A 72,089-nucleotide genomic window follows, 5' to 3' on the forward strand; every position below is an offset into this window, starting at 1 on the left:
AATGATTAAATTTCATATCATTACTTTTATATATATTTGTGAATTGAAATATATTATTATTATTAATATAATCGAAATGTCCTAAGATTAAACCATATTGGAAAATTGCTTTAATGTTTCCAAGTTTTGTTGATTTCTTTATATATATTATACCTTGTTTCGGGTTATTTAATTCATAATAAAGCATCTTACCATAGATATATAATGCTTCTTTATCATTTTGTTCAATAGCTAAGTTCAAATATCTTAATCCAAGTTGTATATTCTTTTCAATGTTTTTCCCTTTAAATAACATTTTCGCATATAATGTTTGAGCTTTAGCATCACCTGCGTCAGCTGCCATTTTCATATATTTCGAAGATTCCGAATTATTTAATAACATTGCAAGCTTTAATTGCGATTGAAAGTGTCCTTGATCAGCAGCTAATCGATAATATTTTATTGCTTCGATTATGTTTTTTTGTACTCCTTTCCCTTCTAATAAAATCGTCGCATAAATGAATTTCGCATTATTATTGTTTTGTTGTGCTGCAGCTTTATAATATTTTGCGGATTCTTTTAAGTTTTGTTGTATGTTTTCACCTAGTTCTAATATTTGTGACGCATATTCCATTTGTGATGTTAAATCGCCACTATTCGCTGCTAATTTCATATAATATAAACTTAGTTTTGGATTCTCATTAACTCCAGTTCCATTCTTTAATAAAAATGAATACGTTCGTTGCGCTTTTAAAAATCCGCTGTCTGCTGCCATTTTAATATAATACGCACCTTGAGATTGATTCTTTTCACAATCTTGGCCATTTAATAACATCATTCCATATTTGTATTGACTTTCAACATTACCTGATTTTGCTATGACCTTTAAATCAAATGTACTATTACTTTTTGTGGTCGTTTGGAATGAATTCGATTTTTTGATTTTCTTTTGTTTGACTTTAACTGTTTTAACTTTTTTGTAGATAATATCTTCTTCCATTTGTTGAAGAAGGCGTTCTGATTCTCGTTGAATTGGTTTGGTTGTAATTTTTGCAACTATTTTTGGTTCAGGTGATGAATCATAGATCATTGTAAATTCTTTGTTTTTTGGTAATGTTTCATATTGTGTTTGATAATTAAAATTATTTAAAAATATATGAAAATCATGAGTTGGAAGATTAATAGATGGATATGGTAAAAAATAAAGTTGTTTAGAAGATTTAATGACAGAAAAACCTTTAGGAATGATTTTATCTTGATATAAACGGACTTCTTTGATGTCGGAGCCGTTAATTATAAATGAATTGTTTATGTAAAAGTCCGATAGAATTTTGGAAAATGTAATTCGTTTATCTGGATTATGAGCCCAACAATTACGAATAAGTGTTGCATAAAAATCATCGATTGTTGATGGAATTTCGGGACGTTGACCAAGTGCTGTTTTAGAAAGAAATTTAATGCTATCTTCTTGAAGTAGTGAATCTGTTAATATACAATAAACTAGCATACCAAAAGAATAAACATCACATCCTTCATTAAGAGAAGAACTAAGCATATATTCTGGCGCAATATATTGTGATTTTTTGTTGATTAATAATAATGATTGATCATTTTGATGAAATTGATAAAGACCAAAATCAACAACTTTCGGCTCCATATTAGAATCAAGAAGGATATTTGAAGGATATAAATGTCCATGAATTATGTTATTTGAATGAAGAAAATACATAGCTGCAGCTGTTCCAAAAATAATTTTTGATTTTTGGGTAGGAGTGAGTTTGCTAGAAAGATGCTTTGCTAATGAACCTTTTTCATAAAATTCTGATAATAAAAGAAAATGTGGTAAACTATTAATTTCTACAACTCTAATTCCACAATAGCTTAATAGTGATGGAAATGTTACTAATAGTTTTGATTTGAAAGGTTGGAGTTGTTGTGAGTGAAAATTTGGTATACATTTAATGACAATTTTCTGTTGATTTTCCTCATCCAACGCGCTATATGCCGTTCCATTTGTTCCAAAACCCAAACTCTCTATATGTTGAAAATCTTTTAAGCCAAAAGTTGACTCAAGAGAGATGGAACGAAACATTTTAAACGTCCTCCAAATTCACTGTAAACTATTCAATCACAAAATAAAGTTTTCAATCTATTTATATTTATTGTGTTTTGCATTTATCGTCCTTAGTTTCTTTCTTTTTACTTTTTTTACTTTTTTTAATTTTTTTCTTATGCTTTTTTTGCTTTTTTACTGTTTCAGTAGAAGGATTAACTGTTTTCTCTATACCCGCAATCGAATCTAATATATCTTGTTTAAAAGGACCTTTTACAATTTGTTTATAATCATTAAAACATATGAAAAAACTCCATTATTATCAACAACATTAACATCTGCTCCTTGTTTTTGGAAATATTGTACAAAATTAAGTAGACTTTCTTGGCATGCAATTAAAAATGGTGTTAATCCAATTTTATTTTTAAATTCTAATAATTTCGAATCTTCTTTAATCAAGAAGCTACAAAATTTCATCTGTCTAAAAATAACTGAAATATGAATTGGAGCATTAAATATATAAATGAAATTCCATTTAAACAAAATAAATTTATATCCGATCCTTCGATAGAAGAAATAACTTTATAAACATTTTCAAATCCATATTCAGATGCATAATGAATTGGTGCATATCCAAATTCATCAATTTTATTGATATCATAATCAGTGTTTTCCTTAATGAGAGGAAACGCTTCATGAAACCCTGATAAAGATGCTAGATGAAAAAGATTCTGAAAAATTCGAAACAAACTCCAAAAACATAAAATAAACGTCCTTTGAATATTCCCAAAATTTTTTATCTTTTAGAGAGAAAAGAAACTTAACAATTTCAATTTGTCCATAGTTAATAGCAAGCGACATTGGTGTGGACTTATTCCATGATTCACAATATTCACATCCATGATCTAATAAATATGAGAAAATTTTAACATTCCCAATTTCGGCTGCTACATGAAGCGGATTAAGCTCCATGGAATTTTTATGATTAATATTGACTCCTTTGGTTTCAACTAAATATTTAACGCAATCAAATTGTTGTTGTTCTATTGCATAGAAAAGTGGTGTTTTCCCATTGATATCAACAGAGTTAAAATTATATGTGCTAAAATCTGGATCTGATAGAAGAGTAACATTCCCAGTATATGATAAAATATGAAGAAAATTGCGTCCAAATAAATCTATTTGAAACTTTGTATTACTGGGCCATTTTGAATTAATTGCATGAAGGCATTTAGTTGCATTACAATAAGCAGCAGCATGAATTAATGAATCATTACTTCTAAGAATTTCTGGAAGATTTTTTTCAGATGGATCAAAAATAAATTCCTGGCCTTGTGGATCATCAAGAATCTCTTGAATTTTATCAATATCATCATTTTGAATTAATTGATAAATTGCCAAAAACATTTTTATAAAAACAGTCAGCAAAATTAACGGTCGATGAAACATAAACGGTGATAACCGGCGTAAACCGTACGATTTTTTAGATCCCAATTACAGAATTAAAGTTAGTTTTCTCTCTTGAACTCGCAAACCCTCCTCCAGATGTATTCATCACAGTAGAAAATGGGCCACAAAATCAACGCATGAGTAAAGATCCTCAATCTTCAAATTTCCATTATGAAATGATTCTTAGTGATTCAATTCAATATCCAGTTTCGTTAAACTATTGTTATTTTACACAGACACAATACTTAGGCCCTCAAACTCGTTCAATATTAATTTCATATAAACCTCCAAATATTATCTACGTAAATGATTCTTTAGAACCAACACAACACAAAGACACTTCCACTGCTGTATTTGTTTTAGCAGTAGAAAACACACAAACACGTAATGTGTTAGTTTTTTCTGAACTTCCAATATTCAACGGAAATAATCAAATTAATTTGAAATATAACTCTGCAACAAATTTATGGGCTGGTTCTGCAGAGATATTCACATCGTTTTTATTCCCAATAACATACTCATATTGCATATCAAATGATAACCAAAATTGGATACCAGAACGACGTCATCGTCACTTACTTGTGAGCTCACCAATCGAAGGAGGATGCTTTTGTATTTATAATATCTTTTCTCAAAGCATAATGCCAATACCATTTTATTTCCCACCAATTTTCTTATACAGCCATTCTCAAAACACCACCGAATTCATTCTTAACTATTGTCATCGGGCACAAAACTTCCCACGTTCAGTATGTATACGTTTAGGGAATCAGCAATATCAAATGAACTATAAGAAATATTGGGAATATCATATTTTGTTCCCCAATAAAATTCCTTTCCAAGAGTATTCAGTTCTTTGTGATAACTTTTCAATTCAATCAAAAATCTTCAAATTTAATCTTTTTCAAGGCACTCAAATAAACACCATCCGAACAACATATGATGGCCCTTTGATATATCGTCCTCTTACCATCTATTTCTCGCTTATTTCCCTTCGTTCAAAGCCAAACGACCCGTGTGGCACTTTTCCGGTTTTGTCAGAAATTGTTCAACTTGTTCAATATTGGGGAATAGAGCAAATTCATGTACATATTGAAACTCTTGGGTCAAATAATATACTTTTAGATCCTGTTCAATTATCAGTACCAATCACATATGATCCAAAAGATTCAATTAATAGTATTCGAATTAAAAAAGTTGAATGGATAAGACAACAATACAATACTTATAAAATACCTTCATATGGAGCATTTATTCAACGATATAGTGAACTTTTCAAAGATGTATGTACATCTGATTTCGAACTTTACACTCAATTTATCTGTTACAGCCAATTGTTCGAACATGTTCAAACAGCCTTTGAGAACGGGATTTGTATTATTACTGATGTATCATTGAAAAGTGGAATTTCTTCATTACAAAGTTCCCTTCAAATGGTATCTCTTTACTCCAACTGCATTTTCCTCACAGATATGCTTTCTGATTCAGGCCCAGGCATTACCTTTGAGAAAATGCAAAATATTTTTTCACCAGATGAATCTCTTATTGTTTCCAAAACATTTTTCAAGCAAAGCGGAACGAATTTCACTCCTATTGACATCTATAAGAACCCAAATGTCCTCGACGAAGCACTTCAAATGTTCATAGAGCCATCAAGAAGAAACCGTTTCAGAGACGGTTTATTGAAACTTTTCGCTCTTGAGCACAACAACAGCGATCCAAACTATTCTAACAAGTTTGGAGAAATAATGGGATTCCTACAACAGGTGGGAAGTCATATTTCATCATCTATTGTTGTCGAAGAAAAATTTGGATTTTATGCAAACATGAATGACTTGATGCAAATGAATATACTTCGCGCTTCCAGTAGAGAAGAAAGTGCTTTTGTATATGCAACGCCAAACTTACTTCAACCAAATGTTTTCTCATCATATGGAGAATCTCCTGAAAAAATCGATATAATCACCGCACTGAGGAAAGGCTTGAGAAGAAACATTTCGAACTATGCAATTCATATTGAAGATTTCCTTATTTGTTGCGATGCTGTCAGTAAAAGGAAACATGACATAGTAGAAGTGGCACCAGGAAGCAAGAGACCCATTTACAATACAACAATCGCTGAAATACAGCAACAGGTACAGAAGGTGAACAACTTCTTGAAGACCTTATGAACCGTCAAAACCGTAAACGATACAGAAGTTCACTTTCATCTTTCATCATTCCCAAAAAAAACTTATAGCTGTAAATTCACTTTGAGCTAATTTTTTTAAATTTCCAATCGATTTCTTATTTTTTTATTTTTTAATCAATTTGATCATTACATTTTAAGATTTCATTTTTGACATATTAAATAAGACATGCGAAAACAAAGTCTTGATTTATTTTTAATGGTTAACAAATAAAAATCGTCTAATAACTTCTTCTTATTTTTTTTTTTCTTTTCTTTTGATCATCCATTAATTTGAATGGCAAACAGCGGTTGACGATTAAAACATATTGAAGAAGTGAATGGAAAAAAGAAAAAGAAGCATAAAACCTCCTAAAAATGGAACACATGAAATCAAGATAAGGGGATGCATAGACTCTGTACAAAATGTAAGACCAGAAAGCATAAGGTCTTTATATTTTTCAATCGCTTGCACAAATTGTGGTCATGTTACAAATAACGTAAAAATACAAAACGAACCTGAGAACTTTATCCAAATATGCCCTGAGTGCAAATTGCAAAACTCAATTTCCATTGTTGATTTATTCATTGAAAAAGGTGTAAGTAAATCAATGCAATGGGAACCTCTAATGGTTGTTGACTGCAAAAATTGTCGGATTGATGTGGTTGATTGCAATAAATGGATAATCAAATCAGAATCAGGAAAAGAATATCAATGGGAAAAAGACGAAAACGATTTTTTTGAATTCGACAACATTCTCATGAAGCCCATTAGTGTCACAAACATTGACTTTTTTACAGTTTCTTTATAATTTAATTTATTTTTACAATTATAATTAAGATCATTGAACTTTTTGGTGTTTTTTGGTTGTAATTTATTTCAAAAAAATCGATTTTTATAAAATCTCAAACAATCAAAAAGTATTTTAGATTTGATTTAAATATTAAAAATTATGGATTAAAAAAAAATAATAAAGATTCAATCTAGTGCTGAATGAAATATTTTTATTTTTGTCTTCTTAAAATTTTAAGAATTGATTAATTATTGTCAGACTAACTTTGAAAACCCTCATTGTAGAATTGCCCTTAGCTCCATGAGTTTAAAAACATTAAATTCAATTTTTATCATTTCGACTTTTTCTGTGAAAGTATATGTGATATGACTTTTTTTTTTTTTTTTTGATAAAAACTATTTTTTCTATAATTTACATCATCGGTAACTACGATACACAAGGCCAATAGTTGTTATGTTATGTTACAAATTGTAAGCAAATCGAAATGGTGATAAAAATTTAAAAAATCAATATCTATTAAGCAAAATATGAAGATCATTTGTATCTAATATAAATTTATTCATCTGATTATAAAAATTCCCTTAATTTTTTTTGACTATCCAAAAATTGTGGATTTGGATCCAAATGTAATTACATTAGCACCTTTTTTAATAAGTATAACATTTTAAATATACCATTATAAGTGCTATATTAAATATTTAAAGCATTTTGAATTCAAATTATTATTTTGAAACTTCCAATATAACGTATAAAATTAATCATTTGCATTACCATTCCTTTTCAAGAAGTAATTTGACTATTTCTGTATGATGATTTGAAGATGCTTTCATAAGTGTTCTAAATATTTGAAATAAATTCTAATTATTATTTTGATATATTATATAAAATGTATAAATTTTATCTTTAGCATTAGTATTTGGATTGCTAACATTAGTGCTGTTTTAAATATTTTAAGTATTTTTCAAATATTATTTTGAAAACCAAAATAAAATATATAAATATCATCTTTAACATTAGTGTCATTTCCTTCCTTTCCAAGAAGTAATTTAACAATATTGATTTGATTATTTTGTATTGCCAATATAAGTGCTATATTAAATATTGGAAATAATTTCTAAATATTATTTTAATGTATTAAATAAAATCTATAAATATAATCTTTAACATTAGCATCAATTCCTTCCTTTTCAAGAAGTAATTTGACTATTTCTGTATAGCCTTCTGAAATTGCTAAAATTAAAGTGTTAGTTGGAATTTTGTATTCTTGGAGAATATGTTTAAGAAGGTATAAATTCCCATTTTTTATTGTTTCATTTATCATATTATCATTAACTTTCATTCCATTTTCAAGTAGAAATGAAAAAATTTCATAACTTACACATTGAATAACATATTTCTAAAAGTGTATTCATTAAATGTATATAATTTTTTATTACAAATATATATAAAGATATTATTTTTATGGAATTTAATTGATGCTTCATATGCACAAAAAAATGATGAATGCTTTTGTTCACATAAATGAATGATTTCTTCATTTCCACCTGCAACTGCATATTTACGTGTTTTATCTACTTTCGAACCCTTCATAAGTAAATATTTAAAACATTTAACAGCAGAAAAAATGCTGCATAATCAATTAATGAAACAATTCCTTCATTAACAAATGAACATTTTTCATAAAGAGATGGTTTAATAGTTTGATTAAAGTCAAATTTTTCTTGTGATGATATTTCTTGAAGTTTTTCGATTTCATCATTTCAACCAATTGAATTTACATGTTTGTAATTTATTGTCTTATTTTTTCTGCACAAATCACAAAAGTTTAATAAAACTTTTTGAGCTTTAAAACCTAAAACGAAAGCTCGAATTCAAAGCAGAAAAAAACTTAATTATAAAATTTCTCATTTTTGTTATTGTTTGTTTGTTTTGTTTTTAGATTATGCTAGATTCTAAAAATATCTAATGATCAAAGCAAAAATTTAAAATTATGTCTTTAGCATTTTTTTTATTGATTCATTATACAGGAAGATTCCTAAAGCAATTTGTTCATTTTTGGAGGCTTTGGACAACTTAAAACATAAACACATGAAGTAACTTTTTATATTTATCGAATTCACAGTTAAAACCGAATTATTTATTTAATTCTTACTAATTATTTTTACTCAATGTTGAATTTTAACACGTATTTTATATCAAGAGAAGACTTTCCAACTCTTGCTTCGAATTCACCAGGTTCTACTACTCTTTCGCAATTAGCATTTACGATGCTGCAATCTTTACATGGAATTTCTATTTCAACACTTTTTTCCTCATTAGGCTTTAACTCCACAACTGAATAACCCTTTAATTCTTGGCATGCCCATGTGACTGAAGTAATTAGATCAGTTATATAAACCTGAATTACTTCGGTACCAATTCTATTTCCAGTATTCTTAACGGCCACCGTCACTTTTATCACATCATTTACGTTGTAAACTTCCTTATCGACTTTTGCCATAACGTATTCAATATTTGTATATTGTAAACCATAGCCGAATTCGTATTTTGGTTTTTGTGTCATGTCGGCATAACGGTCACCGTGCTGACCTTTTACCACATTATAATAAATTGGCTGTTGACCAATATGATAAGGAATCGAGATCGTCAATCTTCCTCTTGGCTCAAAGTCTCCGAATATAATTTTATCGAAAGCTTTTCCGCCGAGCATTCCAGGGGAAAACTGATAAATTATAGCGCTCGCTTCATCAGCGCATTTCGGAAGTATTAAAGGCTTTGAAGATATTACGTCGATTATAAACTTCTTCTTCAAGTTTATAACGCCTTTAATTAGTTCCTTTTGGTTTCCTTGTAACTTAAGTGTTGCAGTGCTTTTAGTTTCTCCCCAATAACTTAATCGATCACCAACAACAATAATAACTAAATCTGATTCCGATGCCTTCTTCATAGCTTCTTCATAATTATATTCATCGTCAGGTTCACATTTTGCGCCTGCTTCATATAATAAATTGTTCTTAAGTCGTTTCTCTAATGCATCTTTAACAGTGACGATGCATTCGCGTGGTTGCTTATATGGAATACGTGTTTGCCCTGTTCCTAATGACCAATCTCCAAGTTGCGCCCATGCATGATCAGCGTTTGGCCCGATTAATGCGATTTTTTGTTGTGCGTCATTACGAAGAGGTAAAATTCCGTCGTTCTTAACTAACACTAATGATTTAAGTGCCGCTTCTAAAGCAACTTTTCGATGTTCTTTCGTCCCGTTTCGTTTGTTCGCTAATTCTTCATTAGGATATCGATCATCTTCAAATAGTCCTAACTTGAATTTCATACGTAATATTCGTCGGCATGATGAATCAATGTCTTCGATGTTAAGTTTACCATTTTCAATAGCTGAAAGACAGCCTTCATAAAACTTAGGAGTGGTCATTATCATGTCGCAGCCACTACGGACAGCAAGTGCTGCAGCATCTTCGTAATCTTTACAAACTTTTTGGTCTTCAACTAGCCATCCAACATTGTTCCAATCAGTTAATAAGAACCCATTAAAGGACCAAACTTCTTTGAGGATGTGTCGAAGAAGCCATGGGTTACCTGAGCTTGGAAGCCCTTCCATGGATTGGTACCCAACCATAAACGACCCTACACCTGTTTCACATACTTTCTGAAATGGAGGGAGAAAATATGATAGTAATTTTCGATGTGAAATATCTGCTTCACTTGCATCGCGACCACCTTGAGTCTCTGAATAGCCTGCAAAATGTTTGGTGCACGCAAGAACTTTCTCGGGATCACCACTTAATGTTTTGCCTTGGTATCCACGACAAAGAGCGGATGCAAATTCACCAATGAGATATGGATCTTCACCAAAAGTTTCACCAACACGACCCCAGCGAAGATCACGTGCAATACAACAAACTGGTGAAAATGTCATGGAAATTCCGGTGTATCGCATCTCGGATGCTGTGATTTCTCCCATCTTTTCAATGAGTTCTTTGTCCCAAGATTGTGCAATACCAAGCTGGGTCGGGAAAATTGTGGCACCAGACCAAAATGAATGTCCATGAATTGCATCAATACCAACAAGAATTGGGATACCAAGTCTTGTCTTACGTTGGAAATCAATTACACGTGCAACTTCATTACCAAGTAAATGAAGAACTGATCCTGGATGTTGGGTTTCCAATGTTTCATTGAGATTTTCTCGACCGTCAAATTGAACCATTTGCCCGACTTTTTCTTCAATTGTCATTCTGGATAATAGGTCTTCAACTCGTTCTTCTATTGATTTTGTTGGATCTTTGTAGGGTTCCATTGCGAAATGTGAAAGAAAATGTAATGACGACGACCGTTAACAAATTTTTTCTTAGATATGTTGATCAAAATCATCTCAAAAATAAAGGTTGAAAGTCGATAAGTGCGCACTTAAATTTGGTTGGAATTAACGGTCGTAGTTGAGACACTTTTCTTTGAATTAACTTGTCAATTTCTTGTATGTTGAACCGCTCATTCAATGGTTTATATTAAAAAAGCCAACAAGCGGTTTTTCATTCAGGCAAAATGAACAAAAATCCGAATCTCGTCGCAATTGACGCGATTAATTCCAAAATTTCCTTGAGTTTTGCTTCATATATACAAAGTATTATCAAAGAATTACCAAATTATGAAATCACAACGATTAATTCGAAGTTTATTAATTTTATTAAATCCTTTCCATGCATTGATGATACAACTAAGACATCAATAAAGAAGTTTATAGCCCTTGCTCAAAATCAACCAGAATCATGTTTCAAAGAAATTTTGAATTATTTTGTACCAATTGATCTTGATATATCAAACCCCATCACAAAACACAAACTTGAATCAACTCATTATGTTTCTAGGCTAAGGTTAACAGTAGCTCAAAAAGCTGATCCAATAATTCGATCAATACTTTTTATATTCACCGATGGTATAATTGCTGATACCATCAAGATGTACTTTGAAAGTGAAGGTCGAAATCCAAACTGTGATTTAACATTTCTTTTTGATTATTTTACCACATATTTTGAAGAGACAGAGCAACCATATATAAACGCATTGATTGCTCTTCTCAAAACTGTTAACATTCGAAAATATGAAGCAGTTATTTATCATCTTTCAATAATTCATCCCAAGCAAACCTATGACTTATTAGTTAAGTTAATTGATGAAACTCCCCAAATTTCAGATTTCTATTCTTTGTTCCTTTCACTCTATCGTTCTGTTTCAACCAAAGGCATGACAGAAGAAGACATTGTAAACCTTGGAAAATCGAAATCGTTCAGAAATCTATTGAATTTGTTTCAATACAAACCGAAAATCAGCATTGAACAAATTTCTACTTCATACTTCATATCAAATCTTCTTTGTAGTGAGATGAGTATATCACCAGAACGAGCCAAGTCAGAGTTTGTTCGAATTATCGAAAGTGAAGCTCTTAAAACCCAAAATTCACCTGTTTCATTACCGATATTGTCAAGTATACTATGTATGAACGACAATTATTTTGAAACTGAAATTAATGTTAAAATGATATTACAAAATTCATATAAATTACTTGAAGAATTTCAAACTTCATCACAATTAATATTTTATTCAATTCGGCAATTAATATGTGGTAACAAATATATAAATCGATGTAATAAAACATTTACATATGAAAAAACTAATAGTAAATTAACAGAAGAACAAATTGATGAAATATATCAAAAACTTTTTTCATTTGGAATCTTTTCTACTCCACAAAAAGACATAAAATTTTTCATAATTCAAAGTATCATTAATAACTTTCCGACGTTTTTAGAAAAACAATTTCCACGCTTTAAGAAGCCATTATTTGTATTAAGCAATGGCCGAATTTTATTTGAATTTGTTTCTGATATTTTATCGATTCATTATATTGAAGAAAATTATCCAAATGAAATCCAAAAACTTAAAGATGAAATGAATAAAATCATTGAACAATTATTTAAATCATTAAAACCAAACATTGGTTCTAACATATATTCTATATCAATTAATCCATGTGATTTAGATAATATAATTAAATCTTCAATACCAATACCAGTATCAATGCCAAGTATTAAAAGAATTTGTGATATTTCTTCATGGAAGAAAATGTTAAAAACGAAAGGAAATGAAAACTTTTTTAATCAATCAAAGGATAATTCATTAAATACCAATTTTATAATGGACAAAGATGAACCGATAAATTATATGTTTCAATTAATACCAAAATTCGAATATTCAGCACAAAGAATTGGTTCATTATGTAATTATATTTATGATAAATCCGTTAAGAAATCAGCGATTGTTTGTAAAGTATTACAATATTTAATACAAAATAACATTGATAAATCGAATGAAATATTAACAAAAATTATGGAAAATATTCCATCAACAAATGAACAATTATATATATTATTGAATTTATTAATTTCGATTTTTTATATATTAAAAATGAATAATATGATAACAAAAGAAATTATTGAAACTGTTTCACCAATTATAATATTTGGACTTTGTTCTTCTTCTTATTTAATACGTACAAAAGTATTTAATTTGATTGAACTTATTCCTGAATTTCATGATTTTATACAAGAAAAAGATTCGATATTATTCGAGAACTTTGTAATTAAAATGTATTCAATGATTTCATTTGATTATGATTTAGGTAAATTATTATCAATTCCTTATCATTCATTTTATGAATTTGGATTATCTAATTATGATAAACTTTATCATATTTATTTATCTGTTTTATTTATTTCTTTAAATTCTAATTCTAATTTACAATATATCATTAAAAACTCATTAAATTTCATGATTAAAATATTAAATAATTCTTTCGATGAATTAAAGAAGAAAGATTTAATGTGTTTATTAAATGTTTCTACATATATAATATCAAATAGTACATTAGAAATATCAAATTCAAATGAATTTAAGAAAATTTTTGAAATTTTACCTTTAATCCAAGACGATCAAATCCTATTCAATTCGTTCGTTTCATCGATATCGGTCGAATTAGCTTATTCTTCTTTAATTAATATCATTTCTAATAATGATAACTTTATTCAAGGTTTGACGTATGCAAGTCGAATCATGTGGGAGAATAATCAAGATAAACCTCTTGTAATAATGAACACTATATTACCAATATATGATAAATTTATTGAAATATTTAATGAAAAGAATATTGTTAATATTAATTCGATCTCTAAAACGAATATTAAAGATCCAAAAATTAAGAAATATATAATTGATATATTGATAATGATTTTTAATATGTTTTCTAGATATAAAGAAAATCATTATGAAAATGTTTGCGGTCCATTTATGCGATCATCAAATTCGGAAATATTTGATGATAAAATCCAAATTAATTTCAAGAATTGGTATTATTTCATGTATAACTTATCTATGGATGATGATAAAGAAATTTCAAGTTGTTCATTGAAAGCACTTTCTAATTATTATTCAGTTGCGCCAATTTGTAATGAAATATTTGATATATTCACAACTAATTTCCAACAATTAGCAGAAAATAGTGTGGAAACTGCAATTAGTATTGTATCACGTTCTTATCAAACATTTATTCCGTTCTTGTTAAAAAGAGCACATCAGAAATCCGATTATTTCATTTGTATCGCAGAACAATTCGAAGATTTCGTTTCAAGTAATGATATTATTTCATTTATAGCTGAAAGAGCTTCGTTACCGATGTTACAACATGATAAAGATTTTTCTCAATTAATTTATAATTATATCGGTTATTTATTAGCTAATTGTTTATTATATTTGACAGATAAATCTGGTTGTCAAAAATATGCATTAAAAATATTGAAAAGTATTTCATTTTCATTTGCATTGATTAAGAAAAACGATGAAATATTCATACAACTTATTCAATACTTTATGGAGAACGATGGAACTGACATGTCATTTGAATCGTTGATGGCGTTGAATGCTTTACTCAGTAAAGCATTCAATTTCTGCGCTGAACAATTTCTTTATGCGGCATTCAAAATACTTTGTGATCATTATTATTCATTCTTTGCACGATTTATATCTGAATGGGTTAAAAATGTAAAACTTATACAAGCTGATACAAATGGAATTGTCGAAAATGGTGAACAATGTTTTATATCATTTTCATCTTATTCATTTGTAGAAATGTTATTAAAGTCATTATGTAATAATACTATTGAAGTATCATCGATTAATTTAATTGATGAATTAACATCTAATTCTGATAATCTTGAAGTTATCTTTGTAATATGTTTATACTTCTATGATAATCTTCATGATAATTCATTACGATTATTACAATATTTATGTCAACGTTATGATAAATTAATAACGAAAATCAACAAAATATTACAATTTAAATATTGGTTTTATCAACAAGTACAATTACATAAATATGATCAATCATTTGACATCAACAAATTTATGGAATTTTTAGGCAAAGCTAAAGAAAAAGATAAAGAAAAAGACAAAGAAAACAAAGACAAAGAAAATATACCAGAACCAGTTGATGAATATAAGAAAATCACCGAATTTGTATTAGAGCTTACATCGTTATTAAAGAACCCTCAAACAGAACCTTATGTAATATCATATTGTTTAATAATGAAACAATCCGAAATCTCAAAGAATATCATCAAAAACATTTTTGGTACTGAAAACCCAACAGTTTTAATGGTACAAAAACGATTTAATCAAACGCAACTTAAGTTATTCTTTGAATGTTGTTTCGAATGGGCTTCTTCTTGTGGTGATTTATATATATCAAGTCAAGCGTCATTTATTACATTAAATCATATTACACATTCTGAGCCATTTATGATTGATATTATCATTAGAACTTTAAGTATATTAATCACTACAATTAAAGAAAAAAATACTACAACAATTACAAAACATAACTTTTCTGTTTTCGCCGATGATTACTCAATTGATATGAAACTTTTATATGGTTATATAGCAAAATTAATTAATTTACTTTCAGATTTAAATTTGTTGTTGGATGAACCACAAGAAAAAGTGTTTTGGGTGGCCTCGGAATTTCTATTGGCGTCCGATCACGACTTTAACGGTATCTTCGGGGTGACCGTTAAGGCAATTGAATCGTATTTGAACAAGTCAACAAAAGTCACAAAAGTGCCAGAGAATTATGATGGTTTACTTCAAAAACTTGGATCCGAAGATTTACTGCTCGATTCACGTGACTTACCTCAAGGATTAATGTCTTTTTGTAGAGCAGTATTGAAGTTGGCTATGATTGGAAAATATGAAGTTATTGTCGGATCATTTAGAAACGGTTGCGAGGTTGCTAACGCTGAAGCTATAACAATTCTGTTCTTGATCCCTTACTTCGCAACTCATTGTGATGAAAATATGTTTGATGAATACGCTGAAAATATTTCAAATAAGTCAATTGACATTTCGCCGATTTGGAAAGAATTTAGAGAACATTCAATGAGAATGAGTGAAACGTCGTTGATAAAGGACTTAGCTGAGTTAGCAACAACGGATTTGATGTTATTAGTTTTGAGGATGTATGCATTATTAATCAAAAATGCTCCATTTTGTACAGCCTCAGTTTGTTCTGTTTGTGTTGCATTACTTTCACTCGACAAGTGTCCAGTACCATATGAAAATTTTGGACGGATAATCAATTTTGCCATCAAAGATAAAGAAGAAGAAAACAGTTCCATTGAGTGCGAGCTCCTTCAAGCATATCAAAAGAAGGCAGTATTTGTTAAGCTAGCAACGCATCCACCACCAAGTAAATTCCCTGTCGAAGAAATTCCCGAAATGTTCGAACCAGAAAAGTGGAAAATCACAAGTGAAATGAATTCAATGGATTCAATACTTTACTTGCCACCGTTTTATCCCATTGATCAAACTTTAGTAATACTTCCATTCCCTGATCGAATCATGAAGAACTGTTGTATGAAATATCAAATAACACCATTCACACAATGGAATAAGATTTTGTTTGAGGCAGAATCAATTAGAATTGATCCAGAAGAAATCCATGAAACTAAATACGTGTTTAAATTTGATAAAAATGATATAGAAGCATTCATGGATAAAACAGTAAAAAGAAATGGTGAAATAAAATCAAAAGAAGTCGTGGACGAAATTAATCAGAAAAATGTTTCGGATGAATTCGATTGCTTGAAATTACCGAAAAATTTGTTCATGCCAACATTGGATTACATAGAGAATTTGGGAGGAGAAATACCTGGCGAAGAAGAATACTTAAATATATTCTCGAATTAGCATTAAATAAATAAAAAGTAATATGTTAACTCACATTTTTAAAATTATAAAGTAATTCATTATAATATTAAATTTATAAAGTAATGTCATTATAATATTAAATTTATAAAGTAATTCATTATAATATTAAATTTATAAAGTAATTCATTATAATATTAAATTTATAAAGTAATTCATTATAATATTAAATTTATAAAGTAATTCATTATAATATTAAATTTATAAAGTAATTCATTATAATATTAAATTTATAAAGTAATTCATTATAATATTAAATTTATAAAGTAATGTCATTATAATATTAAATTTATAAAGTAATTCATTATAATATTAAATTTATAAAGTAATTCATTATAATATTAAATTTATAAAGTAATTCATTATAATATTAAATTTATAAAGTAATGTCATTATAATATTAAATTTATAAAGTAATGTCATTATAATATTAAATTTATAAAGTAATTCATTATAATATTAAATTTATAAAGTAATTCATTATAATATTAAATTTATAAAGTAATTCATTATAATATTAAATTTATAAAGTAATTCATTATAATATTAAATTTATAAAGTAATGTCATTATAATATTAAATTTATAAAGTAATGTCATTATAATATTAAATTTATAAAGTAATTCATTATAATATTAAATTTATAAAGTAATTCATTATAATATTAAATTTATAAAGTAATTCATTATAATATTAAATTTATAAAGTAATGTCATTCCTAAAAGAAAATGTAAAGAGAATATAAATCGAAATATTTCAGGAAGACTCGTGTATAGTTATTAAATACATTATTAAATTTTTGAAATTAAAGCTTAAACATTATTTTAAAAATATATTTCTCAATCTATAACACATATAACAATCTCAAATATTTAATTACTTTTAATCCACTAAAATATTTAATAATTTTTTTCGATTAGAGGTAGGTAACTATAGTTATTCACTGCACATTTTTCCTTATACTTAAAATTTATAATTAACTGATGAAAAAAATCATCTTTTTTACTTATGAAAAGAATTTTGGCGGCAATTTTAAAAGAATGGTTTCTATAATTTTTTTCATAATATTATTTAGTGGATAAACTGTTTATTTATCAGCATCTCAACATGCTAATGTGTTTCAAATAATATAAATAATTACCAAATTGTTTAAATAAAATTCATATAAAACAAATAAATATCCTTGTCATTAGTATCAATTTTTTCTTGTTCAAGTAATTTAACAATTTCTGTATGACCATTTTCAGATGCATACATAACTGCTGTAAAAAATATTAGAAGTAATTTCCAAATATTATTTTGAAATACCAAATTATTAAAATAAATTTTAAATAAAACAAATAAATATTTTTAGCATTAACATCAGTTTCTTCATGTGCAAGAAGTAATTTAACTATTTCTATATATCCACTTTCAGATGCTAAAATAAGTGCTGTATCAAATAATTTAAATAATTTCCAAATTATATTTTGAAATTAGAAATTATTAAAATAAATTTTAAATAAAACAAATAAATATTTTTAGCATTAACATCAATTCCTTTTTGTTCAAGAAGTAATTTAACAATTTCTGTTTGATCATTTTCAGTTGCTTCTATAAGTGCTGTATTAAATAATTTAAATATTTTTCAAATATTGTTTTGAAATACTAAATTATTAAAATGAATATCAAATAAGACAAATAAATATTTTTAGCATTAATATCAATTCCTTCTTGTTCAAGAAGTAATTTAATAACTTCTATTTGACCATTTATAGATGCATAAATAAGTGCTGTACAAAATAATTAAAATAACTTTTAAATATTATCTTGAAATACAAAATTATTAAAATGAATATCAAATAAATCAAATAAATATCTTTAATATTAATACCAATTCCTTCTTGTTCAAGAAGTAGTTTAACAATATCTACATAACCATCTTTGGATGCATAAATAAGTGCTGTACCAAATAATTTAAATAATTTTCAAATATTATCTTGATATATAATATAAAATAAATAAATACTGTTAGCATTAATATCAATTCCTTTTTGCTCAAGAAGTAATTTAACTGTCTCTGTATTACCTTTATTAGATGCTCTCATAAGTGCTGTACAAAATAATTTAAATAATTTCTAAATATTGCTTAGAAAATATCAAATTATTAAAATAAATATTAAATAAAACAAATAAATATCTTTAGCATTAATATCAATTCCTTCATGTTCAAGAAGTAATTTAACTATTTCTATATCATCATTTGAAGATGCCATTATAAGTGCTGTTTTAAATAATTTAAATAATTTCCAAATATTATTCATAAATATAAAATTTTTAAAATAAATATTAAACAAAACAAATAAATATTTTTCGTATTAACATTAATTCCTTTTTGTTCAAGAAGTAGTTTGACTATTTCTGTATTACCTTTTTCAGATGCATATAAAAGTGCTGTCCAAAATAATTTAAATAATTTCCAAATATTATTTTGAAATATAAAATTTTTAAAATAATTTTTGAATAAAATAAATAAATATTTTTAAAGTTAATGTCAGCTCCTTCTTGTTCAAGAAGTAATTTTACAACATCCGTGAAACCAAACTCAGAAGCAACCATAAGCGGTGTACAACATAATATAAACAATTTTCAAATTAAAACTTTTAATTTTAAATTTATTAAATGAAGATTATTTACAACATCGATATCATTTACTTTTTGTTCTAAAATATATTTAACAAGTTCAATATTTCCTGATTCTGATGAAAATACTAAAATATCATTTGGAAATTGTTTGAGTTGATCATGAAAATGTTGGACGAGAAATATATTCCCTTGTGCTGCAGCCTCATTCATAATATCACCATTGATTTTCATTCCTTCTTCTTGCAAAAATGATAAAATTTCATAATTATCATATAAAATACATTTCTTTGCTAATTGTTCTAATTTATCAATTTCACCTATTTTATTATCATAAAGATAATGAAAGATATCATTTCGATGGAATTCAATTGCTGCTTCATATGCACCTTCAAATGATGAATGATTTTGTTCACATAAATGAATAATTTCAAGATTTCCACCTGCAACTGCATATTTACCTGAGTTATCTATTTTAGAACCATTCACAAGTAAATATTTAAAACATTTAACTGATCCAAAATATGCTGCATATTTAATTAATGAAACAATTTCTTCATTAATAAATGAACATCTTTCGTAAAATGATGAAGTAAAAAATTGGTCAAAATCAAAATTTGATTGTGATGATAATTCTTGAAGTTTTTCTATTTCATCATTTCGAATTATTGTTGCAATCTCAGATGGATTATATCCTTCCATAAGATGTTTCTTATTAAGCTCCAATTTTTTTTTTACAATTTTAAAATCATCCCCATTGGCATCAAGGTTGAGCCGATGCGCTAACATTTCTATCTCTTCTTCATTCATATCCAAAATGTTTGGAAGGTTATTATCAATCTTAGGATCAAATAAATGCTGTTCAATCATTTTGTTAATGATAAAAAATGATTCTGAAGCATTAAGTTTGGAAACATATTGAACAAAGGTATCAATGATTTTTGGTGGACTTTGGTTTGCTTCTTCTTCTGCTTGAATTAACTTCAGATATTCGAAAAATAAATCAAGTTTATTTCGTTGAGAAAGAAATGCTGAATAAATGGTGTGACAAATGACAAAATTTTTCATGCTTGGTTGAAACGATTTAAATAATTGCATCGTCTGTCCAACTGATGATTCAAGATTTTCTCCTTCCATATGATAAATAATATTTTCAAGAGTATTTAGTAATTTCATGAATGATTGATGTTTTGTTGGTATGGCCACGAAGCTTTGTCGGGGCACCCTGAATTTTCGGAATAATTATTTGTCACTTTTTATTTCAGGATAAATTATTTGCACAGATTCATTTTAATTCTTCCTTATTTTGTAATTGAAAAGACCTGGAAATATATATTCTCGTTGTTGTTACTGTTTATTATTGATATCATTTTACTAAGATTTCCTTTTGAATTTGAATATTTTTTCAAACTAACAGCATCTTGAGTTTTTATTCTGTTCAACTTTCTTAATGGCATAAGAAATATTTTTAGAGAATATTTTTATTCAATACATCCATTTTAAAATGATAATTAAAGCGCGAAATTTCTTCTTTCAATATTTTGTATGAGCTTTGTCAAATTATGAAGAATTGACTGAAGCAGCCGTTTTTTAATTGAGTGAAGTGGGGCACCTCACTCACATGATGCGCGTTCTTGTTACGACATCAATCATTTTTTTTAATGAAACAACGTGTTCAAGCTCCAGATGTTGATGAGATAGATGAAATAGAGCCTACGTTTGAGTCTATTGAGAAACTTCAACAAGCAGGCATTAACATTGGCGACATTAAAAAACTTAAAGAAGCCGGTATTTGTACTATTGGTGCAGTGTTAATGGAGACACGTAAGAAACTAGCTAATGTTAAGGGCATCTCTGATGCTAAAGTTGAGAAAATTATTGCTGCTGCATCATCATTAGATTCATCATTTTCATTCATGTCAGGCAAAGATTGTTTAGCAAATCGTTCACGTGTTATCCATATTACTACAGGAAGTAGTGAACTTGATAAACTTTTAGGTGGTGGTATTGAATCGATGGCGATCACTGAAGTTTTTGGTGAATTCCGGACAGGCAAAACACAACTATGTCATACACTTTGTGTTACATCTCAGCTTCCATTAAGTCAAGGCGGTGGTTCTGGTAAAGTTGTATACATTGATACTGAAGGGACATTTCGACCGGAACGAATTCCAATAATTGCGCAAAGGTTTGGTGTTGATCCTGATGAAGTACTTGGTAACATATTATATGCTCGAGCATTTACACATGAGCAACAAATGCAATTAATTCTTGCGGCTGCTGCACAAATGGCTGAAGATCAATATCGCGTTTTAATCATTGATAGCGTCACTGCGCTTTTTAGAGTTGACTTTTCAGGCAGAGGTGAACTTGCTGAAAGGCAACAAACACTTGGACAAATGATGGCAGCACTTACCAAATTAGCGTCGGAGTTTAACATTGCTGTGTTCATTTCTAACCAAGTAATGGCTTCACCGGACTCCGCTTTGTTTGTTCAGGCGCCGAAACCAATAGGAGGTCATATCCTAGCGCATGCATCCACAACGAGAATGTACTTGCGCAAGGGAAAAGGCGCAGAAAGAGTCGCGAAAATTTATGACTCGCCTTCGTTGCCTGAGGCTGAGGCAACGTACGAGCTAAGTGACGCAGGAATAATCGATGTGACAAGTTGAGTAATAAAACATTAAATGCATTTAACTTTCGATTTGAATTTTGGGAAATGTTCAAGATGCGAACTTTGAGCCTTTGATATAAGTTAACGAGTTTTCAATTTTCTGATATTTTTGCGCATAATTTATTTTTTGCTCACGTACGCATTAGAAAATGTGTAAACATTTGTAAACATTTCCCTGCTGCACATATAAAGATCGATTTTATGGTATATATGAAACTTTGTAATATATTATGCAGCGCAAAGTATTTTTGGTGATATCAAGTTTAGGATATCAAATGATATAATTTGATGGTTCTTTATGTATATGTCTTAGCATTATGTATCATTTTTAAAAATAGTATATCCTAAGGCAAGAAGTAATGTGACTTTTTTCATGAATAAAAATATAAGTTGCTTTTGTATATTGACACGTGTGCTCATGTATCTTTTTCCCCAATTTCATTCCAGCATTTCAGAAATAGTTATTTCCATTGTAAAAAAATATTATTTAAATGTGATTTTTTTATAAATTATTTGTGTTCTTAACTCCAACTTCTAAAAAAGTTTTTTGGTTTTTAAACATTGTTGATTTTGCTTTATGAAATATAACTCCACACTTAAACACTTTTGCAAATTGTTTATCATTACATTCAGTTAAATAGTTAATGAATTATGAAAACATTTAAGAAAAAGTTTTTTGATTTTAAACATTGTTGATTTTGCTTTATGAGATATAACTCCACACTTAAACACTTCTGCAAATTGTTTGTCATTACATTCAGTTAAATAGTTGATGAAATATGAAAACAAATTCACTATTAACATTATATTTTATTTTTATCATATTTATAGTTTTCGTCTGTTTAATTCTTTCTAAAAGAAGCAATTTTCGAGATATTATGTTCAGTCGTTTTGGTAATCAATTGTTGGCTCATCATTAAATTCGCTCTGTAGCGACAAAGAACTGTTTTCCTTTTCGCTCATATCCCATTCGAATGTCGTTTGGCTGTCATTGAATGATGTGAACGAATATTCATTGATCATTTGATCTTTGTTATCATTTGGAAAATCATCATAAAAATTGATGTCGTGACTATTAATCGAATCTATTTCAGTACAGCTGATGCTCAGATTCGGAATATCGGTAGGAACTGGAGGATTAATAATTGGAATAGGATATTGAATTCTTTTTGGTGTGATTATTTTCTTAAATTGAACTGGCGGCTGGAGTGGCTCTGAGTACCGCAACGTCCACTGACGTAAAATCTTGGGATATTTTGACAAGATTGGCAAATAAGTTTCTATGTATTTCCTTACTTTAGATTTGGTTGAAAGAAAACCCATTTGTTGGAAGCTATTGTTGATGGTTGATTTACACTTGTTGGTAATTTTCTTGAGTTGTTGTGTATTTACACAAATTAAATTTGATGCAAAATAAACTCCTGTGAGTATAGAACGTTCTTGACAATGTTCTTCATTCATGTTTACATAAGCCTTGATTTTTTCAAGTTCATCATGAAATGGATTTTGAAATTTTTCATTTCGACAAGATTTATGACTTAATTGATTTTTTAAAACGTAAAATGCATCTAAATCTGCTTGCGATAATGAATTCCACACTTCATTTGGGACATTACGGAGAATTGCTTCGTCTTTTCCGCAAAATTCAATTATCATTTATATTTACTTAATACGAAAAGTGACGTTTCGGTTTAAATAACCGCCTTTTTTCACTATGTCCGTTCGATACGAGCAAGTACAAAATAATTTTTATTTAGAAAACTTCTTCTTTCTTGGACAATTTGCAGCAAGTTCTCCTTCGCGACAATGCGAGCATGGAGGGCCAGCATTTTCAAATAAAATAGGAGCTACTTCTTTACATTGTTTCAACATTTTATCTGCAACATCACGAATCTCCCATTGAGCACGGTAACAACATCTGAGTGCAAAAAAGTTTTTCAATGATCTTGCATTCATTGTTGTGATAAGTTGTGTAGTGCATGCATTTGGAAGGACAAACCTTGCATCTTCATTAGCTATTCCTTTTTTCTTTAGTCGAGCATATGAATCGTGAAGCTTCTTCATTATTAATTGATATTCTTTATCATCTTTAAGTTCTGGTGGAGTGATAAATGTAAATTTCTTTTCATTGACATATCTTTGCGATTTTACTGAGAAAGATGCAATTCTATGTCTGGTTAATTGAGCCATACAAGCTCGTGAAATATTTGAAATACTAAATGTAAATGAAGCATGTTCAATTGGTGATTCATGTCCTAATTTGTTTAAGTGCCGAATACTTTTTTTGATTTCATCTTGGGTCATTTTCTCTATAATTTGATCTGTTGAAAACTTTGAATAACAAAATCGTGCTGCTATTGCAATTACCTTTTCAGGCTCTGGAGTGTGAGCTATTAACTTAACTAAAGCCATTAGAACAAATATGAATTTGGCGGGAATCAAAAATCATTTTGCGCGCTAATAAAAATAACGATCATTTTCATCTCAAAAAAATTGAACTTATTCATAATCATCCAAAAAACTCTATTTTTATCTTCAAGATTTTATTCATATAACTAATATTCTTTTACGTTTATTAGCGCCCAAACATTTCCTTTAAGTACCCTATAATTGGTTAGTGAATCATCAGATCGATCAAAATCGATTTTGATTTTCTTTAATTAGAAAATAAAAATATTGGAAATATGAAATATTTACTTTAATGGAATGTTACAACTATTGGCGCAACAAACTTTTTGATGTTGGAAACATCCGCAGTATTAATCAAATTGATAACAGGGAGAATTGTTGATCCCGCTTCCAATGGCAAGAACCTTATTGGGATTACTTTCTTTTGACCCTCGAAAATATAGAAGTCATCTTGAATTGGTCCATTAATCAAAAACTTTTTCGACTTTTCGATGACTAATTTAATTGGGGAGTAATCTATATTTCTTACACTTGAACGTTCGACGATTATTTTAGCTTCGAACTCTTTTCCTTTTACTACAGTCAGAGGATAGTCGAGTGAAAACGATAGGTTGCTGTTGGAGGTTTTGACAGTTGGCAGCTTAAGTTTCAATGTGCTCTGAATTTCGTTGGCCAGAAAAGTGACACCAATTTCTCTTGTATGATTATCGAGTAATTTGAGAGCAAATGTAAGTGTTTCGCTTGGGAGAAGCTCAATAGGGAGACCTAAATCATCACATACCATGCTTGAAGATGTTTCAATTGATGTTATTGAAATTGGACTATCAACTACATTTGAAAGCGTGGTTTCAACCATAAAGAATGAGCCATTCTTCACAGAAAGAGTTGTAGTTCCACGTGGAATTGGTTGATAACAATCATCAAATAACTTAAAATCATATGAAAATGGAGATTGAAAATCAATTTCCATTTCTTTTGTGATCACACTTACTCCAGTTGATGATGTTTCGAATTCAATTTCTAAGTGGAAAGTTTCTGTAGCAGAGATATTAGAAATTACATTGTAATTTAATAATATTGATGAATATGGTTCAATTTCAGGAATGAATATAGGTTGGTTATTATAATCTACATCGTTGAAATTGCAATTCACTAAAAAATCATCAATGTTCTTCTTTGGGTAAAAACTGACATTTAAATTGAATAGTTTTTGATCGTCGGAGATTATTTTGATGCCAAATGAATTTTGTCCAAGAATACACTTTGGAGGAATTTGGATTTCGGTTCTGCATTTAGAGGAATCTGGTAAAACATTAAGTGGTGTACAAAATTCTTTTTCAAGCATGACTTTCAAGTTTCCAAATCTCATGATAATGTATTTGACTTGTTCTCTTTGATTTTTAAATGAAATTTGCCTTTCATATTCAACGTTTTGTTCAATATGTGGGTCAAGATTAATGTTATTTTGAACATTAACTTCTGTGGTATATTCATCATTACCAATTCCGGCTATTAACTCGTCAATTGTTAATGGATATATTACATGTGAAAAAATGGAAAATATTAGTTTGGAATTTTTCCCGACAATTGCTTCATTTGGAGAATATTTAATTTTGAACTTTATTGGGAAAATATCTTGAAACTCTTTTTTAACATATGATTCGAGTTCTTCAGACGTCAATTCTTTTAATTTTGAATAGTATATGTTTGGCTGTAAATTTCTAAGAATTGGTGATAATAAAATAAAGTAATATACTGCTGCTTCATCTCTTTTGTCAAGTGACAGGCAAGTGGCTATATGTGACTTTAGAATATTGTTTAAAAGAGGATAGAAATTTGATTGGATAATATGATTAATACAATTAACTTGCGCCGTATAAGCCTGGCTAATTTGGCCTTTATCAAAAAGAGATATTGAGGTTTCTATTTCTTTTAGGAGTTCTTTTCTTGAAACTTTTTCCATTTGCCACTTTTGATATTTTTGGGGTGCTCCAAAAGTTCAGCCAAAAAATGCAAGTTCCAAAACTTGAAAAAATTATTGTTGATTCAAATACATATTCTACAGTTATACAAAGTTTAAATGATAAATTAATTGGGACTGTTGAGTTTCAATATTTTTATTATGATACAGAAGATCGTCAACTTATGAACAATAATAAAATTGCTCGACTTCGTTCAATTCAATCTCAGAATTTTCCTCCCCAATGGGAGTTCAGATTCAAATCAAAGCTAAATACATCTTATGTAGCATCAGCAATTTTATCAGCAGATGAAATTACTGGTATTTTTAATAATCCATCTCAATTTTTTAAGTATAACATACTCCCAAAGTCAATAAGTTCCAAATTGAATTTATATAAAAATTCACAATTTTGTCAAATTGGAGAATTTCGTGTGATCAAAAGATTATTTACAATTGATGAAATCTTACTAAAAGCCGATGAAGCCATTTTCCCAAGCGGTGATTCATTCTTTGAATTAAGTTATGAATCACCTGATTTATACTCAGTTAAAGAAAAGATCAAATCCATTCTTAATTCACTTCATGCACATTATTCCTTCTCTACGTTATCAAAGTTTTCTCGAATGAACCAAGTAATCAGTGAAAACAGGTCTAAAAAATAATTATGAATAACACAAACATTGTTTTGTTTTGACATAATTATAAAATTCTGGTTAGTTCTTGTTTTCTGTTTAATTAAGGATGCTTTAATTGATTTATTTTTGGATAAATAAAGCTATTTGTTTTTTGGTAATTTCACAGTCATTGTTAATTTTTTTTCAATAGTTGAAATACGTTATTTTATGGGTGATTCGGGTCCTTCTTCGATTCTCGTATGTCAATCGTTAAAAGGAAGAGAATATCCACCAGAAGGAAATCATAAAATATCTCATCAAAAAAATCGAATCGATACACCCACTCTTCCATTTGAAACAGAAGGAATTAAAGTTCATCGCCCAAATATTCCAAAAAGAACTCCATCATATTCTAAAATACGACCAAAGTCTGGTCGAAAAGATGATGGAATGTATGCAGTGAGATTTTCTGATTATACATGGGCACATTCAGATCCGGATGCTAAAGATCATTATGCAAGTAGGAAAGAAATCCAAGAAATTGCGGAACAATATGACAGAACTATAGATACAATTACGGGATTTGATGATATTGAACAAATTAATTCTTTACAAGCAGCAACAGATTTGCTTCTTGATCAAATTATTAACCAATTAAGAGCAGAAAATCGTCAACAAAGCGAATTAATTGAACGTGCACGTTATTCTTATGCACAAATTTTTAAAAAGTTAGAATCAGAATCTGATCAATGTCGAAAAGAGATCGAAAAACTCAATGCAACGAATGCCAGTCTTGAAAGCAATTTAAGTAAAGTTATTTCTAGTGCTTCTGATCGAATTAGAGAAGCAAAAGAAGATTATGATAAACAAATTTCTGAATATAAACAAGAAGTAAATGAAAAAAAAGATGAATATGACACGTCAATGAAAAGATTTCTTGAACAAAAAGTTCAACTTGAAGAACATGTAAAAGCTCTTCATCGTGTATTTCAAGTTTTTCAAAATGATACTGTTTATACGACTCTTGAAGACCTCAAACAAAAGCAATCATCGCTAAAGAAGAAACTTCAGAATCGTGACAATGAGATATTAAAACTTAATAATCACATTTCCAATCTTCAAAAACGTCTACAAGAAATTGAAGAAGGCAAATCGATTGTTGAAAAGTCTAATGAAGAACTTCAACAAAAGCTTCAACTTTCCGTCAGAACAGAACAAGAAGAAGAAAAATCCAAAGAAAAAGCCTCCGACGATACCACTTTTTCAGAAAATGCCGATCAAACCACCAAAACGGATCCATCTCAATATTTACACATTAATCAAAAGTTATCCAAAATCACGGATTTACTTACTGATTTTCTTCAAAACAACAATTCCAAAGAATTTCTTATCAAATCCAAAGATGAAACTGAGATTGATCAATTATTAATAAGTTGTGATTCGAAAAAGATGCTTCATGCATTAGATGTTAAAGTTGATGAAATTATCAAATTAATTGAATCATTAGATTCGACGACCAAAAACAAACAAGAGCCAACACAAAAACAAGTTAATTTACAACCACGAATTATCCAATTAATTGGACCAATTACGAATAATAACAAAGACAAAAAAGAAATTAATCAAAACGCAATAACAAATTTCCATAAAACTATTCGACAATTATATACATATAAATATTTATCAGATCAATGGCATCATCGAATGGGGAAAACGTTAATTCGATTTCCAGAATTTCTAGTTTCATATTATTATCAAGAGAACAAAGGAATGTTTCGTTGCATCCAAAAATGCAAACGAATAATTCATATTATTGAAACAGATGAAAAACCTGAAACGAAATTATTTAAGAAATTTTTATATGAGAAATTTACTGTTGATGAATTAAGTTTTTTTTTAGAGATGCGGACATTTTTAATCAATGATTATGAGAATGAAACACAACAAGTTATTAATTTACCAATTGGAACATGTCAAGAATTCATTGCGAAGATTCTTGGCTCTAAAACTCCAATTACTAAAACACTTTATGAAGAATTAAAGAATTTTGAAGTCAATGAAAAAATCGATTTTTCACAATTCAGTTTAATTCTCTTAAAATATTATCGAAATGAACGAATCAAACGACGTAATGCAATTCGCTTATTATTCCAAAGTAAGAAATTAATCAAAGATAAAAATAGTAATGTTGATTTCGAATGTTTTGTATCTATAATTCAAAGTTTAGGATTCAATGGAAGTTTAGATGAAATCTTTGAGTTACATCGTAATGCTATTGACTTCTCGAAAGGAAATGGAATAACAATCGAATCAATGCTCGCTGCAATGGATAATTTATCATTCCATTTCTATACAATCGAATTACCATTCCAATTAACAAAACAAATAGAAAACATTTCGTTGAATATGAAACAAATTAAAAAACATTGGACATTGTTCATACAATGGTTTAATGATATGAAGAAGCCGAATATTTTCTTGGGAAATTTATTGGAAGCAAGAATCGAAAGTAAAATTAGAATCGTTGATGAGATGTTTAATTCAAACGTTTTATCAACAAATTTGTTTTATGAATATCGGAATTTGTTGGATTATATGCAATTCATGTTAAATATAATAAGAAAAGGGATAAACGTGGAAATGAATCAGGAAAATTGTGAAAGAGAATTGTTGATCTTGGAAAATTTGGTGAACCTTTTGGCTGAAAATATAAGTAAGAATAAGAATAATGGACAAAATAAAATTGTTATTTAATATATAAAAATTGTTTGAAAGAATTTTTTTTTTTGTTTTAATGTTCGCAAATTTTAAGAAAACTTTTACTTGAATAAATATATTCATAATAAATTGTTTCGTTTGACATATAAAAGAGCTTATGAATGCTATCCTTAAAATGTACTTTCCTTTAATAGATAAAGAAGGTGAACATGTTTAATTTAGTGTACACTGTCTCTAGTGTTCAACTGTTTATTAGGACTTTTTGAATGAGATGGAAATGGAAGAAAGAATTATGGGTAACAAATATAATAATTTTTTTGTCTTTCATTTTTCCTATTATCAATGCTTCTGCTTGGAAAAATGTTGTATGATTTGGATAAATGCTTTTCTCTCACACCTTTGATTTGAACTCATTTTAATTAGAAAAATATTTAAAATATTCTTGTGTATGATGATTAAATATTTATTTATTATTAGTATCAATTCCTTCTTGTTCTAGAAGCAATTTAACTATTTCAGCGTATCCTCTTTCAGATGCCCCCATAAGCTCTGTTTTAAATAATTTGAATAATTTCCAAATATTATTTTCACACACCAAAAAATGAAAAGAAAAAATAAATATAATAAAATAATATCTTTATCATTGATATCAATACCTTTTCGTTCAAGTAAACGTCAAAATATATCAAAAATATTTGATTTGCCTTGGATATTATCTTAAATTTTTTTAATTTCACTTAAAAAATTAAAATATTTATCATAATTATCCATTTTTATCACAAACAAAGTATATGTAATTTGACTAATGACTAGATTATTGGTTAATTGATAATTAATATTAAACTTGTTCATGATTAAATTTGCTGTTTCCTTAATATTTTCATTATTTAAACTAAAAATAATTTTGTTATAATATAAAGGTATTTCCAATTCATCATCTATAATTTTTGATTGAAACCCTCCATCTTTTTAGGATTTTCCTTTAACAAAAACAGATCAAAATGCATACAAAAAGTTATTTTGGGGTGTACCATTATAACGTTCCCAGTGAATTCACTTTTTTCATATGGCACTTTTTATATTAAACACTTCATTAATGCATGGATTTTAAGCGACAATTTTCATATAAAAATATGAGGCAGCAAAGGGTAGAGCAAGCTCTCAGAGGAATACCAGTTACTTCAAGCAACCCAAAACATATTGATTCCCTTAATTTAACTGAAGAACAAATCCAAAACACTGAAAGCATATTAGAAGACTTGATTTCAGAAGAACCAGAAAGGTCTATTCTTGGCTTAAAAGATTTACGAAATCAAGTATCAATTCTTAAGACTAAAATCATTGGTTTTTTAGGTCCTCTCCATATTAACCGCTTATTTTTTTTACTACAAAATGTTCAATATCAAGATGATGTTCTCACAATTCTTGCCCAAACAGCGAATCCTGAGTATTCTGAACTTTTATTAGCTAATCAGTGCCCCCCAATGCTCATCCACTTTTTGAATACCGATAACCTCCGATACAGAACGATAGCACTTTTGATCATTGGCAACAATTGTCAACATTCCAAAATCTTTCGAGATTGTATGTTTGAAACCCAAGTTCTTAAAAGTGTTTCATTATGCCAACCATATGACATTAAAGAGAAGATCTGGGCATTAATTTGTTCACTTGAAAAAGCACCATATCCCAATGGCTATGAACAATTTATTACAGAAACGCTTGTACAATATTCCATAGAACCGAATTATAATCGATATATTAATGACAACACGCAAACCATTAATTTACGGAAAATGATAATTAAAGGGTTCAACACGATGCTTATCAATGGCTGCAATGAGTTTATACAATATTTAATTAATAACAATTACATATTTATATTAGCGGAATCATTACTTAATTCATCTACAAAACATTACATTAATATCATTAACTTATTATCTGAATGTTGTATTGATGACATAGCAAAATCACAAATGATAACTAATGACATACTGACTATGATTCGTGATATTATATCGAATAATCTTTATGCTAATGATTTAATTTCTTCATGTTTCACATTCATTTCAAATTGGATTGATTTAACTAATGATTACATTCCTCAATTGTCTGATATATTATGTACTAAAATTGATTTCGTTACTTTGTATAACATTTCGTCATTTATGTTACAGCAAAAAATCACGCGAACACTCGAAAGAATCGTTTTCGTTATATTACCTGAACATATACCAATTGTAATATCGAAGGAGTTGGTCGGCATTTTGGGGAATTTGATGCTGTCGTGCGAACTGAATTTGAATGTTTTCATTGTGTCAATTTTCGTGAATGTGTTCGCAAAATGTCGAGAAATGACCGAATTCTTGAGCGAGCTGGCGGAGGAGCTGCAGCAGTACGTGATGTGCGAGTACTACGAAGAAGTGATGGAAATGGACGAAAGTTTTAAGGCACAGCAACTGTTCGATAACGTGAGAGAATACATCGGAACGGAGGAGGAAATGTAATAAATGAATTCGATTTTGTTTTTGAAGGAAGTCACACAATGCTAAAGTTATGGCAATTGAATAAATGTTTTAAACGTTCGAAATCGGGAAAAGAATTTAAAGAATTTGTATTATATTTATTTGTATTATATTTATTTGTATTATATTTATTTGTATTATATTTATTTGTATTATATTTATTTGTATTATATTTATTTGTATTATATTTATTTGTATTATATTTATTTGTATTATATTTATTTGTATTATATTTATTTGTATTATATTTATTTGTATTATATTTATTTGTATTATATTTATTTGTATTATATTTATTTGTATTATATTTATTTGTATTATATTTATTTGTATTATATTTATTTGTATTATATTTATTTGTATTATATTTATTTGTATTATATTTATTTGTATTATATTTATTTGCATTATATTTATTTGTATTATATTTATTTGTATTATATTTATTTGTATTATATTTATTTGTATTATATTTATTTGTATTATATTTATTTGTATTATATTTATTTGTATTATATTTATTTGTATTATATTTATTTGTATTATATTTATTTGTATTATATTTATTTGTATTATATTTATTTGTATTATATTTATTTGTATTATATTTATTTGTATTATATTTATTTGTATTATATTTATTTGCATTATATTTATTTGTATTATATTTATTTGTATTATATTTATTTGTATTATATTTATTTGTATTATATTTATTTGTATTATATTTATTTGTATTATATTTATTTGTATTATATTTATTTGTATTATATTTATTTGTATTATATTTATTTGCATTATATTTATTTGTATTATATTTATTTGCATTATATTTATTTGCATTATATTTATTTGTATTATATTTATTTGTATTATACATTTTGCATTTGACTTCGATTATCGAAATTCAATATTCTCTCTAATTTATTTTTAAGTTCAACCTTTACTGAGGATCATTCAATTTCAAAATAAATGAAAATTATTAATTTTGCATCAGAAATGCATGGGAAAAATCTATATAAAAATCATTTTGACGATCAAAGTCAATTCAATTATCAATCGTGGATAAAAGACGGTTACTTGGATGGCTAGCCATTGAAATTGTTTTGGAGTAATCGTTTTTCACAGAAAAATGTCTGTAAAAACGGTTTCGTTCAACCCAGTTCCTTCAAGAAAATGTTGCTTGTTTTGTTTTTTGGATTACACATAGCAATGGAAATCGATTCCGAAGGTAACCACTGGTATGAATTTCCGAATATATTTTTAAATTTTTCAGAAAATGCTACGATTGATTTATCATATATGAACCAAAGAGCAAATCAGAAAATTTCCATAAAAGATGGTCACTTCGTAAGACCAGATGGAACACCAATTCGCTTTTTTGGAATAAATTTTTGCTATGCTGCAGGATTTCCAGATAAATCCATTGCACCCTATCTTGCAAAAAGAATAGCACAATTAGGAATTAACCTTGTTCGTTTTCATCATATGGATAATTATAATATCTGGGAAAACAATGCTGAATCCAAACTCAGTGAACAAAAGCTTGATAGATTACATTATTTTCTTTATTGTCTTGGCGAGAATGGAATCTATGCCAACATCAATCTTCATGTCAGTCGTGTATATCCTGAACCTGAATTTACTAAAGAACTTCAAAATAATTTCTCTTATGCAAAAGGTCTTGATCGTTACTATCCTCCTTTTATCCGTGATCAATTGAAGTATGCTCATGATCTTGTTGGTTCATATAACAACTATACAAAACATACACTTGGTGATGATCCAATGATATTAAACATAGAACTAAACAATGAAAATTCCATGTTTGACCTCACAACTAAGTATCCCTATATAGCTGGTACTGTTTTTGAAACAGAACTCCTTAAGCAATGGCACAATTGGCTTCGAAAAAATTATCCATCGTCCGACGGTTTTTCTGTAATCAACAAAACATGGAACAATGAGCCCATAGACCGTAGTTATGACCTTATAGTAAATGCCACTCGGTCATGGCAAACAGATACTAACACTGAATATTCTTTTGATTCTGAAACAGGAATACATACTTTTAATGTTAAATCAGTTCCAGTTCAAACTTGGTCAAATCAACTACATTTCAATAGTGTTAATGTCACTGCAGAAACTACCTATACTATTGAGTTTGAAGGTTCTGCTATTCCAAATACATCTGGTAATGATATATCTATTTCATTTTCTCTTCAAGAGAATCGTAGCCCATACAGTACCTTTCACGTTAGTTCACCAATTATTGTTCTTACTTCTACTATGACAAAATATACGGCCAAATTTTCCACTCAAAGCTCAGTCGAAACTTCTAATAAGATTCTCTTCAAAATCATTGTTGGAGCTGTTCCAGGTACATATCATATCCGGAATATCAAACTTTATCAAGGTATGGAAATATTTAAATTTTGGGGAGATACACCAACTATCGATACAATTGGGATTCCTGACAGTAGTTGGCCAAGGCTATCTCAATCTGACTTCAGATTATTCATTCGTGACACTGAAGAATCGACTCAACTCAATATTACAAATTACATCAAAAACGAACTTGGCTTTAAAGACTTATACATCTTAGACTCACAGTGTAACTATGGTACTTTCTTATCATATACACGTGAATATGAGATTTCAGATATTCTCGATATACATTCATATTGGCAACATCCTTCATTCGAGGAAGGTCATAGTTGGGAAAACCAATATTCTTCCATCACCAATTTGCCAATGTTTAATTCTACTAGTTATGGGACAATGAATTCATTAACTCAATTTCGGCCATATAACAAACCTTATACATTGTCAGAGTATAACCATCCATTTCCAAATGAGCATTTACATGAGAAGTTCCCAATATTAGGTGCAATGGCATCATTTTATGATTGGGACGCAATATATCAATTTGCTTATGATCATTCTGGTTATGTTAACAATGGATATTCCGGTGGTTATTTCGATATGAAAGATAATCCAATTGACTTTGCGCTTGCTCCGTTTTGTGCGTTTGCATTTAGACAAAAATACGTTTCGAAATCAAATCAAGTACTTTACACAAAAGTGCCAAAGAGTAAAGTTGAATCAGCTAACAAAAATATGAAAAGTATATATACAGATTTATTTAAAGATAAACCTATTCCAAAAGGTTATCCTTCAAGATTTGAGATAGAAATTGCAGATACAAATTCTGGTGAAATTGAATATAATTTTGTTGGTGGTGAAATTAATGCATCAAATGAAGGTTCATTTGAAACAGATGAAATTATTTGGAAAAATACCAAATTTTATCCAAATGAGACTGCTTCATTTCGTGTAAACACAACGAAATATAAAACAGTTACCGGTTTTATTGGAAATAATCGGATGACGGAAACTGTCGATTTAGACCTACTAAAATTGAATCTAAAATTGAATGAAAATTTGAATGAATCTGCAACGGTTGGTATCGTCACTTTAGATGATAATGAACTTCAATCATCAAGTAAGATCTTATTAGTAATAGCAGGTAAATTTAAGAATTCAAATCAAAAATGGAACACTGCAAGGACATCAATCGGAAGCTTTTATGGAGGAAATTGGGGAAATGCGCCACTGATGGTCCAATATATTAAATTTAATGGAACTTTGTTCTTTGGTGAAAAAGAAAAGCCAACAATCTGGACAATAAATTACATGGGAGAAAAGAATCAAACACTAAATGTTCAAGGGAAAAGTGGTGAATGGACATTCCAATCAGATGAAGATAATCCATCGCTGCAATATTTGATCGAAAGAGTTTTCCCCGAAGGAAATCTGGCGGTATCGATTGCACTGAGCGTTGCTGTTCCTGTGATTGCGTTGTCTGCAATTGTATTTGCGGTAATAATGAGAGCCAGAAAGTCAACAGATGAAGTTAATAATGCATAAATTATTTGAAATGTTTTATTTCTTTAAACTTTTATTAAGAATAGCATTAAATGTTCCAAATTTAAAAAAAAAATGCGGACAACGATAGTTATGTTTGGGTAATTAAAGAATGTTGTTCCAGAAATCACTGGAATAACGTCACAAGGTTATTTTGATTTTTTTCAAGTCATTGAACCATCACTTTATGAAAGATGTTCATATATTAATAAGGATAATGTTACATTTATTGATTATGCAGCATTTTTCGGAGCAATTAAATGTTTTAATTTTTTACTTAGTAATGATTTACCATTAAATAATACGGATAAATATGCTGTTGCAGGTGGAAACGAAGAAATTGTTCGAACTTGTCAATGAAGTTTAGCAGAATTTAATAATCGTTTAGAAATAGCTATCGAATTTCATCGAAATGATATATTCCAATATCATTAACAACAAAAGATGTAAAAATTATAATTTTGAAGATTTAATTAAAAAATGTGTTTTATATGATAATTTTAAAATTTTTGCGTTTTTAGAAATAGAAGGAATTCAACTTGATAAAAAAATTATTATGAAATCGATCGAAGCAGGGAATTTGTATCTTTTACAATATCTTATTTCTAAAAAATCGATTAAGATAAAATTTGATGATATCAAATCATTATCAGGAAACAAAGAACTTCTCAATTTCCTTGTTAATTATAAATATATTAAAATAGGCAAGGATATTTATAAAATTTTTAAAATATTTGAAGAAATATTTTTTAATGCAGCTAAAAATGGTAATACAGATATAGTTAAAATATTCATAAATGAAATAAAAGATATCAATAAATAAAAGATATCATTTCAGAAAAGAAATTTTTTCGTTTTGCTTGATGCATTTATTTATACTATATAAATTTTTTTAAAGTAATTTTATATATATAAGCAATACATCAAATTTGCTCAAAATATTTAATACAGCATTTATGATTGCATGCAATAAAAATAATATTGAATTAGTTAAATTATTACTTTCACATGAAGGAATTGATGTTAATGCTAATTATATATTTATTTATATTATATGGAATCTTATTAAATAATTTAATTTGTCGAAATAATACCTGGAATCCATTTAAAAAAATTTATACACCATTAATGAAGGCATGCTTAAGCAATCAAATTAAAGTAGTTAAACTCCTTCACATAATCCTAGTGATGAACAAGCTTGCGATGTTTCTTTATTTTCATCAATTTTTGTTATAACAATTTACAATTTCTAAAAAATATTTGGAATTTATTTGTAAAATTTTACACAGCAGTTCGCATTGCAAGAATGTTTAAACACAGCGAAATAATGAAAATACTTCGGCAATAAATAATAAACTTCAAACTTAAAAAAAAAAAAATACTTTAAAGCTTTTAGTTAAATCATAATTTCAAAAAAGAAAATTAATCAAAAATATGATATTATATTTATATAAATTATTTTAAGCTTCAACTGAAGAAGTTGTGATGGTGTCATTTGTTTCAGAACTTGCCTCAACTGATATATCTTCGTTTTTGTAGCTACAAATTGCTTTTGTCGTTAAAGTGTGTGTAACTCTTTTTCTGGATCTTTTTTCTTTTTTTGTTTATGGTCATGTTAGTGATAATGAAATTGAACACTATGTGAATCTTAATTTTGTAATGTATAAATGTAGACGCCCAATTCCATGAATGTGGCTATGTGTGACGGCTTGTTCTTTTATCCTTACCGAATGATGTACAATAGAAGCATGAATCTTTGTGATTACTTCCTTGTGGGAAATCATCCACAAGATTCAATCTTAACTGTAGAAAAATTTTTCCATAAGCATTCATTAAGTTATGCACAGATTCAAGGACTACTTTATTTTGTTCCTTAGAACCATAAACGAAATAGTAAGTGTGGTAAGGTTTATAACATGATCGACATATGATATATACTCCCATTCACTATTTGAATTATTTTTATTATCTGTATATTTTCAATCTGTTGGCTTACTTAAAGGATTTGTTGAAAAAAATCCTCAATTAGTAGAGAATTGGGTAATTGTTTTACCAATTAGTTTAATAGATGTTTTAAGAGTTGATCGTCGCCGTAAGGATGTACCTTCCTATTTAACACCCACAATTAATAAATCTCCCACAACATTAAATTTTTTATTGTAATGCCTCGTAGGTTACGTAGACGTAGTTATTAACGTGGACGTCCATTAAAGACTGTTAAATATTCTAATGAGACATATAATAGTTCCGGTCCTATTACTTTCAATGTCGGTGACATTGGTGATCAAGTATCAGCTACCTTTATTAGTGCAGTTGCATCTCAAGGTATGCGTAAATTAAAGAACTTTACGTTAAAGATGATAACTGATATTGAAATTCCATTACTTTGGGCCTTGGTATATGTACCTGATGGTACAAGTATTCAAAAAATCAGTTTAGATACTGTAATTAATCAAGTCTTTTTAAATGTTCAATGAAATTATGCAGTTACATATTAATAAAAAATTTTCACCCACTTTTATTTATATGTTTGATCCTCATCATATAGGATCTATTAGTAGTTAATCTTATTATTCACGAAATAAGGGACGTGTTATACAACGTAAGTTAGTTGGCCCTATTAATTCCCCACTTTCTAAATATGAATTAGACCGATGATACTTATTATTATGTATTTATTGTTATTGAACCCAATTCTCCCAATACTCTTTATACACAGATTCATGTCATTTTTATTCATTGAAGTTCTCTTTCTCGAGGTGGGACATTTTATTATTATTTATATGATTTTGGTAGTACTACAGCACCTCCAACTGACGAACGTCATGTTGCATTTTTAACACAACAACAATCAGTTATATTTTATATACCAGAAACCAATTTAGATATTGCAGCACCAAGTATATTATATGTTCCTAATTCTAATAATTCATTTGATTTACCATCGTAAGATGTAAACCATTCAATTAATTTTTAGATATTTTTATTTTCTTATCGGTTTTTCTGGTTAATATTTTTTTTTTCTTTTCGACTTTTCATATTTGTTTTAATAACAAAGTATGTTTACTCGATGGGCAATTGAGAACTTTTTAAACCTAGGTACCCCCTCCCACAAAGAGAGCCCTAATGGCGAATAAGTGCATTTATCACAAACCTGCCGTTGCCCGACTCCGCGGAGCATTTTTTTTATAAAAGGGCGTAGACAGGTGATCAGTATAAAGTATACAAAGGGTGAAGGTCAGGTTAAATTTTATTTTTCAATAGACCGTTATTATAGGCCCACAAATATAATAATAATTTTTACTATAGCACCCATCTTGCGGAGGACGTTAGTGGTACCTTCAGCCAGATTATATTACCCTTTGCTAGCAACAATATAAAAATGTACCTATAAACGGTCTCCAGATAGATGGAATTGAATACTTTATTTTGTGAATTCTTAAACTATCATGAGGGGATTGATCTCTCATGTGTCTCATTATACATCGTGTTTTATAAACCTTAAAAACAATTCCATGCTGTCCCATATAAAGAACTATTATATGGTAAATATGAATATATGAAATATAATACGGTGCAAAACAGAGAGAACCCCAATTTCAAAAGTATTCAAAAAGTTGAATTTTGATCGTACTTGGACGCTTCCATTTGCTTTATTTTCAATATTTCTTTTTATCTGATGGGTGGAAGTAATAGTCATGCAAAATTCAAAGAAAATCTTCAAACACTGCAACACCTTGAGAAAATTATTTTTGATTTAAACAAAGGTAATATTGATCAAACAGTTGAGCTTTCATTAAATTATTTGCCCGAAGATTTTCCATATTCATATTTTCATGTTATTTGTAGAGTTATTTATTCATATTTTGTTGCGAAAGGTTTTGAAAAATTATGCATCGAATTTATACAAAATATGGAAATTACAACAAAAAATAAAATCTTTGATATATTTTCACAATTTCTATTATCAATTAATAGTCAAGAATCAAATTATCTTATTGTAAATATGCTTGAAAATCGGTTAATTGATCCAAAAATTATTCAAAACAAAAATAATTCATATTTTGAACAATATTTTCTAGGTGATAAACATATTAAAGAAGGTTTGAATCCACTTGAACTTGCAAATATAATTCGAAATGATGGAATCGAAAACCTTCAAGAAATATCATCACAAAAAAATTTTAATTTTAATCAATCAATTGAGCCAACACTTTATGAAAGATGTTCATTTATTAATAAAAGATATGTTTCATTAATAGATTTTGCAGCATATTTTTCAGCAGTTCGATGTTTTAAATATTTATTAACAAAAGGTGCAATTGTAAATGAAACAGGTAAATATGCAATTGCAGGTGGAAATGAAGAAATTGTTCATTTATGTGAACAAAATCATTCAACATTTGAAGATGCATATGAAATAGCAATCGAATTCCATCGAAATAATATCTTTAAATATTTTTTCGAAAACAAAATTATTGAAATACATAATTTAGAAAAATTAGGCGAAAAATGTATTTTACATGATAATTATGAAATTTTTTCATTTTTAGAAGAAAATGGAATGAAAATTAACAAAAATATTATCAACGACTCATTTATAACAGGGAATACTTTTCTTTTTCAATATTTTCAAGAGAAAACTTCGATTTCAATTAATTTTTATGATATTCCAAGTTTTTGTGGTAACGAAGAATTTTTTAGATACTTTGCTAATAGCGGATATATTGATATTAAAAGTAGAGTTTTAAAATTTTATTCGGCTTTTGTTGAAATGATTTTTTGTTTAAACATATTGTTTCAAATTTTTTTTGAATTTTTAGATTAGCTCTTTCTATTGCATCTTCTAATGGTCATGGAGATATAGTTAAAATAATTCTTAAACAAAAAGGAATTAAAATTAATGCTAAGGATATTAATTTGTTTAATTTTTTATATATTTTAATAATTTAATATTTCAAAATAATATTTAAAAATTACTTAAGTTACTTCAAACAGCACTTATGCATGCATCTCAAAAAGGATATACAGAAATAGTTAAATCACTTCTTGAATATAAAGGAATTGACATTAATATTAAAGATATTTATATGTTTTAATCAAAATTTTATTTAATAATTTTTTATTTTATAATAATATTTGGAAATTATTTGAATTATTTTATACAGCACTTATGTATGCATCTCAAGAAGGTCATACAGAGACAGTAAAATTACTTCTAGAACAAAAAGGAATTGATATTGATGCCAAAAATATTTATTTGTTATAATTAAAATTTAATTCAAATATTCGGTATTTCAAAACAATATATGGAAATTACTTCTAATATTTAATACAACACTTATGATAGCATCAAAAAAAGGCTATAATGAAATAGTTCAACTTTTTAATGAAAGAAAGAATTAAAAGGACAAATAAACATTAGAATGAACTAATCCATAAATAAATATCTCTAATTACATTTTTAATTTGATTAATATCTAATGAAATGGAACTTTTCATATTTCGAATATTTAATTCCAAAATCAAAATGTAAAACTATTTTTTGTTTATTGAATTTTTTCATATTCAGTTGTATCGTTTTCGACTTTGCAGCATTTATTCAATGAGAATATATATATCAATACACAAACTGTTATCTGCAAAACAGCGCAAGCAATGAATATCGCTACAACGCCGCTTTTAGACAACTCGAGCATAATTGGCATACATATTGAAGATGCAACGATTGATCCTAATTGCACAATTCCGAATGAAAATCCGTATACATATTGACCAAATACGTCGAACACAAGTGTTGGAATTTGACTTAGTCCAAGTCCAAATGGAATTCCCATCATTGACATAAATGCTGCAAATAAGGTCTCATTCTTTGTCGTCTGTAACAGGAGCCCAATGACAAGTGGCACTAACCCTAAGATTCCCCAGATTAAACTAAACAGTTTGCTCCGTGGATTGTTGTATTTGTTAATGATGAAGTCAATGATGAACGATAGGGTAACGGTCGAAACGCAATTTGTCACCGAAAACGCAATTCCGTACTTAGAGGCCGCATCTTTAAACCCATAAAAGTTCCACACAACATCACCCGCAGACATAACAAGCATGCCATCAAAAACAGTCATAAACATGCCAAATAAATATATATATAATTGGGGATTCTTCAATACCTTCAAACGTGAAACGGTTGGAGGTCTAACACTGGCTTCAGAATCAAGTTCCGTGGATGGACGTTGTTGTGGTGTGTCTGGGAATTTGTGGTAGAAAAAGATAATATTTGCTAACGAAACTGCTACTACACTACAAACTACAATAGCTACAAGTTGAACACCTGAGAAGAAACAGTCATATCCTTTGCATTTAAATGAGCCTTTTCCTGCTTTGTAAATTTCTAAGAATAATCCAAATGAAAGAGATAATGAAGCTGATACAAAGGAAACACTAATGCCATGAATGGATTCTGGAGATCTAGATAAAGATATTTGCAGGCATACAAAGAATATTGAAGAACTTCCAAATGCCATCAATAAATAAAACGTAATGAAAGCGCCAGCGTTTGTAACAAATGAAAGCACTATGTATGAAACAAAAGTAACTGCAGAAGATAAAATTAATGTATTTAATGCACCAAACTTATCCAAATATACGCCAATTGGTAAAGTAAAGTACATGAGAACAACACCGCCAGTCAGCATAAATGTTGATAAGCCTTGTGAAATATTCAATGAATTAATAATTGATTCTCTTTGAGAGGGATAAACATTAACAGATCCAGTTGTTAACGATGCTATAACCATGAAAAATAGTACATAAATCCACCATAAAATTGATGGGCGTGGTTGTTCTTCTGTTGAAACAAGTGGATCGTCTCCCACCATCGATTGACAAAAATTTGGGTGTTTTCTATGAAAAACGATGAAGTCTTTTTGATCGAAAAACGATCAGTGTCACATTTGTATAAATATGCCAATATCATCTGTTTCTTATAAAGCAGTATTGCTGCTGTCATAACTGTTCCTTATTTTTTTAATTCTATTCAACGTGAATCCATTAAAGAAGCAGCAAAAATAGCTGGTCTTGATTCTGTAAGTATTATACAGCTGCAATTGCATTTTATCCTATAGATACTTTAGAAAACAAAAAAAAAATTTCTATTATTTGATTTTGGTAATACACTCAAAATTTCAATTCTTAAAGTCAAACAAAATAAAATCAAAATTTGTTCTACTGTTGAAGATGTTATTATTGGTTGTCAATTCTTAACTGATAACATCGTGGAATACTTATTAGATTGTTTCCAGGATAGATTCGGATTGGACATTCGTAATAACAGGCGTTCAATGTGTATGCTCGAGAGACAATCATCCAAACTAAAAGTTATTCTATAAAGACTTAAAAAAGAGAAAATATAACAAAATTGGTTTTTTCCAGGAGATTGATCAGAAAAAATTCAAAAATATTAATTCCAAAATTTTCCTAAATATATTAATATATTAAGACCAATCAAAGATGTTCTCAAGAAAGCAGATATGATAAAAACAGATCTTGCCGATGTAATACTTGCAGGAGGTTCATCGAATATTCCAATTGTAACAGAAATATTAAAAGGTTTCTTTTTCGAAAAGATTGTACATTGCAATGTTGATCCTGTGTTGGTGTTTGTTACAGGTGCAGTAAAATATGTAAACAACATGAGTAAAGGCCAAAACAACTAAATCAAATTTTCTGAATTCACATATTGAACATTATCTCATTTGGATCATAGCCACATCATTAATAGAATAAACGAGAAATAGAGTTCGAATATAAATATCTAATGCAATAAAATAAAATTGTATTTAATGAATAATAATATATCTTTAATTACATTTTTTATAAAATATTTTATAAAATGCTTATATGGAATCATTTGAGGCATTAATTGTTGAAAATATATGTAGAATTTTCATTGAGTATATATTATATTATTATATTATTATAATAATAGATTCTATTATAATGAATCGAAAAAACAAAAAATTGTCTCCGGGCAGGATCGAACTGCCGTCAAGAGCGTGTTAAACTCCTATTCTAACCATTAGACTACGGAGACTTTGGAATTTCTTTTTTCTATATATGATACAATGTTTATATTGAAATCTTTGTATAAATGCAAATTTCTCATGATATATTAATTTTCCAAATTTACATACTTCTGCTTCACATAATTTCAATAAAATTTATTCATTTTAAATATTTTTATTTAAAACATTACATAAAATAAAAACTACAAACATTTTAATTTCTAGGTCCAAACTTTATTTCAAAAACACCATAAATTTATTTCCCAATTTTTTCTGCAAGCAACTCGGGAACAAACATTTCCTTAAGAATGCTAATGCACTATTAAATCCACCATAAGTCCCAACCTTATTTAAAAATCCAATCTCTGCATCTTCAACTATTTCCAACGATGGTTTCAACGAAGTACAATCGAAAAGTCCGGTTGGATCATACTTTAACTCTAGATTTAATGATAAAAAGCTTCCAAAATAATTTCCTTTGCTTATTGATGTGGTCGTATGAGGAAAATCGCTATTAATAAGCATGGTTTGATATACCTCTGGAATAGGACGATGTTGAAACCATAGATGGAAGTGGGCGGCCATTATTTTGGGAGTTAAGTTCCCTCGATTTTGATGTGTACCACGAAACTTGGTCAGGAGCTGTAAAGAAACTTGAACTATCAGGTCCTGAGTCAACAAACCAAAGGTTGAATATGTTATGTTCTTGTTTAGAATCTTTAATAAGTAAATTATAATTTCCAATACCTGTGATTTCTTCTGGGCCAGAAATTGCAAGACATCGAGGATACTTCTGATAGTAAGAAAGCTGCTGCGATATAGGATATGAAATTTCAGGATCATGATTGCCAAATGTTAGTGCATATGGCACGTTACTGGAATCAATTACTTCAAGAAATTTATTGACAGATCTTTCAAAATGTCCCCCTGGAAGTTTAACTGCAACTTGATCACCATTCAAAACGATAAGATCAGGCACATTCGAAATTGATGTAAAGAAACTTGAATAATAATTATTATTGAAGCAGCGAAAAACTGTCTACTATTGGAAATATTGTTGTGCCTTCATTATATATATATATATAATGAAAAACTATTTAATATCATCGTATGTTTCTCACAATGTCGAATAAAACGAAAATAAATGCAAATGAGCAAACAATATCTATTCTACAAGAACAAATTAGCACATTAAAACAACAACTTTTTGTTAATTTCCAACACGAAACACTTAAAAACGTCGAAACGCAAACGATATTTGTTGTTCCATCATTTTTTTAAATAAAAATATTTTTTATTTTTTAAGTTCGTCGTTCTCTAATAGTTCAATACATTGTTGACATAAACAATTTTTCTTTTGTTGCACAGCCGGTCCTTTAAATTCGATACTTATGTTTATCATTTTATCTCTTGGCAAACATTTCTGGCAAAAGAATCGATGACAGTTTTCGCATATTTTAATGTTCTGATTCATCAGCGTCAAATTTGTGTTTTCGATCGAAATTTGTGTTTTACAATTACTACATTCGAACGCATATTTCTTCTTTAGGTCAGGAACATTACTACCAATGAAATCAATACAGTAAACAGTTTTGTCTGAGATAACTATAGCACGTGATGACGTTTCATCAATTGATATTTTGATTATCGGATAATTCGAAATTTTGATTTCCTTAAGTAAAATCAACTTGTTATTCGAATAGTCGATGGTCCAAAACATTACTGTGCCATTAGCATGTCCTGTAATGAAGAATCGATTAGTTACTGATTCTGGTAAATTCGCTACTGATATAGTTAAAACGGATGATTTAATGTTTTGTTCCATTATTTTCATTGCAGAAACACTCCAAATTGAAATAATTGAATATCCGCCAATTATTATTATCCCTGCGTGATCATCAATACATATACAATTGATCTTAAAATCAGTTGTAATAGGTTCAATTAATCTCATTGTACCTATATCTATTCTATTTATTACATTATTTGAAATTGCAAATGCCAAAAAGTGAGGTGAAGAAACCGCACAATTTGAGACGGAACCGTTTGTGTTATAAAATCCGATAAAAACCGCTTCTGTCACTTCACCTCCGATATATTTTAATGTATACAAATTAATTCCACCTTCTTTTTGACCTAAACATAAGAACACTCCATCTTTAGAGCAGCATAAGCAAGAATTGCTTAATATGAAGTCATCCTTAATCAATATTTTATTTTTATTATTATTAATTACTAATTTATCATTATCGATATTAATAATTTGATTATAAAACGGCGGAATTAAAATGGAATTTTGACCACAAAACATAATTTCGTTTTGTAATATTTGTAAATCGATAATTGGGAAATTAAACACGTTACTATTTAATTTCTGATAAATTATATCGTTCGGATTTGACATCAAATGTAATTTCGTAAATATTTTTGTTGGTTTTGGATGCGGCTGCTTAAATATTTGCATACAACATTGCCCAAAATTAACAATACACGTGATCGCGGCATCTCTTTCGATTTCATCCTCACTCTCAATCGCGCTATCATCTTCTTCATTCACATAACATAATGGATGGAATAAGTTTTTCGCTTCGATTGCTGCTTCACCACGTGATTTATAACCGAATATTAAATCGATCCAATTGGATAAATGCATTGATACTTTATCGCTTTGTAAGAAGTGTATCATTTTATGTATGAAGTCGCGTGGATTATTACTCCATTTACCGATTCGTACATCTCTAACATCATTACCTTCAGTTGTAGTTGTTAAAGGTAATTGACTTATATTAGTAAGGAAATCAGGTAAACAAAAGAATTGTGGAATAAGTTCTTTTACATCTGCTGGAGACATATAAGCTGCAGATAGCCATGACTCAGTGACGTCATAAAAGAGTCGATTTTGATGATCCCAACCACGATGTAAATGGATGGAGAACAAACAAAACGGATCAATACGAAACATAAAATATAACACAACCCCTAAATGCATGTAATGTGTTCCATAGAAATATTGTTTACCTGAATCTTCAAATATTGTATCAAATCGTGGCGCACGTGTTTCTCCAATTTGTCCCATTGGTAAACTCAAGTTTCGATATGATTCAATTGGAGCATCTTCTAAATCTTGCGTATTATAATCGCCAATAATCCATGGGAAAACATAATATTGCGTGTAATCACATAATGATCGTAATGATAATCGATTAAGAATACATAAATATGAAAAGTTATCAATGACTCCATCAGTCCAAAGTTTTGTTAAATCTTTACGGCGTAATAAATACGTCGAAGATAACGGTGAAAATGTATTAAAATTAGGTTTAGGTAAATGTGATAATGATTCATCAACATCTTTCTTAAATAAGTTTAAAAATGATTTTCGTTCTTCGAATTTTGGTATTAATATGAAATTCCATCCGTAAACAAAATTAAGTTCAATTGCGGATGGCTTATGTAAATAATAATGTAAAATATAATTAATTAATCCATTAATCGGCCATCCAATGATTGGATGCGATTCAAATAATGAACTTGGCCCAAAATATCCTGAAATAATATAACAAATATAAAATGTATATAATATTCGTGATGTAGAAATCGTTGAGACTTTAACCCCTTCTTCAGTTAATTGCATTCCTTCAATGAAGAAGAAATGACTTGACGTCCTAAATAATAACCCTGGTAATGGATCTACACCATAAAATAATGATACACTATAAATCGATTCAAAAGGTTTTCCATGATTTAATAAAAGCTGCAAAAGTGACAGCCTAACGGAATCTGACATTGGCAAAACGACAGAAAACGTTAACTTCTCTTGACCGTTTAAGTGTTGAATTAAATCTTTAAATTGTTCAAATGGAATTGAGATAAAACTCTTTAAAACATCAGGTAAAAGAATTAATAAATCATTAATATTAGGTGTAGGTAACATTACTGAAGTAATCTTCTTACAAGGGAAACTAGGCATTTTATATAATAAAGGAGATTTATCAATTCTTTTAGTTGGGAAAATTGGATCACTTAAAATCGATTGTGTATAAACATGAGATCTTTTCTCATCGAAGTTATATCTTTTAGAGATATGTTGTTCTCTAATATGAATGAAATAATTTAATTGGACCATAATTCTTTTTTGTTCAAAGTCACGAATTATAGAACCCATTGATTTAGATAAAATAATATCATTATGAAAATCATTTAATAATTGATTTGCTAAACTATAAAATGTTGAATTTTGTACATTTCGAAATGTTTTTAATTTATTTAACGAGGTCAAAATTTTTGTTTTTTCTTCGTTCAAATGTTTTTCATTTATATCATTAAATATTTTATTAAATTCATTATTTTCATTATTTGCATCATTAATAATTTCATTAAGAAAATCAATTAAATAATTTATTGTAAATTCGGAATAATTAACAAATTTCTTGTTCCATATCGATGTTAATTCTTCATTCGATTTCATTTCATTTATTAATGTATTAAAAATGGTTTTAATAGCTTTAGGTCTTTCATCGAAATGTTTTAGTAATTTTCCAATTATTAAAATACAAAACTTTGGCTTTTCAATATTATTTTTTATAAATATTTGTTGTGAATATAATCCGAAGAAACTCATAAAAACTTGAAAATCTTTTTTAGGTATTATATCGATTAAAAATATTAATAAATCGATAAAACATTTTGGTAAATTCTTTTTAGTGTTTTTACATAAAGTAAAAATCATTGATATTAATGTTATTATATGATTCGTTAACCAACCTTCTTTAATTCGATCACAAACGAAATTAATTATATTTAATGAGTATAAATTTCTTTTATTTAATTCACTTAAAAAAGAAATCAAAATATTTTTTAATATAATTTGTGAATACATTGGATTAAATGAAGAATTAGTTAATAATAATTCATTTAATAAATCCTTAAAATTATTATCGTTTAAGAATTTTAATAAAATATTAACAATGAAATTAATAACAGTCGGGAAATATTCCGAATTAATAATTGTTTCGACATTAAAATTATTTTGTTCATTACTTAACATGTCATTTATCGATTTAATAAATGTTGGCCAATCTTTCCATTTAATATCATTATTAGCTGAATAAACTTTTTTCAAATATTCTTCATCATTATAATCATTAACTTTAACTTTCGATTTAATAAATAATTTATATTCAGTAGGTATATCAGATGTTACAAAATTGTTTAATTTTTGCATCGAGAAATTCAAATGAAATATTGGAAAAGTCGATGAATGTGGTTCTTCAATAGGAAATGGTTGTGATTCTTTAATCGAATATTCAACAATTTCCGACGCTTCTGTAATTTTAGGAGCAAATGGAAATATTGATAAAGTATTTGGGAAATAACCAAATGACAACAAATTAATTAATGAAAATTTAAGTTCATCATTAATTATTTGAATGTTTTCGGAAATCGTTTTAAGGATTTCTGATATTTTTATACAAAACATTGACCAAAATGAATGTTTAGGGAAATTATTCGATGAAGAAAATAAGAAACTGACCATTATTAAAAATTCGGGTAAAATTGTTATATTAAAAGTATTAATTGGTTGGAAATCATCAGATAATTCAACTTCAATTGGTGTTCCAAATAATAATGATAATGCACATGACCAAGATTTAGCTATATAACAATTTTGGATACAAAATCGCATAATGAATTTAATATCTATTAATAACTTATAACCAGAAGTAATTAATGAATATAATATATCTAATGATATTTTAGGTGGAATTAAATAAAAGAAATAACATTTATTAAATTGATGATTTATTTTATTCGTTACCATTTCAATTAAAGGATAAAATAAAATATTTTCATCATTTGTTATATATTTTAAGTCATTTGTTTGATATGTTTCTTTAAAATCGGATAATGATATTATCGATTGAATTATTAAATCAAGTTTAGGATTAAAACGTGGTAATAATGCAATTAATGCAGTGGAATCATTAACATCGAACTCACAAATTCTTAAAAGATCTAAAATGAAAGTTATAATTTTTGATTTATAATTATTAGGTGGATATTGTACTATTAAACCAAATAATTTCGATATTAAATTCGACTTAAAATCAGAATTAAAAATTCCATAATCAAATAATAAAACATAAAATGAATCCCAATCAAATGTATCATTAATACAAAAACATTTTAATATATTATCTAAAATTTGTTGATCAATTAAATTCGGCTTAATATTAATTAAAATTGAAATATGTAAAGCAAATTCGATATTATTCCATTTAGAACAATTATTAAGTTGTAAACTAATTAAAGCATTTAAGAAATTATACGAATCTTCGAATTTATCGTTTTCTATTGTTTGAAGAATTTTATTAAATAACCCATAATTACCATTATAAGCAGTTCTAATATGTTTATATAAAGGAAATGAGATTACAGGTCTTGAATTCTCCATTAAACAATCAGTGTTTTTATAACCATCGAATAACTCAATAAACTTTAAAGGTGTTATAGATAAAGTTTCATTTGAAATATTATCATTTACACCATTATTTAAAATCTCTTGAATTTTATCATCTTTAATTATATTATTAAAAATTCGAATTATTCCACCGATATACCAATTCGAAACATTATTTTGTTTAGAACCAAAAATAACATTATCAGTTAAAGAACCAATTAATTGATATTTTTGAGTTCCATTTATATAAAAAGTAGTTTTGCCTTTATTATCATTAGTAATTATTATATTATACCATCTATTTAATGAATAATTACCAATCATACGATCATTCACATAAATTTCATCACATGAAGTAAATAATGATAACGTATGAATCGTACAAATCATTTGTGATGAAGCAGGATAATCTTTAAAGAAGAACCAAAAAGAAATCGATGAATCAAATGGTATATTAAATGGTAAATTTATTGTAATTGCGGAATTTCCTTGTGATTTAATAAATTCAAATAATGGAATTAATCCAAAAATATCATCACAAGAATCAGAAAATAATTTCGAATGTTCAAAGATTAAAGGAATATGATGTGGCAACAAAAATCGTTGTGATACTTGTAATATGGAAGGGAATTCATTTATTGATTTATTAGTTTCTTTCATCCAATTATCTATACCATATTGACCACATATCCACATATCATAATATGTATTAATCACAAAATCACCACATTTATGTAATAATGAAGGAAAACATAAACAACTAATAGAATCATTATCATTTTGCATTAATCCAAATGCTAATTTACGTATATTTTCTTCGCTTTGATGGAAATATTCAACAGATTTCAAATAACTTCCAACAGTTGCATCAAATGTTATATCAAAATGATGCCCTGAAATCGCAGCGAATATATCAAAGATTAAAAGTGGATCAATTTCATTATAATCATTTAATATTTTAATGGTATTAACGATACCATAACTTATCAAAGATTTCCGTAAATGATTCGAATTATTCGCTAATCGTGTTAAAACACTTAATATCGAACTTGATAATTTCGAATCTGATCGAAGTTCATATAATTGATCAAGTAAATCTTGTATCATTTGATCTTTTTTAAGGATTTCCGATAATATTATATCTAATTGTTCAATGTCTTTAATAAAAGAACAACTTTTTATAAGTAAATGAAATATTTTAAGTCGTTCCGAATCAATTTCTTGGAAAACCATTGGAAGGAAATGTAAGAAATCTTTATATTTATTAACAATTTCAATAAAATCTTTTGGCTCAATATCTTTACATATGTTTTCATAAAATAATAATGAAAATGGTTCAAATGAATCGCCTGCTAAATAAAACAATTTAAATAATGTACTTATATCAACTGTTTTAATGAATTCATTTAATGGCATCTTATTAATCGCTGGTAAAATTGAACGAATTTCAATGTCGAAATGTGTAACAAGAAAATAACATAAATCAAAAAATATTACTGATGATTGATCATTTAAACAAATTGCTAATTGATATAAAACATGCGGTTGAATTGGCGTTTCTTTTTCAGTGATTTGTTTTATAGTAATATATAAATTGGTTATCGAAGCTAATTTCATTTCATTAGAAATGTTCGGATGTAAAATTAAATTTATAAGTTGACCTAATATTATAGAAGTATCATTAGTGTTAATCACACATTGACTTCGAAACATTTGATATACAATCATTAATTGTGGATCATCGTTTTTGACTAAATAATCATTGATAGCGGCGAAGCCGTTTAATTCAATGAAAGTATTCAATAAATTCAATTTTGAATTGGCGTTGATCAAATCATATAGAAATTGGAAGCCGATGGGCGCGTTGGATTTTGGAAGATTTGGAATCGTGTTTGAAACATGTGATAGAAAACTAATCGCATTATCTGGTGAATCACCTTGGAAATAACAATTTATTGTCCGACTTATATGGCCAAAAATAAAAAAACTAAGATCAGACTTTTTAAGATCAAGTAAGATGTCCCATAAAGAAAGGAGTCCACCAGAAGCTTCAAAAAATGGTGGAAAAGTTGAATCTTCAAAAAATAAACAAAGTGAATCATTAAAAAAAGATTGATTATTTGGAATGTCATCAAGCAAATATGATATTATTAGATTTGATATTTCTTGTCCAAAATATAATGAAATTTTAGATGAAATAAAAACAGAAATGAATGAAGAAAATTGTTTTGCCGTTTCTGATGATTCAAAAAAAATTTGAAGAGACTCTCCAAATGATTGAAATAAAAGGCGCACTTCTTTTAGCACACTTGGAAAATGATCACTTTCAATATTAATTTCTGATAAGATTTCTGAAAAAAATGGTTTTGTTTGGAATATCAATGCGATTTTGGAATCATTATCTACGTTTTTTGATTCTTCTAAAAGTATTGTAATTGTATCGCAAATTGTTTCTGTTAAATCATTATCCTTTGACATCTCCAATTTATTTCCCAAACGTGCCAGAAAAAATTGGTAAGAACGAAAACTGACAAAAAATTGAACTCAAAAAGTTATAACTTTCAAAGTTCCGATGATGTCAAGAACGAAATTTGGTTTGCGATTTAATTATAATTATTGGAATTTAATTAATAAACATGAATTTTTTATGTCAATACTAAATGAAGGCACTAAGTTAATCATTGTGTTGCAGTTATGTAGATGATATTTTTTAGGTTAATATTTTCATTCCAAGATATCTTTTTAAATATTAATGGACATTATCAAATTAAAAAACGATGTTTTATTATTGAACTCCGATTTTTTTCCAAGATATTTGTGTATGTTTACGCTCACTTACCGATCAAAAGTATTCAAAAAGCCAACATTGATCAAATCTTCTTCTGGGTGGCAACATGAAACGGATCATCAAAATAAAATGAGCAAAAACTGTCTGCTTGACATATTTTTTTTTTGTTATTTTGTCTTATTTTTATTGATTTGCTGTTTGTGTTTATTCTATCGTTCTCTATTGCTTTCCATTTTTATTCATTTTGAAGATGTATATAAAAAAGCAATTGAATTTCACAAACATTTGGAAATCAATATCCACAAACGCCTGAATCATCCGAATCTTCAAGTAGTTTTTCGTTTTTATTTAGAAAAATCTAACAAAATGATATTAATGATTTGGGAAACATATGTATCATAAGCGGTAATTATGAAATTTTTTTATATTTACTTGAAAAAGGAATGAAAATTAAAGAATCTACAATCAATGAAGCAGCTAGAATTGGTAACCTATATCTTATTAAACATTTTCTTCAAAATAATTCAATTCCAAGTAAAATATTAACATTTGATATAGATTCAGGAAATTCTGAACTTGTTCTCAAAATAATTAGGAAATATATATTAGGAAATTATTTAAATTATTTGATGCAGCACAAATTTTAGCATCAGAAAAAGGTCATATAGAAATCGTTAAATTACTTCTCATTAATATATTTTATTGTAAACAAATTACTTCAAAAAAAGTACCAACAAAAATCCAAATCCTAAAAATTTTAATATTTAAATTGTGCATAATGAAACGTTAATACTTTTATTAGATTTTTAGTATCGATTTTTTTAGTAAAAGACATACCAAATCCAAAATTATATTGCAATATTGGAAAAGTTTCATATTTTTGATCCATTTATACTAGAGAGCTTCACATGTTGTTATCCTTTGTTTTGGATTAATGTTCATCATTTGCAATATTAAATCTTTTGCTTGTTCAGAAATTTGAAATTCAACTGGAAATGAATCAACACGGGTTGTAAAATCAATGTAAACGGTTATATTGAACACAGAATTTTACAACGTCTGCCAAAAATCATACAGATTATATTTAATAAATCAGTCTTGATCACTCAACGCATCCCCATGAGCGAAAAAAATGTAAATAAATGAAACTCAAATCAACTCTAGTTTTCCGATCGGAACGGAATCTTATTTCAATGGATTAACTATTTGAAAATATTCTATGAGCTCTCACAAAATCCAAATTAATTTTACGCGTTTTCGAAAATTCGTTGTTCAGACAAAGCTTGTCAATATTCTTTTTATGCTCCACCTCCTCATAAAAGATTCCCAAGGAATCGTTGGTGATGTTGATATTCAATCTATAAGCACTATTTTTAATTTGAAAGAGGAAATATCACGGTTGACGAAGAAGTCACCTGATGATTGCATACTTATATATCAAGGAGCAATATTGGTTGATGTTCGTACTCTCCAATCTTACAACATTCAAACAAATTCTACACTTTATGTCACATATAAACAAAAAGAAGATAAACCAACAAAAGATAATCACAAAAAAACGGATTTAAAAGCATCCCCACAGGGGATTTTCGGAGAACTTAAAAACTCTCCTATGATGAAATCTATGATTGAGTATTTTCAAAATAATCCACAGATATACATGGACATTTTGAAATCTAATCCAGAATTTCAAAAAATTGCTGAATCTAACCCTCAGATTCAGCATGCCTTAAATGATCCAGACATGTTAAAAGAACAACTAGGTTCATTATTAAATCCAGATGCTGGGAATGAAAATGCGCACACATTTGATAGGATGATGGATCTTGTTGAATCTCTCCCAGGTGGATTTCAAGCCCTTAACCATACAATCAATGAGTTTGATCCTGTTCTTGATGGGCTTCAAAATCAACTTAGCTTATCACCAAAAATACCGACAAAATTAACCAAAGAAAAGCCAGACAAACCATCTGAAGACCCACTTCCCAGCATTTCGATGGGTAACAATAATAATTTTCAAAATCCAAATATGTTATTTGGTAAAGGTCTTGATCTATTTGGATTACCACGGCCTCTCCAACCTCAACTCCCACCTAAAAAACTCGAAGAAACACCCCCAAATGATAGCTCAGCTGATTTGGTCGTAAGCGGCATTTCAAAGTGTATTGAAAACAGATTTAATATCATTGAATTGCCTGGAATGGAACTGCTCAAAGAATTATATGGTGAACTTTCTCCCGAGGCTAAATATAAAAATGAGCTAATGCAATTAGAGGGTATGGGATTTAGAAACAAAGACAGAAATATTAAGGCACTTACAGAGTCGAATGGTGACTTGTATCTTGCCATTGATTACCTCGTGTCAAATTATGAATAAAATCTATTTTAAGGATTAAATAATTGATGTTCCATCTCTGAAAAAGTCCTATTTTGAGTTGAAAATAATCGGATTATCACATTTGGCCGGCTGATTACGCACACAAAATCTGTTTCAATAGTTTACTTAAAAAGAATTCGATAAGATTTGATTTAGAAAAATTCCAATCTTAAAGATTTTTTAAATAAATGATTGGATAAGGCTTGGTTTTAGACATTTTTATCACCTCAATATTTCCTTAGTTTTGAAATGAACATTATTTGTTTCCTTTATGTTCAAGGACTTTAGAATGTGCTTGTTCACTAATGTTTATATATAAATATAGAGTTGGATTATATCTTATTTGAACCAATATTAAAAATCAAATTATTATATATGAAGATGATAAAAAAACTAAATTTGAAGCATATGGCGTTGATCCAGACACTGGCAAGAAACTTATAAATGTTAATCATATCTTTATTAATAAAAGATCCAATGATTCGGCAAATTCGAGTTTGATTAATTATTATGATGTAATATTTTCTGGTTCATGGGATGCAAGTTTTGAATATTCCTTCACAACGAACACATCCAACACAGCAATTTGATAAAAATCAATTTTGTTTATACGTGTAACATACAACATCAAAAAGAATTCTTTCATTTTTGTTAAGAAACCAATAGATAACTTGCTAGTTTATTAGTAAATCCACTTTTGAAAATATAACAAAATAATTTTACAAGTCAAATGACACAACAATATCATGATAAATTTTGCATCAGAATTAATTCATGTATGAATTTTTGATTTGATTCAGCTCAAGCATCAAATAATGTATTCGGAATTTGACATGAAGTTTATTTTTATTTTTTTTAATAAACAAAAAATACCACTTTTTTATTCAATTCTTATTATTGTCTTAAACAAAGGTTTATATCTTTCATTCCCCACCTCGATCGTATATTCCAGCTCATATGTTCCGCACGTTCTTGGAAGACATATAAATACTAATGTTTGCTTTTGATCGGGCAACAAATTTTTGAAATGCATCGACTTCTCAAACGGTATCAAATTTGTTTCATCAAGTTCCACCTTACCCGATATTGGCTCCTGGCTTATGTTTGTTATCTCTAGCGAAAGTGTGCACTGTTTTAAGCGCTTTAAAGGAGGAACTGACCAAATGAGCCCCAACGGACCAGGCGGAAGAGGAATCTTTATTTCGAAACAAGACAGCATGGTCGAGTTAGACCAGACGACGCTGAGTCCTAAGGCCATATCATTAAGGAGTTTAAGTGATGAGTTTGATGCAAATGATAAATAATATAAATATGTGTCGGGAACTCGTTGAAGGATAAAAGCTGACTCATACTCAGAGAGAGAATGTGATGGATTGGGTGAAAAGTGTAAATCAAGATTGTTGATCTCATGATTTGTATCTAAAAATTCAAAATCAAAGCTGAGTTTGTCACTAGATGGATTAAAAATACAGTTGTACTTTAGGGGAAGTTCAATTGTAAGATCTGAGGATGTAACTTTAGTTGAATAATCTGATTTCCATATGGTAAGTTCAGCTGTAGCAGGTCGATGTGGAAGTTGAACAGAAAGAGGAACAGCAATAGATGCTTCAGAAATAAATGTTTTTCTTTCATCAGTTAACGTTTGAATTTGTGATGTCGAAATATGTGTACTCCAATCTGTATATTCAATTTTTGATATTTCACAAGTGAAACAACAAGGATCCCAATCACTTGCTTTGGTATTTGAAGTTGTTCCATCTCCCCAAAAAATAACAAGCCAAAATTTCAGATTTTCGCCAGGATATCCAAAGTTTCTTGTTTCAACCTTATCTTCTTGTTTGAATTGTTGTGTTGAATATTTAAATTCTGGAATAACAATTGTGTATGTCAAATCATTTTGCTGTGTATTCATTTTTTTAGCGAACGTTTATTTTCAAAAAATGAAGTGATTTAACGTCTTTAAACGTCTTAAAGTATATTTATCTTTAACAAATTTCATTATCATTTTAAGGCACAAGAGTAAATATATTTATAATAGGATTAGATTTTTAAATCTAAAGAAGAATAGTTGTTAATAAAAATATTTATTATTTTTTGCTTTCTGTTTATAAGATATCTTAAATGCATTTCACATAAATTAAAAATTAAAAAAGGTCAAAAAAATTTATTTTATTGAGAATTTTTCATCATCCTTTGGAACGGATACTCATAATCGTATTCGCGTAACCATATGAAGTCATCGGAATTTAATATTTCATTATTTTTTGCCAAATCGAATCCAATTATTTGATTAATTTTTGCATCTCTTTCATCTGATTTTGGTAATCTATTTAATACCATTACATAAAGTATTTTATCTATTTCTCTATAAACTCTATCATTATCGACGCAAATTAAAATTGGATTTACTACATCATCGAATTTTTGAACATTTTCATTTGTTATAATAATAGAACATAATAATTCAAGATCTATTAGACCATATAATTGATTATCAAAATTTTCGATTAAATGATTTAAAACGAATTCATATAAATTTGACGATGTTTCATTATTCAAAATCTTTAATTGCACTAACCTTGTATAGACAGTAACAATCGAAAACATCAGTTCTTCATCCCAAAGAACAGTTTCATTTTTCATTAATTGATCAATGACATCTATAAAGGCTGCATTATGGTTCCATTTCATGAAACTTTCTGTTTGATATTCGATTAACACTATAAAAGGCTTAATATAAATACCAATGTAATCATTAATTGTCGTTAAAAAGAAATTCCAATATGAATTAATAATTATTTCATAATTTGGTAATGAATATCTTATAATTGTAATTATTAATTCTAAAACATCATCCAATATAAGTGAATCATCTAAATCAGGTAATTTGAAAAATTGTTGAATACAATATATTATAGGTGAAACATCAATGTTATTTTTAAATCGTTCAATTATCGAATTAATACAACATAATAATGTACTTACATAATTTAAATCATCAAATTGACTTTCAAAATTCTCATTAATACGTTCACAATATTTAATTAGTTGTATACTCAAATAATTATTATATAAGCCAAGTAAAAACTCTTCTTCTTGAGTATAAAACACAAATTTACGTAAAACAATAAAAGCAAAGTTCTTTATACATATGTTATTCTCAAATATAGTTGAAATATATTGTGATGGAATACAATAATTCTTATTATCCATCATTATTGACATGATTTGGCATCCTAATGTAAAGCGTAAGATATCATTTGCAGTTGGATTTTGCGCGTTTTCTTTATTACTGATAAAAATAAATGATATTTCTGATAATTTGTGATATATAATTTCTGGTAAAAATGATAAAGATTCAGAAAATAATAATAATATTATTGGTTCTGTATTTATGTCTAATGGGAAATTGCTTAAAAATTGGATATATTCATCCGGGGGTTTAAGCCCTTTTTGAGACATTAAATATGATGTTAATGTGCATACTTTAATAAATCCTTCTGTGAAATTTTGGGTGGTTAAAATACATTGCAATAACATTGAAAAATTTTGTTGTGCTAAGTTCGAAATTATTTTCATTCAATATTCAGCAATGCACTTATCCCCTGGGAGATAACAAAATGCTGTATCATAATATAGTTGTACATTAATTTCTTTTTGACTGATCAAATATTGTGTGGAATTTGAATACTTTACGGCGATTTCAAAAAGTGCTCTGAAAATGGGGTATTCGTTAATCGCATTGCTCAAAAAAGAAAGTATTTTTTAAAGAGTAATTTTCAAAGGTAAAGGATACACCTGTTTCTGATTCACACCTTGGGGTTTGGGTTAGAAGTTTTACCAAAACTAATTGGATATTTGAACTAAACCAATTTAATTTTTCTGCAAAATCTGGAAAACGAGGAGCTGAATCTAAAATCCTAAAATTAGATAGGAGTGGCATTATTGTAGAAGCCAATGGAAACAAGTTATCATCCATTTTCCCCACAAATTCAAATAAAAATCCGACCAAATGTTGAAGGATATTTGATTCTTTCGATAAGAAATATTTTGTTACATCAGAAACATTAGCAAACCGAATAAACGCTGAAAGTAAATTTATAAGAAGAGTTGTATTTTTTGAATTAGTAATTATTTCTTTAACAGTAATTTTATCAATAAAATCAATAAATTTGTTCGAAAATATTAACGCATCATCTGTATGATGGTTCGTATTGAAGAAAAATTTTATGATAATTGGATCAAAAAGTTTTGAAATATTTTCAAGATAAACTATATTAATATTTTGCTGTTGAAATATTTGAAACAGTTGATCGGAAATTTGTGGTGCAAAAAAATTGTTAGGTGAATAAATGATTAAAATTCCAAGAATTTTAGCAAAGTCATCCATCATTGGGCTCAGATCAGATGGAGCACTATAAAAAATAATGTTTAGGATTCGATTTATAAAACTATCAATGTGTGGTAAAAATTCATGATTTTTCACGATAGATTTCTGCCTGCCGTTAGAATCAAAATATTGAATAAAATTGCACAACAAAGAGGATGCAACCATCCATTATTGGTTTTGTCTGTATTCTTGTTTTTCAAGAATCAATAATGTACACTCAAAATAAGGTACTGTTTATAAAACTTCTCTCTGATTTCAGGTAGGTTAGGTACAGGTGATGGAGAGAAAAGAATGTTAAGGATGTTAAAATAATCTTCAGGAATCATTTTTAAAAAATGCCTGATCTGACAAATTTTTGAGTTCGATTTAATCATAAAATTTCTGAATTCAATATATAAAATTGTGACAAATTTCTAGAAAGAATAAAATTTTCCAAATGGGCAATTTATAAAATTATCCACAATCATTAATATTTTAAACAAAATATCTTGAAAAACATTAAAATCTTTATATCATCATGCCTACTTCCAAAAAAAAAAAAAAATAAAAAATGTTAAATTCTAATTCGAAAAATTTTTAAACAAAAGCATATGAAAAATATAAACTTTAAAAAATCATTATGATTTAAAAAAGAATTTTAATGTTAAAGATGACAAATATGTAGCAAAATAAAATGGGCTGTTTTTTAGTGGGCAAAATATTCCAAAATTAAAATATTTTTGATAGAAGTTTTATTTTGTAATAAAAGTTGAAACCTAAACCTCTTAAGTTCGATATTATCAATGCAATTCCGTATTTAAGTTTGGCTTTTAGTTTCAACTTATGATTTTAAAACAATTTTTAGATTTATTGATAATAAAAAAATAATTTTCCAAGTTCATAAAAATGAAACTAGGTAAAATTCAAGTTAAAGGTACTGTTTGAAACTAATTAGAAATAATTTAAAATTGTTGTTAGGAAAAAAGAAGAGAAATACAAAGATAAAAAAATGTACAGAGTAAAAAGTGACACGAAAATTACAAAACCCGACGGTTATTAATTCCATAGAAAAAAAACAGTGGCTGCAATCCTGCTGCAGGAGGGAAGTAACAGTTTGCTCACGCCCAGAATCCACGCACCGTAGAATCTGGAAATCTATTCGCTGTTCCGTTTACCGGCCTCACGCATTGCGATTTGCTTTAATCGTATCTCTCCCTAGCTTGCCTTCGCAAGAGTACATGATACATCAGATTTACCTGGTGGGAGGGCACTCAACACAAAGCTAATTACCTATCACCACAGCAGTTACAACGCCTGAATTCTAAGGGTAGCGTACACTTTACAGACTGGGATTACACCAATCCACCCATTATTTCTTTCTGAATATAAGTTTGATATTACATACGTAAGCATATTATAAACTGTGTAAAAATAATATTAAGATTGTTTTTGTATTTATTTTACTTTTTTTTAAATTATGCTCAATAACACTATGTGAAGAAATTTGTTTTTTTACCTATTGAATCAATCATAAAAAAATCATTTCGAGAAAAAAATAGAATGAAACAAAAGATATCTGGCAGTAATAATATAATTGATCAAATTTTCATGTATCTGCATAAAGTGAATGCATTCTTGTTATAAGTGTTTATTTTTTAGGGTATGTGAATATCAAACAAAGTTTCTGAAATCATAATCCAAAAATGTCAAGGAGGAAGAAAATGACAGCCTGTCAAATCAGGCTACAAAAGGATCTAGAAAACCTTGACTCACTCTACGGAGCAAAGTTAATAATTCCAGACCCAAATAATATTCAAGATTTTATCATCGAAATCACACCTGTTGAAGGTATCTGGCAAGGCGGAGTGTTTGATTTTCATTTTACAATTCCTGATGATTTTCCATTTCAGCGACCATCTATTATTTGCCAGACAAGAATTTGGCATCCAAATATTGAAGAAACGGGAGCTGTTTGTCTTAACATTTTGCGTGATAATTACACTGCGGCTATGTCAATTGATCAACTTGTTTTAGGCCTACAATTTTTGTTTTCTGAACCAAATCCTAATTCTCCATTAAATAAAGAAGCTGCGGAACAATACTCTACCAATATTGCTGCATTCAAGCAAAAGGCTCAAGAGTACATGGCTCTTTACTGCAAGCATAAATAAAGATGATTACACATTTTTAACTTTCAATAATATTTTCATCTTTTACAATTTTGTTACAAATATGTACAAACAGAGTGTAAACATAACCATGCGCAAATTTACTTTGTTTGTTTTAACTTAAAAAATCATCATTGCAAATTTTAGAATTTCAAAATTTTTATTTTATGGTTAAGGTATAAATCATCTGTTAGCAAATTTAAACATTTCATTGAATATGTTCAACTTAATTAGAATTATTTTCTTTAGAGTTTTCACTTAGAAAAATACATTTAATTCCATATAAGAAAACGTTAAATTTTGTCATATTAAAAAATTCTCAGAAAACTTTTTGATAACAATTTTGTGTAACAACTTTTTCAATCTCATATAAAAAATTATATGGACAAATTCAAATTGAGTTTTAATTAAATTTTTACTGTAATTGCATCTCCAGCCTCAACCATTTGGATAGAAGTATAACGCTGATAGCATGAAGAAATCCATCTTCCTTGGGCTTTAATTTTGCAATCAGCAATTCCAGCCAATGATGCTTCATGAGCGGCCCCTTTACGAAAAAGAATGTGTTGAATAACTCTCTGGATTCACTCCAATTTTTTTAAGTTGCAATTTAAACTTTCTCCTAACTGTTCTATCACATAATGTAAAGACATTCGATTCTTCATTTATATAACTTAATTCTTTCCATTTTGGTAACCATAGAAAAGGGGAATATATTGTGTTTGAACGACAAATTTACACATTGACTCTTATCCCTGTTTGATCTGTTTTAGAATAAGGAATGAGTAATACCAAACGTCCGTCCTGATCATATGTTATTTCTTTCCACATTAATCTGCACGCCTCAGAAATTCGTAAAAAGCCATAAAAGCACAAACTTTCTATTGTCATAAGTTCTATTTCATTTTTTACATTTTGATTAGTACTTTCTGCAAGTCTTATCATAAGTTGTATTGTGACATACTTTTTCGCATTTGGGAATGTATCCCCCTTCATTATTCTTTTCAAGCCAAGCATGTACGACTTAAAATTATTTGTTTTCGTAAAATCATCTAAGTTATTTTTTTTAAATAAGATACAACAGCTGAGACGAATGATATAAGGTAGGAATAGGTTGTTTGAGGGTGTTGACTTCTATAGAATTCCAAAAAAGCACGTAATTTATTCTCAGTAATGGGATATGATTCGGGTGCATTAGGGATTTGATTCATTGTATTTTCATATGAACGCAACAAAGAATTATATGTTCTTTGTGTGTTTTCAGCAATCCTTTGTTGTTCAACAGATACAGTAGCTTGAAATAAACTATTAAAATCCATGTGGTAGCTCATGGACCACTGGTCTATTGAAAAAGTTGTTACACAAAATTATTATCAAAAAGTTTTCTGAGAATTCAATTATACCTACACTTTTTGAGCTTCGCTCAAAAAGTGTCCGTATAATTTTAATTTTTATTAATTGCATTACACATTAATTTTAATTCAATAAAAATTATATTTTTACAAATCCTTCATCTGAGAAATCTGTTCCAAACGGATCTTCTTCGATATGTGAAGTTTGCACACCAGCAAAGTCGATTATTGTTTCCGGTTCTTCATTCGTAGCATTCTTTTTATTTTTGTCCACTTGAGTTTTTTCATATTCATATAAAATCGATGACGAACTTTTATCATTACCATGTTTAACAATCCAAATGACAATTCCAACAATTATTAAAACTATAGCAATTGAACCACAAATGATTCCAATTAATAAATCTGCTGAAATTTTACTATTATTTGAATCATTATTCTCATTTAAATAAAAAACAGTAAAGAAATCTGAATAATAACTATAGAATGAAGTGTATGTAATAACTTTATAATCATAAAATACAAACAACGAAACAAAATGTATGTATGTGGTAACGCTAAAAGAAATTGTATCTGAAATAGTTAAATAAGAATTCGAAATTATTGTTTGTGTGACTGTCATAACATAAATTAATGTTTGGGAATAACTTTGACTTACAGTGACACCATCAGAAATATTATGTGATGATATTTGAGCAGGAGTAAATGTGTCTGAAGAAGTGAATGTACTTGTCGCAGGAAATGTATGTTTTGGATCAAATGTATTCGACGGATTAAATGTAGATGTTAAAGAAAATGTAGGTGTTGCAGTAAATGTAGGTGATGGAGAAAATGTAGGTGATGGAGAAAAGGTATTCGACCCTGTAAATTTTAATGTTGATAGAGGGGCACATCCTTCTACTGATGAAGCAAAAATACCTAACTGACCGAATGTATTATCTTGATATCCGTTTGTCACCAGAACATTTGGTGATGCTGAAAAAACATGTTCTCCGCCAAATGTTGGTGAAGTTTCACCATAAAAATAAATACAATTAAGGCTATTGCATTGATAAAATGCATAATCACCAATAAAATTTACATTTTCTCCAATAGAAATTGATTCCAATGCAGAACACTCACTAAATGCTGCATCTCCAATTGATTCTACTTGACTTGGAATTATTATATATTGTAATTGATCACAGTTATAAAACGCTTCATTTCCAATTGATTCTACTTTAGCAATATCAACATCTGTTAATTTAGAATTTTCAAATGCTTTTGGACCAATTGATGTAATAAATTCAGGAACGGAATAGGTTTTATCTGTTTTTGCAATTGGATAAGAAGTTATGGAATTACTTATGAAATCACAAAGAACGCCATCATATGAAAAATATTTATTTTCATTACCCATTATTACATTAATATATGAAAGATTGTTACAAACAGCAAAAGGATTATCACCAATATATTCTACTGAACTTGGAATTTCTATAGAATTTATACCATGACAATAATAAAATGCTTCTGTTCCAATTGATTTAAGTGTTGAAGGAAATGTTATTTCAGATATATGATAATTTCCTTGAAATGCTTTATCTTCAATTGATAAAATTGTTTCAGGAAATACAAATGATCCATTTTCAATTCCTGCTGGATAACATATAATTTTCGTTATTTCATGATCATAAAGAACACCATTTAATGAAAAAAAATTAGTATTAACTTCGGAAACATTAATATATTGAAGACTTCTACATGAACAAAATGGATTAACTCCAATAGTAGTTACAGATGCTGTAATTGTAATATTATACAATGAATCGCAATAATAAAATGCTAAATAATCAATTGTGGTCACACCTTCGCCAAATGTTACTGATTCCAATTTTTCACATGAATCAAATGCACGAATTCCAATGATTTTAACTGAGTCAGGAATCATAATGGTTACAAATGAAGAGCAATGTGCAAATAAATAATCTTCAAGTTTTTCGATTTTATCAAATGGAATTAATGTTAAATTATAGCAATATGCAAATGCGTATATTCCAATTGAAGTAACTGAGCTTGAAATACTGATATTCTTTAATGAAGTACAATATTGGAATGCAGAATTTCCAATGGATGTTAATGTATCTGGAAATGAAATATTATCTAATTTACTACAATATGAAAATGCATTATTAGAAATTGATTCCAAGCTAGAACCAAATATAACATTAGTTAAGTTTAAGCAGCTGTCAAAAGCATAAATTCCAATTGAGGTACATGCTTTTATTTCAACTATAGTTAGTAAAGGCCATTCATCAAAAGCAAAGTTTGGGATGCTGGTTATTTGATCTGAAATTACAACATATTGAGTCAGATTCATGTAGCTGTCACTAAAGTCCTCATCGGATTCGATAGTAAGTTTCCCAGATGTTTCATCAAAAGATTGAAAAGAATGCTCAATCAAAAAAAGAAACATGACAAAATGATAACTCTTACTTCCAATCAATGTGAGGCCATTTTTAAGACGTTTAGTTAAAAAATATATGATTATGTAAATAGTTATAATTAAAAATAAAATAGTATCATTAATGGATTTGATTTCAAACCCAAATGCGCCTGTAATGCTAGTGCGTTTTAGTGAGTCAACATTCCATGGATTAAGAGTATTTGTAAAACTATTCATAATTGGAGTTTTGTTATTTTCAATAGGGAAATACTGGATATGCACTTTTGTTGTCTGTAAACATTTGTCTCTTAGATAGTTTTGAAGTGAATTTCTTAGAAAATAAGGCAAAAGCATTGCCAACATGAATTTTACCCCCTATTCAAAACAATTGATTTTCATTAGAATTTTTCTATATGCATTCAAATCGGGCAAAAAAATGTCAACATTTGTATAAAAAAAAGACACAAAAGAGGATTTCTTTGTGCCATTTTCTTTATATTTAAAATTTATAATGAACTGATGAAATAAATGATCTTTTTTACTTATATGTAAGAAAAATTGGTGGCTATTTTAAAGATATTCATGTTCATTTCATACCATGTAAACTGTTCAATATTTTCTGAAATCGAACGTTAAAAATGCAAAGTCGAAGTTGATTTTCGATTATGTGGATAAGATTTCTTGGCTTTCCAAATGATAGCAACACAGTCTCAGTTTTATGAGAAATAAAATTTAATTTATTTTAAGTCAATATATTTAATTAACAATATCTTCTTGATTTTCATTACCAAAAATTCTTTTATACGATCCCCTCCATATGATATATGAACACACAGACCCAACAAAGAAACCTGCGATTGCATCATCTGGATGATTTTTATAAAAACGAATGGAAAGTGAACCAGTAAACATACCAAGGAAGCATGGAATGAGAAAAATACAGTGTAGCCAAATCCCATCAGTTTTGGAATATTTTTGGAGGAAAAGTGAAAGGAAAATCATTGATGATGATGCAAGGGTACATCCGCCTGATGGAAATGAACGGAACTCATCATCAAGTTCACTACTTGTAAGCATTGTACAAGTGTCTTGAGTAGAAAATGTTCCACATCGAGAAAAGAAATCTGGTCGAGCACGTCCAACAAAAAGAGAAATAGACAAAGAAATAACAGATGATGTCATCACTGCACATATGTGTATCCAAATGGCAGAAAATAAATGAAATCCATTTGCGTAAGATTTGATTCTTTTTTGAAGGAAGTAAAGAAATGGTAAAAGAACCCACATTACAGGAATAGAAATCGCAATAGTTAAGTATGAAGATAAAAATGGAGTGTTGTTATATGGATAACTTGAAAGTGAATCATTATGTGGAATAAATAATCTGTGACTATGTACAAAATAAAGACCACACCAAATTAGACAAAGGATTATTGCAGTAATAAGATCTTTAATTGCAAATCTTTCGAAAAAACTTGGTTTCGAGTTTTGAGATTTCAATTTTTTGCGTTCAGGGCGCCCCAATATTTCTCTATGATTATCAAAAAGTGGTAATTCAATGTTTAGTCATTTTTTTGACAATGTCTGTGATTTTTGGAAACCAAAAATGGTTTCGATTCTTTCCCAAAGTAGTTCAAATCCTGATTTTAGCCAGAAGTTACGTGAAACATTTGGGTCTTTATTTTCTTCTGAAATTGAAGATGATGTAATTGAAACAGAAGCTCCTGCAACAGAATTCACTCATTCTTGTGCTTGGTTCATAAGAAATGCAAAAAACTTAAATCCTAGAACTTATAAAGGCCATTTTGAAAACAATTTATTTTCATTAGAAGATGCAGCTGCTCATATTCATTCAGATTTTCATCATCCTTTTATGACAGAGAAAATGCGATTTTTCCTTGAAAACCTCAGAGTAGAACTTTTTCCACAAGAAGATACATTAATCAGATGTCTTCATTATCCCATGTCAATTGATGAGTTCAAAATTTTATATACGATCTTTTTAAATTCTGGCTTCAAAGGACAAATTCCGGACGAATTTGTTTCATTTGCGCTGAGGAAGGCATCAAATTGTGTTGTCTCAAGGACAGGTTTGGATGAAGCCAGAATCCTCAAAGAAATCATTAGCAATAAATTCAATTTTAAAGAGGATAATTATGCTTTGTTGTCTGTACCTTTAGGTCAAGAGGTTGAGCACAAAACGAAAATGACAAAAATCCAAGTTCAAATTAATCAATTTGAAAATTGCAACAACAGAAAAACAGCAATTTTTGATAAAACTGTCGCCATTTCTTCCAAAGAAGATCTGAAAATAATTAACACTGAGCAAAAAATCAAAGATGTTCATCAAATAAAAGATATTGTCAAAATATGCTCACTTCCTATTGGCGATTTTGTGTGCGCTTCTAGGGGTGGCAAGGTTACAAGGGTTTCACAACAGAATGGGAGGTATTCCAATATAACTGAATTACAAACTGATATAAACATCTTAGATTTCAAAATGTCAGCAGGACCCAAGCAAACGTTTGCAGCTATAAACTATGACCGGTCAAAGATAGCTTATGGAAACAATGATGTAACGCAATACATTTCTCTATCTGATGAAAGCTCGTCATTTGGCGACTTTCAAATTTTCAACGATAGACTTTTTGTATGCGAAGATGAGTCACTTTTGTTTTACGCAAACGGGCAAAAAGTGTCGGCGCTTGGTATTGGAGACACACTTGTTTCAATCCAAATTGACAGAAGTTCACTTAATATTGGATGTTGTACTGAAAGTAATTTCTACTTGGTTGATATGAGGTGTTTTAATCAACTCGGGTTTCCACCAACTCATTTATCAAATCTCAAATCTTTTCATCCGTCACCAATAGGTGATATTGGTGTGTTAGTTGCCAGGGGTGAGATTGCGGTATTTGACTTTCGTCAACCAGATTCTATTCTAAGTCGTATTACCTTTGAATCGTCACCCAAAATCAAAGGCGATTGGATTGACGGAACAAGATTATTCTATGCTTCAACACATGACAGCTTCATGTTTATTTGTCCTTACTTAAGTTCTCCAATTTTGGAAACTTATTCACTAATTCCAGAGAAAGTCAAAAATGTCAAATCAAATCTCAATCTTTCGCTTGTTCAACAACAAAACACACTCACACTATTTGGAGGATATGGGAATAAGATATTCTTTCCATCCAAAATCTAAATATTTGTAATAAATTATATCTCATTTTCATATTTCTTCAAAATACACACAGTTAAGGTTGCTATTGGACTCAAGAAATCATTGAACATGATCTTTTACCCTTTAGCAAACCTTGTTTTCAATTTCAAAAAATGGATTAAGAAAATATCGGTTTATACTAAAAGTATGGATAGTTCACTCATTGGATGTTGGACCATATGTGCGAAGTTCATATGTATCTTTCGCTGTTGAGATAACCCTATAACGTTCATGGAATCCTTGCTTCTGAAGGAATTTACGTGAATAATAACGAACAGCACGCTTCGAGTACTTAACATTGCATGTGATAACAATTTTGTTTTCTTTAGCATCTGCTTCGATTGTAATCTTGTTCTTAAGATTGTTTACAAGCTTGTTGACCTTCATCTTCTTTTGAAGATATTCGACGAAGTCTTGGAGTGAGAAAACTTTGTCGGAAATTGGTGAGGCGCAATCGATCTTGTAAACAGCAGACATGAAAGTGAGTTCAAAAGTGACACATGGCCGGCCATGTCAATTGAAAAAACCGTCGATTACGATAAACGGTTTCCCAACAAGAAAGAAATGAGCAACGGCTTCATGAGATTTCCACCTCCTTTACTTGACGAGCCACCTCCAAAAATTTCACTTACTGATATAGGAAAAACAGTAGGTACTATTGATAATCCTACTGGATTTAATCTTCAACCTAATTTTCAACAACAACAACAATTCGGTCAAATGAATCAAGTACCTCAAAATCACTTTTAAAGCTACTATGGTTAACTTCACTTTATTTAATTCAAAGCATAATATCATGGCAAAATTAATCATTCCATATTTCTCTTAAAAATATCCTTTCTTTTGTGGTAACATAAAAAATATTATGAGTAAATATCACTTCTTCTTTGAAATCATTTTAAATCTTAAAAATTTATGTTGAGTATTAAATTTAAACTTTGTTTTATATATGCTTCAAGTTTTCTATTTTTGTTGTAACCAATAGTATCTGATCAATATTTAAATAATTATTTGTATCTCAAAAAAAACTTCTTTATCAAAAAAATCTTTCATCTAAAATATCATGTTTTATGACTTGTTGCTTTAAAACTCTTTTACTTTTTTGGACTAATAATTCAAACACTAAAATAATTCCAATTTTATTCATCATTTAGCGACCGATTTTTTGAATGCGTTTTTATCGTTGCTTTAATTGGTTTCTTTCTCTCCCATGTATGGAATGATGTTTGGCGGCAATCGTCAAGGGAATACACACTTTGACACAGCAGAAACAATTCATATCAGTGGTATGGCTCTTCTCAAAATGCTAAAACATGGAAAATCTGGCATTCCTCTTGAAGTTGTTGGATTAATGCTTGGAAAGTTTATTGATGACTATACCATTCAAGTTGTTGATGTTTTTCCTACTCCACAAACCGGTACTGGTACTTCTGTTGAATCAATTGATGATGCCTTTCAAGAACAAATGAAGAAAAACCTCAAACTTACGGGTCGCAAAGAAGAAGTTGTTGGTTGGTATCATTCACATCCAGGTTTTGGAGTCTGGCTTTCCAATGTTGACATCAATCAACAAATGTTATGGGAGAAGTTAAATCCACGTTGTATAGCCGTTGTTGTTGATCCAGTCCAAAGTGTTCGTGGGAAAGTTGTTATTGGTGCCTTTCGATGCATTGGCGATAATCCACTTCAAATGCAACAAATGGACGAAGCACGTGAAACCACATCCTTTATAGGCAGCCTCGAGAAGCCATCCATCAAAGCCCTTGTTCGTGGTCTTGGCCGTTTATATTATCAGATGCCTGTTGCATATCGCATGAGCGAATATGAGCAACAAGTTTTGATGTCATTGAACCACCCGACATGGAGCAATGGGTTCCAAATCTCCAACTTTGTCAAGCGCGATCAAGATAACATAAAAACACTAAAAAATATGACAAAGGCCGCAGACAACTACAGGCGAAGCATCATCGACGAAGAGTCGATGAGCCAAAAGGAACTAATGTCCAGACACGTCGGCAAAATAGACCCGAAGGAATACATAAAGGAGAACTCGAAGGAGCTCGCCGAAAAGGGAGTGACACAAATGACAAGGATTTTCTTGGATGAAAGCTCTTTTTGATTAAAAGTATAAAGATGAATTTGATCTGTAATTCGATAATATATGTTTTTGGTGATAAAATTCGTTTTGAGTGATAACTTATGTTAAAAATAAGTTTTATCGATGTGTTGAACTGTATTTTCAAGATCAATACAATTGCCTTTATCTTTTTTTTAAAGATCAAATGCAACACTAATATTTTATTAATTATCTTTTGAAGGATGATTTAGTTGGGAATAAACTATGAAGACATTGGGGGAATATCAAATAGCATAATTATCTTATTCTTAGAGATTTGAAATTTTTTTTTCATTTAATTGATTAGGCTAATTTAGGCTTTTTAACAAGTACTAAATGGTTTGTATTAACATCTTCAATGTTATGTAAATGACATAATAATAGATCAAGTGCTAATGCATTCATGTTTTTTAGGAATTCATTCGATGAACAAATTTATTGGACTTTCCTTGCTTAAAATAATTTTTTGCTTTAACCTCCTTAGAAGCCTTTATTTTCAATATATTTCCAATAATGTAC

The 72,089-nt window shown here is 28.5% G+C and overlaps 16 protein-coding genes across 16 annotated transcripts; 9 read left to right on the forward strand and 7 right to left on the reverse strand.

The window, feature by feature from the left end:
* Positions 1 to 3,618: 3,618 nt before the first annotated feature.
* Positions 3,619 to 5,652, forward strand: GO595_006623 (uncharacterized protein; the record flags this gene model as incomplete). Its single annotated transcript, XM_067919997.1, has 1 exon — positions 3,619 to 5,652. The coding sequence occupies one exon, from the start codon at positions 3,619 to 3,621 to the stop codon at positions 5,650 to 5,652; it is 2,034 nt and encodes a 677-aa protein (XP_067773186.1).
* A 2,951-nt stretch (positions 5,653 to 8,603) lies between these two features.
* Positions 8,604 to 10,757, reverse strand: GO595_006624 (glycosyl hydrolase; the record flags this gene model as incomplete). The annotated part of the gene is made up of 1 exon (XM_067919998.1): positions 8,604 to 10,757. One exon carries the CDS (start codon positions 10,755 to 10,757, stop codon positions 8,604 to 8,606), a length of 2,154 nt encoding a protein of 717 aa, XP_067773187.1.
* A 4,160-nt stretch (positions 10,758 to 14,917) lies between these two features.
* Positions 14,918 to 16,756, forward strand: GO595_006625 (uncharacterized protein; the record flags this gene model as incomplete). The annotated part of the gene is made up of 1 exon (XM_067919999.1): positions 14,918 to 16,756. The coding sequence occupies one exon, from the start codon at positions 14,918 to 14,920 to the stop codon at positions 16,754 to 16,756; it is 1,839 nt and encodes a 612-aa protein (XP_067773188.1).
* Positions 16,757 to 21,057: 4,301 nt separating this feature from the next.
* GO595_006626 (DNA meiotic recombinase 1) lies at positions 21,058 to 22,068 on the forward strand (the record flags this gene model as incomplete). The annotated part of the gene is made up of 1 exon (XM_067920000.1): positions 21,058 to 22,068. The coding sequence occupies one exon, from the start codon at positions 21,058 to 21,060 to the stop codon at positions 22,066 to 22,068; it is 1,011 nt and encodes a 336-aa protein (XP_067773189.1).
* An 884-nt stretch (positions 22,069 to 22,952) lies between these two features.
* On the reverse strand, positions 22,953 to 23,393 carry GO595_006627 (uncharacterized protein; the record flags this gene model as incomplete). Its single annotated transcript, XM_067920001.1, has 1 exon — positions 22,953 to 23,393. The coding sequence occupies one exon, from the start codon at positions 23,391 to 23,393 to the stop codon at positions 22,953 to 22,955; it is 441 nt and encodes a 146-aa protein (XP_067773190.1).
* A 426-nt stretch (positions 23,394 to 23,819) lies between these two features.
* Positions 23,820 to 24,482, reverse strand: GO595_006628 (FAD-dependent thymidylate synthase; the record flags this gene model as incomplete). Its single annotated transcript, XM_067920002.1, has 1 exon — positions 23,820 to 24,482. The coding sequence occupies one exon, from the start codon at positions 24,480 to 24,482 to the stop codon at positions 23,820 to 23,822; it is 663 nt and encodes a 220-aa protein (XP_067773191.1).
* Positions 24,483 to 24,768: 286 nt separating this feature from the next.
* Positions 24,769 to 25,824, reverse strand: GO595_006629 (uncharacterized protein; the record flags this gene model as incomplete). Its single annotated transcript, XM_067920003.1, has 1 exon — positions 24,769 to 25,824. One exon carries the CDS (start codon positions 25,822 to 25,824, stop codon positions 24,769 to 24,771), a length of 1,056 nt encoding a protein of 351 aa, XP_067773192.1.
* Positions 25,825 to 27,284: 1,460 nt separating this feature from the next.
* On the forward strand, positions 27,285 to 32,284 carry GO595_006630 (uncharacterized protein; the record flags this gene model as incomplete). The annotated part of the gene is made up of 2 exons (XM_067920004.1): positions 27,285 to 29,455; positions 30,922 to 32,284. The coding sequence occupies 2 exons, from the start codon at positions 27,285 to 27,287 to the stop codon at positions 32,282 to 32,284; spliced, it is 3,534 nt and encodes a 1,177-aa protein (XP_067773193.1).
* A 1,230-nt stretch (positions 32,285 to 33,514) lies between these two features.
* Positions 33,515 to 36,232, forward strand: GO595_006631 (cellulase family glycosylhydrolase; the record flags this gene model as incomplete). The annotated part of the gene is made up of 1 exon (XM_067920005.1): positions 33,515 to 36,232. One exon carries the CDS (start codon positions 33,515 to 33,517, stop codon positions 36,230 to 36,232), a length of 2,718 nt encoding a protein of 905 aa, XP_067773194.1.
* Positions 36,233 to 41,778: 5,546 nt separating this feature from the next.
* On the reverse strand, positions 41,779 to 43,107 carry GO595_006632 (transporter, major facilitator subfamily protein; the record flags this gene model as incomplete). The annotated part of the gene is made up of 1 exon (XM_067920006.1): positions 41,779 to 43,107. One exon carries the CDS (start codon positions 43,105 to 43,107, stop codon positions 41,779 to 41,781), a length of 1,329 nt encoding a protein of 442 aa, XP_067773195.1.
* Positions 43,108 to 54,840: 11,733 nt separating this feature from the next.
* Positions 54,841 to 55,917, forward strand: GO595_006633 (ubiquilin-1-like protein; the record flags this gene model as incomplete). Its single annotated transcript, XM_067920008.1, has 1 exon — positions 54,841 to 55,917. The coding sequence occupies one exon, from the start codon at positions 54,841 to 54,843 to the stop codon at positions 55,915 to 55,917; it is 1,077 nt and encodes a 358-aa protein (XP_067773196.1).
* Positions 55,918 to 56,797: 880 nt separating this feature from the next.
* GO595_006634 (uncharacterized protein) lies at positions 56,798 to 57,829 on the reverse strand (the record flags this gene model as incomplete). Its single annotated transcript, XM_067920009.1, has 1 exon — positions 56,798 to 57,829. The coding sequence occupies one exon, from the start codon at positions 57,827 to 57,829 to the stop codon at positions 56,798 to 56,800; it is 1,032 nt and encodes a 343-aa protein (XP_067773197.1).
* A 4,160-nt stretch (positions 57,830 to 61,989) lies between these two features.
* GO595_006635 (NEDD8-conjugating enzyme Ubc12) lies at positions 61,990 to 62,457 on the forward strand (the record flags this gene model as incomplete). The annotated part of the gene is made up of 1 exon (XM_067920010.1): positions 61,990 to 62,457. One exon carries the CDS (start codon positions 61,990 to 61,992, stop codon positions 62,455 to 62,457), a length of 468 nt encoding a protein of 155 aa, XP_067773198.1.
* A 5,380-nt stretch (positions 62,458 to 67,837) lies between these two features.
* GO595_006636 (uncharacterized protein) lies at positions 67,838 to 69,436 on the forward strand (the record flags this gene model as incomplete). The annotated part of the gene is made up of 1 exon (XM_067920011.1): positions 67,838 to 69,436. The coding sequence occupies one exon, from the start codon at positions 67,838 to 67,840 to the stop codon at positions 69,434 to 69,436; it is 1,599 nt and encodes a 532-aa protein (XP_067773199.1).
* A 174-nt stretch (positions 69,437 to 69,610) lies between these two features.
* GO595_006637 (60S ribosomal protein L22-1) lies at positions 69,611 to 69,931 on the reverse strand (the record flags this gene model as incomplete). Its single annotated transcript, XM_067920012.1, has 1 exon — positions 69,611 to 69,931. The coding sequence occupies one exon, from the start codon at positions 69,929 to 69,931 to the stop codon at positions 69,611 to 69,613; it is 321 nt and encodes a 106-aa protein (XP_067773200.1).
* Positions 69,932 to 70,664: 733 nt separating this feature from the next.
* Positions 70,665 to 71,573, forward strand: GO595_006638 (26S proteasome non-ATPase regulatory subunit 14; the record flags this gene model as incomplete). The annotated part of the gene is made up of 1 exon (XM_067920013.1): positions 70,665 to 71,573. The coding sequence occupies one exon, from the start codon at positions 70,665 to 70,667 to the stop codon at positions 71,571 to 71,573; it is 909 nt and encodes a 302-aa protein (XP_067773201.1).
* Positions 71,574 to 72,089: the final 516 nt, after the last annotated feature.

Source organism: Histomonas meleagridis, assembly GCF_020186115.1.
Source record: "Histomonas meleagridis strain 2922-C6/04-10x chromosome Unknown contig_45, whole genome shotgun sequence".
Lineage (NCBI taxonomy): Eukaryota > Parabasalia > Tritrichomonadida > Dientamoebidae > Histomonas > Histomonas meleagridis.